This window comes from Triturus cristatus, chromosome 8 (assembly GCF_964204655.1).
Source record: "Triturus cristatus chromosome 8, aTriCri1.1, whole genome shotgun sequence".
Lineage (NCBI taxonomy): Eukaryota > Metazoa > Chordata > Amphibia > Caudata > Salamandridae > Triturus > Triturus cristatus.
The window spans coordinates 160,660,499-160,732,587 of NC_140591.1; positions in this window are offsets into that span (position 1 = coordinate 160,660,499).

The following is a 72,089-nucleotide window of genomic DNA, read 5'->3' on the forward strand; positions in this document are numbered from 1 at the left end:
TGAATTTCGAACACAGATTTCCTAGTAGAGCCTGCCCCCTAGTGGAAACCAAGCTGCCATCGTTCTGCTATAATTCTGAATAATGAGGCAGTCAAGTATAACTAAGTATATGTACTACAATGTATTTGCATCAGTGAATGAGGACAATGAGAAAACGGTGATAAGATGAACCAATCGGTTTGTTTTATAATACAAGGATACTTGTTAGTGAAGTCAAGATGTTAATGATAAGAAACTCATTGCTGTAAAGAAACAAAAAAGAGATATAAACCGTATGACGTGCTTAGAAATAGACAACTGAAGCCTGTGCATGAGTAGCTCTGCTGAAACATATAAAACAAGCATTGATAGAGCCAATAGCTCAGAGGTAGGGTCTGGAAGCAAATGCAAACCCTGCAGGCATTGAACCAGGTCAGCAAGCAGGCTTTCTTGGCAGCACCTTCTAATAAAAGGGAGAAGGAAGCCTGTGACGAAGGTTTCTGACATGAGAAGTTCTGAACACTGAAACCTGCCTCAGCTCAATCCATATCATCTTGTGTCCGCGGCAGGGGTGCAGCAGGTGCAGTGGCACCAGGGCCCCGGGGCATGAGAGGCCCACTGAGCCCTGATTATCGCTGCATTTTATCATTTAAAGCAGCTAGAGGGGAATATCCTTCCTTGCACTAGGGCCCATGACACTCTGGCTATGCTACTGGTCAGGGAGGTCACTAAGAGGAGCTGGTACGGGGATAGATTCTTCCCTGGTGTTCATCTGGAAGATTCCAATGCCAGATGCAGGTGGAGTTCTTACTAACAGGGCACTTTGCCACGTCCATCTGCTTCTGGGGAGAATGTTTGCCTTTGCTACTGAAAACCACACATCTGTTGCTGTGATATTTTCTGTGGGCCCTGTGCTTTCACAATAGACAGACTGCCACAGTCCCCTTGCTTTTCTTTAAACTCACTCTATGTTACTTTTGGGTTGTGGCCCTAGACATTCCCATACTATGGGCCTGAGGATCCAGCTCAGCACATACTGGGAGATGTGGCCCACGCTCACCAATATTGAACATACACCACACATATACTGTTTATGACTGTAAATACTGCATTTAACCTGAAGAAGCCCTAAGTGCTTGCTTCTCTGTTCTGCAGCAACCCATTCAGGACAGCCAAGCGAGGCAATACTGTGCTGCCATCTGCACCTTAACTTTCCATTTCCATTTCTGTTCACAGGAGCCACACCCTGCCTGTACTCCTGGCTCTTCCAGCAGTGCAGTGGTAAGTGGTTCTTACTGGCCGTACTTATCAGGTATGGGAAGGTAATGCGCGGTCTTCTCCTATCCCCCTCCAGTGTGGGGTCCCACAGGGCTCCTCCTTGAGTCCCACTTTATTCAATGTGTATATGTCTCCCCTGGAGGATGTGGTTGCACCTTTCGGGATAAAAATCGTCAGCTATGCTGATGACACGCAATTGGTGGTGGCTCTCTCCCAATTGATGAAGAATCCGGAGGTTCTGCATCAATGCCTGTCTCATGTATACACCTGGATGTGCGACTCAGCGTTGAAACTCAACCGATCAAAAACTGAGATTATGCTTCTGGGGCATAAGGCTCCCCCTCTCCCTCTGTCCAGCTGGCCTAGCTGCCTGGGAGAGCTCCCCGGCTCCAAACAGGAGATCAAGAGCTTGGGAGTCTGGCTGGAGCAGGACCTTACCTTCAAGACGCAGGCAAAGAAGACGGCAGGGATCTGTTTTGGGCTTCTTCGCTCTGCCCGTAAGGTCCTGCCCCTTCTCCCCCCTACTTCCAGGAAGCTACTTATTCAGGGCCTGATTACATCTAGGTTAGATTACTGTAATGCGATCTTCCTTGGTGCCCCTGAAGCCACGCTGAACAAGCTCCAACAAGTGCAAAATGCCGCGGCTAGGGTACTAACCAATGCTCCTAGGAGGCAGTCAGCCAGACCAGCCTTGAAGATTTTGCATTGGCTCCCAGTACGAGAGAGAGTTAAGTTTAAGTCCCTCTGTATTGCCCATAAAATCCTGCAGGGCAAAGGCCCCCCTATTCTATCTAAATTAGTGGTACCCTATAAAGCTTCTAGACCCCTGCGTTCGGACCAGAAATCCCTTCTCAAGGTCCCCAGGGTGTGTAAGGCCCGCACTGGTGGCAGAAGATTCGCTGTGCATATCGCTACCCTCTGGAATGCGCTCCCGCTCGAGCTGCGTTCAGAAACAGGCACCCTGCGCTTCCGGAAACTGCTGAAAACTTATCTGTTCCCTCTTTGATGTGCCTCTTGTTCCTGGTTAGGGTATGACTGATCAAGCGCTGGGATGCCCGAGGGTAACTGCGCGCTATATAAAACCGCCTACAATACAATACAATACAATACCACTGAATGAGTAAAACTGGGTCCACAGCCATGACACCATAAAACTAGTTCAGTTCATGTCCATCAGGCCAGGGAAGTCCACTCAATCTTGTCTAGGCAGGGCTGCCCCAGCTGCTGGTGGGACGTAGTAGACACAGGTTGCATAGATGTAGGCAAGGCCAGGAGTGTGTTATGTATTTGGAGATATTGCCCTAAATCCAAGCTCAACAGACAATCAGATAAACGCATTGTGCATTATAGATTCCGAGCATGGAGTACCAGATCCTCTGACAGATGCAGTGAAAGCGAAGGTGCTGCAGACAGCCCTTGCAGATGTTATCCCCACCACATCTGGATGGGAGGATCATGTCAGTGTGCTGTTCTTGGAGTCGTTTCTTTCTCCCTGTCTTAAATGTTCTAAAGTGATATAATCATGTATATTATACAGTCAACAATAGCGAATGTTTACTTATAGTTAGATCACAGTTTTCATTGGAAATGTGCTTTTTGATTTTTGGGTAATTTTGACTCTATTTAACAGATTTGCTCCAAGATTTCCAAACAGGTTAACTGGCTACTTGCTGGCATGCCAAGGTTCATGCATGAAAATTACAGGATCAAAAGGTTGTGTAATTCATTTGAACTCACATTACTTAATTTGCTCTCCACAACACCAAAGCCTGGGGAATTAAATTATCACAGAGTTGGCACACACCTAGAAATTAAACTTAGGGTAATGTTTTCGTTGGTTTGAGGTAAATGGTTTGAGCAGTTTTTGAGATATTTGAATTACAAAAAGAAGCCAGACTGAATATGAAGGGTTACATAATTATATCTGGACTATTAGTTCATGGGTCTCGACCATTTGAACCCTCAGAGGATGATATATTTGAAAAATAAAAGAATCTGATTGGGAGGGGAGTATTATTTCATCTTCATCCAATGGCGATAGATAGATAGATAGATAGATAGATAGATAGATAGATAGATAGATAGATAGATAGATAGATAGATAGATAGATAGATAGATATTGCATGAATAATTAAAATCATCACAACCATAAATCCCAAAGCAGGTGAGGAAATATGAATTTTGTGATCAGTTATGTCCCCTATCGTAGACCCCAACGGCTCCATGTGCATGCTATAAGTACATGTATGTTCCCTCCAGTTCCAGTTATGAAGACGCAAATACATGTGCGTCCACCGTCAACATGTCCTCTTTCAGATCCGCCATGAATGGGTCAGATATTCCATTCCTAAGTATGAAAGGCCACCGACTTTATGTGGTTCACTTTCCACATTTTACAGATTCAGGCGAGTAGGCCCTGAATTCTGTCATCAAGCCTTTTCCTGCCTTCTGCCTCTGAAAGCTCCAGTCCGAGCCCGCATCTGTATCCATGAACTTTGTCCTACTCCCTGCGCGGCTAACGGTGCCTGATCCAGCCTGTTGCCTGCCAAAAACTGTATTTCACCTTCAAGATTATCTGCTCCGCTCCTCATCCGATGCATTCCTGTCTAGTAGTTTAGGTAAACATTCTTCCAGCTACCGTGCAAAGGGCCAGGCCTCACTGTCCTCATGCAAGTAATTCATAGCCCCTGTTACCATGGAAGATTCCTGCCCCCTCGCATCTCATGTAGACACCTAGACGCTTGTACACGCACCAACAGTCAGTATAGAATAGATTCTGTCCGAGAGACCTTTCCTTTTGGATAAAACAGTTCTTTAAACATAAGATATTAGATATGATTTGGATATGATTTGGGATTAGGTTGACATGACCCCCCAGACTTCTGTCTCCACATGTAGAGCTAAATGTCAAGTCCCCTTCACCCTCTAGTTGCACGTCAATCACACGTCATGCGGCTGCGCGCGCATCTCTGCCAAATATTTCTGCTGACATTGCAGGATTCTCTTATGGATCCACCCACTTGTGACATCATGTATAATGACGTTTTCTAAGTTACGCCTATATGTCCGCCTTTTTTAGTTACGTATGCATATTTTATCTATCTTATCAACTGTTACGCCTCCTGCATCTGCTTCACTGTAATGCATTTCTTATAAAAATGATTACCTGTCAATAATGTAGGGCCTTCCTTCCTGAACCCCCATGGTGATGGAATTTGAAGCCTGCAGTTCGAATTGTAATTCCTTTGTAGAGGAATAAAGCCTTTTAGAACCTCTAATACCACGGATTCTGCCTCTTATATTTACTGAGTTATTCTTACTAGACTTTACCGCATAAAAAATAGTACCGGTAATGAAATATTTACCACATAAATTGGCGCCCGAATAGGGACACTTTCTCATCTCACGCGCCGGAGGTGCGTTGCAGGCCCAGTCTCCTGCCACAGCTGAACGGACAAAAACGCGTACCTGCAGGATTTCCTGTATCTCCCTCCGGTCGAGCGGGGGTGACTGAGGCTGCGATCAACACCCAGACGAGGCGGTGAGAAGTGCGAAGTATCCCGACCAGAGCCTAGCTGAGAGAGCAAGATCCGAGGTATACAGAGGCCCACCAGGTTCCGAAGTTCCGAGTCCAGTCGAGTCCAGTCGAGTCGAGTCCAGTCCGGTCCAGTTTCAGTTCAGTTCCGAGGCCTTCCGTTCCGTGCTACCCGGTGAGTACCATTGCCGGGGAGGCATTTAAACGTGCACATAGTCTGTGCCGGTCAAGACGGGTTTGGGTACACAGATCCGGTCTGCACTGTTTCAGCAGTGTATCTGTACTGTTTAGCAGTATATCTAGTATGTCTTGCATATAATTAAGTATTATCTAGTGTCAGTATTATGTCAGTAACTAGTTTTCTATTAGTTATTATCGTTCGTTAAACTGTTAAATGTTAATTGTTTTAATACGTTCTACATATTGTGGTGTGAATGATTGTTCATTATTGTGTTTATTGTATAAAGTGTGTTCTAGTAACAAGGTCTAAAAATGCCGCTCTTTTTGAAATTAAGACAGATCAAAACTAGAAAAGGTGTACTCGAAGAAGCTGTTCCCATCCCACCTAGGGACACTCCAGGGTACTTTATGTATCATAAGCATGGCCTAGATGCCGTGTTATTTCTTGATTTATGGGTGGACTACACCAAAGAGTTACCAGAGAGTCAGAGATGGCCCGCAGCGGGGACCTGGGATGCAGATTGCATCATGAGAGTAGAAGAAGAATTATGGAAAAAGAAAGCCAGACAGTCACAGAAAGATGCCATTGAATTATGGCGTAAAGAATCATATAGACGTACAGAAAAAGCGCTCAGACAGGAAGAGAAAGGTAGGGAGAATTCAAATAAAGCCCGAGAAAATCTATTAATTGAGGAAGGTACCCGAGTAAAATCAGAACAAGTAGATAGACAAAGAAACACTCTTATGAATGGTATGTATCCTCTTCTGGCCGAAGGGTTACCTAAGGCTACCCCGGAAATACCAAAAGACTTGACTCCTCCATTGCTCCCGATAAAAGCACATCCCAAAACACATCCTAAAACAGCAAAGGACGTTTTCCTTTCCTCCTATTTAGATGACGTAGCTCCCGAGTATGCTAATACCATACCACACACCCCGCTTGCTGATGGTGTTCAACGTCAAGATCATCCGTCTGTATCCCCGCAACAACAAACTCCTACGCCCATTCCCACAGGTCCATCCGTTTCTACTGTTTTTCCCGCATCTACAATTTCTATCTTACGTCCAACGAATCCTTTTTTGCCCAGCACCTCAGATGGTGCTACAGGAGGTACGACAGACATGTTTGCCACACCGCCGCGAAATAAACAGACCCTTAGAGATTTAGCACTCCAACGTACACCCCAACTAGCGACACCCGACATGTTTAAAGAACATCTTGTGGATTGTAGATATGATCCAGTGCCAGGTAAACAGGACAGATTGCTACTATCATCACTACGTATAAGACGAGCTGCATTGTATTTAATGACGATACCAGGAATGGTTGAACACCTAGACAATATATATCACTTCGTCCAAACAGGGCGAGGCCCAGAAAGTATTAACGAAGCTATGGAATACCAGAAAGTGGATGTACAAAGACAACTACTACGTTTTGTCATAAACTGCGTGATCAGGAACCAAGACAGGCCTGGGGCAGATCATGATACCATGCAAACACTTGCCAAATGGGGTCAGAACATATCAGATGAGAAACATGATAGACAGGCGTGTATAGTCGCCATGTATCGAAAGATCCGCAAGGAAGTAGAACGAATACATAAAGAAAGACGAGAAGCAGACAGAATTGAATCAGAGGGAGAGGAGGAGCAAGAATCAGAACAATTAGATACGATAGCTTACGTAGGTAGAGGAAGACCCCATAATAATGCTAGAGGCTTTAATGATCCGATACGTCCGATACGTCCAGAATGTAATAGACATTTTCAAACCCCTATGTTAAATACAAGATCCCCTGAACACCTATTCCAAGCCGCTGATAAATTACTCCGAGATCGAAGGGGATACCATATGCTCGATTCCATGGACGAACAAGAATTAGCCAGGTCAGCAGTACTATGGGCTGACAGTCCCAGCAAATACAGTGATGATGCACTAGCACACACGTTTCTGAATCTTGCCCCAGACGAACAGCGTTTAGCTAGTATATACATGATTCAACACCTCCTTATATTATATAAAAACCAACACTCCGATCCTGGACCCTTACCTGACATATTGACAGAACTACTCACGAATAAATGGAGAGGGTCAGGTACTGATTTAATTAAAGAAATTCTAGAATTTCGAAACCAGTATATAGCTTTCGTGTGCCCAGAACACGTTCCAATTCCCACTATGGGAAGAAAAATGTATCACATAGATAGACAGAATCCGTTACGCGAAGTACACCCAATCAGAGGTGAAGGTAATAACTTTACACGCGTGTTTGTGTACACGCCTATAACCAAAATTGAATTATTAGAAATGAAGAAAGTAGTACCCAGCCATGACAAGGATCCAGCAGGTTTCCACCGTGAGATAAAAGACATGTTACTCATGGGAGAGTATACCTACCCCGACATTATGAAAATATTAAAAGTATTAATGCCTGCCGGTATTTACGAGAAACTCAAAGAAAAGGAATGGGAGGTGGGAGACCAAAAGATAGATTGGACAGCATTAGAAAACGAAGAAAAGGCCCGAGCTGCAGGATCAGGGCTTGGGGAAAAGACTACAGCACTACCAGGATTACTAGTGCAGGTACTGCCACGTTTATTAACTACGAAAAAGGAGGACTGGGGTGCAATCTCAGCCTGTAAACAAAAGCAAGATGAAGACACTAGTGATTTCTATTCCCGATTTGAAAAATGTTTTGGTATTAATAGTGGCATAAAAGCAAGTAGCGAGTCATATCCACATCTGTTTGTGACAAAATTAGTTGAAAATTCCCTGCCGCAAGTTAAGAATAGAGTATTGAAATTTGAGAGTACCTGGCAAGGTAACACCCCGTCACAGATGTTACAGATGTTACAATATCACCACAATAGAATTAGAGAAGAACAAGAACACGAACAAAGACGTATGAAAGATACAAAAATGAAAATGCTTGTTGCTCAGTCAGTTCCAGCTGATGGTCATAAAACGGGTGATTCCACAGGTCCGACGAAAGGGACATGCAACTATTGTAAACAACAAGGTCATTATATACACGATTGTCCAGTCCTGAAACATAATATTGCCACAGGTAGAACCCAGGAAAGACCACGTCCACCTAGACAGGATCAGAATCAACAACAAATCCCTCAGCATGCACAACCTAGGTCAGCTCCGCAACAACTAGCTCCGCAACAGGCAGCTCCACAACAGACCGTAGCACCACCTCAAGTGCAGCCTATTGCTGCCACACAAGCAACAACACAACAGATGTATCAGTATGCACAAGCAGATTATCCCGATTATCAGCGATACACATGAAATAGCCTAGAGAGGGAAGTTGGCTTACCCCTTATTGAGGTTCCTGTAGACCAAGAGGGACCTTATGTACATAGTGAACTATTAGGGGAAGACAGAAAGTTTTTACTTGATACAGGGGCAAGCAGAACAACTATACGACGCAGTGAAGTTCCAGGGGCACCCCTCTCAGGCTCACAGAATATTTCCCTTGGATTCTCAGGAAAACCTATAATTAATGAAGTAACGCAACCTCTTCCACTTACGGTTGGTCCATTGACACGTACTACAGATTTATTGCTTACTAAATCATGTCCAGAAAACTTGTTAGGAATAAAAACATTGAAAGCTCTAGGAGCTATAATATGTTGTTCTCCGGAAGGAGTACGACTATTTTTACGTGACTTTAAAGGTCACTACGTGTCCAGAGACATGGATCACCGGCTGCAGAATTTACCTACACATTTATGGGCACAAGGCCCCACTGATGTTGGTTGCATGAATATTACACCATATCGAGTCACACTGAAAACAGGAGTAGTACTACCACGAATACGACAATACAAGTTACCACCAGATGCTGTTGTGGCTTTGCTGCAAATTATTGACGAGCTCATTGCACAAGGAGTGGTTGTAGAAACCGACTCCAATGTATGTAATTCCCCGATAATTCCGATTCTTAAAAGAACGGATCCAAAAGCACCACCAGTATATCGATTAGTTATTGATCTGCGCGAATTAAATAAATGTATTGTACCACAATACCCTGTGGTCCCAGATATCTCTTCATTACTAACAGCTATTGATTCAGAAGCAAAGTTCTTCACTGTAACTGATCTCAAGAATGCTTTCTTTAGCGTCCCAATAGATCCGGAAAGTCAATATCTGTTCGGATTCAGTTTAAATGGACGAAGTTTTAAATTCACACGCGCACCTCAAGGATTTACAGAAAGCCCCAGCATCTATAGCCAAGCACTGAAACGAGAACTTGACAGTATCCACATGCCAGTTAACACTGCCTTGCTTCAATATGTCGATGATCTACTGATCACCGCCCGAAGCGAACCTGAATGTGAAACAGCGTCACTGACGGTTTTGAAGTTTCTGGCCGACAAGGGGCACAAGGTGTCCCCTTCTAAGCTGCAATTCTGTGTCCAGCGAGTTGTTTACCTTGGGCACTCGCTGTCCAAGGAGGGAAGACAGCTTACACCCGACCGCATCCAGTTAATTGCTAACATGCCACCGCCCAAGACACAAAAGGAGGTGCGGGCTTTTATAGGTCTCACTTCATACTGTAGGCAGTGGATCCCTCAATATGCATTTCTAGCAAAACCACTCATCCAGTTGACAACACAGGAGGCAGCCACATCGACTGTCCTCCCTTGGACTCAAGAACATACACATGCCTTTGAAAGCTAAAAGAAAGCTTTATGCCAAGCACCTGTTTTAGCAACACCATGTTACAGTAAACAGTTTACACTCTTTGTTACAGAACGCGACGGTACTGCCTTGTCAGTACTCACTCAGGAACAAGCAGGATCACACAAACCATGTGCTTATTTCTCTAGTACATTAGATCCAGTAGCTCAGGCTCTTCCTGCGTGCCTGAAGTCAGTGGCAGCAACAGCTTTAGCAATCAGACAAAGCGATGCCATAGTGTTAGGACATCAATTGATAGTACAAGTACCACACGCAGTAGAGGTTCTCTTGAACCGCACACAAACACAACACTTGACTATAGCGAGACTCACCGGTTATGAATTAACATTGTTTCAGCCACACATAGAAATCAGACGTTGTAATACGTTAAATCCTGCCACACTTTTGCCAGTAAATGGAACAGATCCATTAGCACATGATTGTATTGAAGTCATTACTATCACGACGAAACATAGACAAGACTTGACAGATATCCCTTTATCAGATCCAGACCTGACATTGTATGTAGATGGTTCATGTATGAGAACAAGTACAGGAGAGTTAGTGGCCGCTTACGCAGTCACAACAGACACTGAAGTCATTGAAACAAATTGTATTAACACTTTGTCAGCTCAAGCAGCAGAGCTCATCGCTCTGACACAAGCCTGTACTCAAGCCAAAGATAAGAAAGTCAACATATACACAGATTCACGTTATGCATTCGGAGTCGTCCATGACTTCGGCGTACTGTGGCGAGAGAGAGGTTATTTAACTTCTCACGGTGCCCACATCCAACACGGACCCCTCATTCAAGCCCTATTAGACGCGATTCATTTACCTACTGCAATATCGATTATGAAATGCAAAGCCCATACAAAAGTTACCGATATCATTTCTCAGGGTAACGACTTAGCTGACAGAACAGCTAAACAGACTGCTCAGAACCAGACTCATATAACTGACGCGACAAAGACAATAGTTCTGACACCAACACATTGCATGACAGTTAAGGATCCTGCCCTTGATGTAATTGACATACAGACACATGCTACACCAGAAGAAATAAAGAAATGGACTGAATTAGGAGGGATCCAAACGGATCAAGGATGGATGACGAAGGAAAAATCTATATGGTTTCTTCCCGACTCCATGGTTCAAGTCATAATTAACACAATACATAGTCCAGCGCACCTAGGAGAAAAAGCTATGCTAGATAGTATTCAACACATTTGGTTCAACAAACACTTGCGAGCAGCAGCCAAACAGAAAGTACGTACCTGTATGATATGTTGTCAGTTTAATCCAGGTAAAAGCATCCCCGTAGAGCAGGGTGGATTTCAACCTCCCGATCATGCTTTTGAAGCCCTCCAGATGGATTATATCCAGATGGAACGATGTCGAGGATTCAAATATGTTCTCGTAGTTGTTTGTGCTCTTTCCCGTTGGACAGAAGCCTACCCGGTTTCAGATTACACTGCCCCGACTACTGCCAAACAGTTAGTTCGAGAATTCTTCCCACGATATGGTTTGCCACGTGTTGTCTACTCAGATAACGGCCAGCCATTCTCATCCGAATTAATGAAACACGTTTCACTTTTGTTAGGTTACCAATGGAAATTCCACTGTGTCCGACATCCCGAGGCAGCAGGTCTCGTGGAACGTCATAATCAAACCCTGAAAATCAGATTGTCCAAAATATGTAGAGAAAAAGGTGTCGATTGGATAGTAGCCTTACCAGTTGCGCTCTTTTACATGAGAATGGTAGCACATTCTCGAACAGGGCTATCCCCGTACGAGGTGATCTTCGGTAGACCACCAAATATGTGGGGGACGCCTATACCTCGCAAAATCACTGATGTTGACTGTAATATGCTGACAGATTACCTGGCTTCCTTGATGTCTGCACTACAATCTTGTCGTTCACAGGTAGCTGCAGCTTTTCCCGATAACACTGAGGTGAAGCCCCATGACGTGGTTCCAGGTGACCTGGTTCTGGTACGGAATTTCGACCGGAAGACCCAACTGGAGCCTAGGTGGAAGTCGCCTAAACTCGTTCTACTAACAACAAGGACAGCCGTGAAGATCGAGGGACGTAAAGGGTGGTTGCACTCGAGTCATATCAAGAAATTTTATGGACTACCGTCCAGTGTGAACACTCAGCCCTGCATTCCCTCACAGACAGACTCAAAGCTCCCCTTGGTTGAACAGACAAAAACGGAACTTTATAAACTGAAATTAAGGTCTAGCAAGTCAGACAATTTGATTGTTTAAGTCCTCTCCAAGGTGAATCGGTTGAATTTGTCTCTGACATGTATCCTCTAGACCGGAATAGAGAAAGAAATCGACAGATGCAGCTTAAAAAGCATGCGTATTGTAAATCACTTCGTAGTCACTGCACAGTAACATTATTAATTTTGTTTCTTCTAAGTCTTCTGATCATCATTTCTAGTATATTGCTGCATATGTATTACCCTATTTCTAAACGTGCTTACAATGTTACTGCTGAACATTCTTTTAGCGAATTACCTCCGCATGAGTTGTCTTATAGATTTGCGCTGCGCAACAACACATTCATTAGTATGTTACATCATTCCCATCAGACCAGCAATGTTACAAATTGTTGGATATGTGGCCGACTCCCTCCCTATCAGAACTATAAAGGAGTTTTGCCCCTCTTTCCATATCCGTTCACACACAATGGCTCCTGTGGAGCATGGTTTAGTTTGATTAATTCCCTAGATTCAAATTCAGTAGTTTATCAAGACAACTGGGTATGGGGAAACCTGAACCTAGTTTTGCTTAAAGTCTGCTACCCTAACAAGGAGGGACTTCCCAAAAGAACAGGAACTGATCTAGAAAATGAAGTATATGGATTAGGTAATTTTACACTTAACCTCCTGATTCTGAATGTTGAATCCGAAGCTACACCAATCTTGCCCGCCATGTCAGTATTCCCAGTTAAAGGGGAATTATGTGTAAGAAAGAATGGTTCCATACACATGGGCCATAGTAAATGCACCACTGTAATAAAATTCAGTGATCAAGGCAAATCTACATTTAGAGCTTCCCGTCATTCCTATTTCATATGTGGCCAGACCGCATATATACGTCTACCTCTAGATTGGGATGGTACCTGTTACATAGCATTTCTTCTGCCACCTGTTTTCCTAGCCCCTCCTGACTATCACAGAAATACTCATTTAGTACACAATAGACAGCAGAGAGATCTCCCGATTGTCGATTACACTGAAACGGCATGGGAGCAATACACAGATTTCAATAAAGGTTTCTTTCCCTATATAGGTACAGTCACTAATAGTAAGCTGATACGTAGATTAACTAGAACCCTTGAAGCAGTAGTGAACGAGACTACTTCCGCCTTAGGCAATTTAACAGAAGAGCAGTCTGCTATGCGGATTGTTGTGCTTCAAAATCGTCTTGTCCTTGACGTCATCCTGGCTGATAGGGGCGGAGCTTGTAGGGTCATCGGATCAAGTTGCTGTGTTTTCATACCAGAAAATTCGCCGTCAGTATATAAAGCCATAACTCGCCTTCATAAGATTGTGAGCCAGATACACCAGAGTTCAGGCACCTGGACTTGGTCCGGTTGGTTCTGGAGCGTGTTGTCAGCCTGGGGATGGAGAATCCTATCCTTCCTAGGTATTGGCTTTCTCATACTATTCAGTTGCTGCTTATGTCTACAATGTGGGCCAGCGATTTGTGGTCTGTGTGCCACATCGTGTATCCCGCATCCAAGTTTTCATTCAAGATCCCGGAAGAAGAAAGAAGAACAAATGATGCTATATGAACAGATCGATGGATTGATGAAGATCGATATCTCCTGAGGGTCCGTAGGGGACAAGGCGGGAATGAGGAAATATGAATTTTGTGATCAGTTATGTCCCCTATCGTAGACCCCAACGGCTCCATGTGCATGCTATAAGTACATGTATGTTCCCTCCAGTTCCAGTTATGAAGACGCAAATACATGTGCGTCCACCGTCAACATGTCCTCTTTCAGATCCGCCATGAATGGGTCAGATATTCCATTCCTAAGTATGAAAGGCCACCGACTTTATGTGGTTCACTTTCCACATTTTACAGATTCAGGCGAGTAGGCCCTGAATTCTGTCATCAAGCCTTTTCCTGCCTTCTGCCTCTGAAAGCTCCAGTCCGAGCCCGCATCTGTATCCATGAACTTTGTCCTACTCCCTGCGCGGCTAACGGTGCCTGATCCAGCCTGTTGCCTGCCAAAAACTGTATTTCACCTTCAAGATTATCTGCTCCGCTCCTCATCCGATGCATTCCTGTCTAGTAGTTTAGGTAAACATTCTTCCAGCTACCGTGCAAAGGGCCAGGCCTCACTGTCCTCATGCAAGTAATTCATAGCCCCTGTTACCATGGAAGATTCCTGCCCCCTCGCATCTCATGTAGACACCTAGACGCTTGTACACGCACCAACAGTCAGTATAGAATAGATTCTGTCCGAGAGACCTTTCCTTTTGGATAAAACAGTTCTTTAAACATAAGATATTAGATATGATTTGGATATGATTTGGGATTAGGTTGACATGACCCCCCAGACTTCTGTCTCCACATGTAGAGCTAAATGTCAAGTCCCCTTCACCCTCTAGTTGCACGTCAATCACACGTCATGCGGCTGCGCGCGCATCTCTGCCAAATATTTCTGCTGACATTGCAGGATTCTCTTATGGATCCACCCACTTGTGACATCATGTATAATGACGTTTTCTAAGTTACGCCTATATGTCCGCCTTTTTTAGTTACGTATGCATATTTTATCTATCTTATCAACTGTTACGCCTCCTGCATCTGCTTCACTGTAATGCATTTCTTATAAAAATGATTACCTGTCAATAATGTAGGGCCTTCCTTCCTGAACCCCCATGGTGATGGAATTTGAAGCCTGCAGTTCGAATTGTAATTCCTTTGTAGAGGAATAAAGCCTTTTAGAACCTCTAATACCACGGATTCTGCCTCTTATATTTACTGAGTTATTCTTACTAGACTTTACCGCATAAAAAATAGTACCGGTAATGAAATATTTACCACACAGGGGAAGAACACACAGGTCAATAGGAAGTTAAAATATAAAAGCTATTGTAAAAGACATGAAAACAGGTTGTAAATAATGGGTGGGCCTTCTCTACTATCTAAAAGGCTCACTTGTATCCCCCTTCAGCCGCTGTTCGCAATCCAGATGAGGGCTGGATTGCATGACAGACTTTCCCATCCCTGGCCAATCAATCATTATAAGAGTGAACAATTCAGCATGGAGGAGGCTCATGGGCCTGAGGGGAAGCAAACAGTGTGGCCACAGATGTAATACATTTCATGAAACGGGGAGCTAGCTGGGCTAAATCTCCCCTCAAACAGGCTTCATGGGGACATCGACAAGATCTGATATTTAAAATGTGCCAAACCGGCTGAAACCAGAGCTTTCTCAAGGGGTGCTACTTGTCACAGATGCCTCTCCCTTTGCACGGAGGCAAAATTGTCTGTCAGAGTCATCTAGGTTCCCGCGTCTGTTCCAGTAGGATTTTATAGGGATTAACCCAAATCGCATGCCCACTGGCTGACCTTTCATGCTCAAGCTGAGGGGCAGGGTAAGACAGGATGGAAGTATCCCAGGCTCGTACAGCGGTGAGTCCATCCCTCTGTGGGCCAATTTCTTCGTGGCTTGTACATCATATTTTGCTGATATTGGCCTCGCTTGTTTGGTCAGCAGTTTGGAAGCCAACGGCAGGCCGCTGGTCCAAAGTTCACCTGCCTCCAGTGCTTCTAGGGCGTGATTTAGGTACTTGTGCCAGTTTGTTGCCGGATTACTTATCACTTCCCAGATGATATTTTTAACGTGTGATTCTTCGTCTGCTTGCTTAAAGCAAAGGCTACAATCATCACTTTTAGTATCCAATGCTGCGAGGCGTCATTCAATGATGGATCCATGGATCCTCACAAGAATTCAGGATCCGGGTGATCTGATTGCCTGGCAGCAAATACCATTTTTTTTGCAGCAGACAATATTTTATGGCAGGCACCAAAGCCTGCAGCCTGAAAAAAGCACCAGAGGAGGTATTACTGGGGGAGAATCCCCTGCCCCTAGGGAGTATATGGGAAGTTGGGGGACATCCATTTATTTTGCAGATTTCAAAGATCTACATTACATTCATGCCTTTGGAGCTACAATTTAATTGTTCAATCTGCTATTAAAAAAGAGAAAAGGTCAAATCCTGAACAAATTTCAAACAACAAAAAACATTGCCTAGGCAATATGTGGGGTAAGGAGCACATGCAGAGAGCATTTTGGATCCAGGGCTGTTTCGGGCCCGGTTTACAGCCAAACACTGTGCCCAGAGCCCACTGTATACAACTGGTGAAGCACAAAGTTGTCCGCTCTTTTGACATCACATAACTTCTAACAATAATGATACCTGACACATAAAAGAGCATGTACTTTGCATATGATTCTTACGTGACACCATGATGTGTGCACACGTATCTGACAACACCATTGTGGCGCGGCTTCACTGTAGAACGTATGGTTTCTCACATTGAATGCTTTCTAAAGTTGAAAGAAGTGCTTTTGTTGTTAAGTTTATAAAAACCCATCTTCGACTAAAGAAATTTATTAATATATATGACTTAGAAATAATAAATTGGTATGGATTAGTAAAGTGACCAACATGTAATAACAAATGTATATGCTTCATTTTAACTAAGAGATTTTTAATATAACGTGTTATATTACAAAATGAACATTAGTAATGTGTAGTTTATTTCAAACTATCCTCTTCACGTTATTACTGAAACCTGATTCATCATCCTAAACGTGTGCTAATTTGTTGCAAGGCTGCCTGTGCTGCAGGGGTGCTTGTTTATATGCAGGAAGGCACACCTTCCTGCACAAAAACTTGCTTTACAGGCGATTTCTTGTTTCTATGTGAACAAAATAGGAGGAGGAATGAAACATTTCTCCTCGTATCACCTACTTAAGACAAGGTATTCCCAGGCGATATTTTTGGCGCTGACTCATACCCTGTAAATATGGGGCAGCATCAAACAGCAATGGGTGTTGCGGCGGAATATCTACTGTAAGACCCATTGCACTCCCCTTTCACGCTAAGTGCTGCGTGAATAGGGGCCTTTTTTACAAGTCTTGTAAAATAGGCAGAGGTCCCAACACCACCAGAACATCGGAAAAAGTGACGTTCTGGCAGCATTAATTCCTTTTCCCATTGTTTTTAGTTCCCTACAGTCCTTATGTGTGTAGCATTCTAAGATAAGTCAAACAACAAAGAATTTCCAATGTATGCATTAATGTTACATGTAAGTACTTTCAAATGTAGTTCCAGGGCATACCTATTAATGTGCAATTTCATTATTTTTTAAATGATACATGAACTAAAAGTACTAAAGTATATTATCGTATATGTTTAATTGTGCACACGTATGTTAAATTTGCATCATTGAATTTATTGCCTTAAGTTAGCAGACACTCAAAGGCCTGTATTCCATTTTAGAATTCATTGTTCTCCTGTATTTGCTGACTTACTTTCCTTGTGGGTGTTCTCATGCATTGCTTGCTTAGAATAGATACATTTCTTGTACAGCAATATATAAATATAAGAGAAAGGAATTTGACTGCGAGCACATGAGAAACCTGTGGACAAGTAATGGACTATTGCGCTCCAGCCTGAGCGTCTGATTGAGACGAAGTTCCCATATCCAGTGTGGGATCTTTCTTTACTGTTGCAGTATGTACCATGTGAATCCATACAGAGATTGAAACAAATAAAATATACTTATATTGATGATGGAACCGAAGGGGAGTTGCCGATGGACTCTATCGAATATAACTTATTGTTGCCCTATGTGAGGGAGGGAAATGACTTTGGACTTTCTTGCAGACCGCATGCTGAACTTCTTTTGCTAAATCCCTTTCTGCAGACCCTATGCAGAACCTTCAATGGACTCCAACCTGAACCATTTCTTAAGCTCGACGATGTTCGTCGATGAGATTGGGGCAACAGCATAAAAGATGCAGCCATGATTCCTTCTTGTAGGGGCCCAGTCTACAGTTTGTAGCTTCCCCCATTCTGGCCCATGCAGGGTTGAAATCCACAATTCCTAAGGTGATTAATTTCATAGACTAAGAATTTTACTTCGGACCAATGGGGTGAGAGCTTCACTTGGATAAGGCTGAGCTTTGCCTGCCATATATGAGCTATTCAGCGGGTCTAGGTGTGAACTTGAACAAAGAGTTTTGCGGTTGAGATCAAATGAGATTTCACACACTTGTTTGTTGATGGCTCCTTTCCACGTATTCATGGGGATTCCTGGCAGCGATATGCTCTCTTCCACTATCTTTAATGTTTGGATCGCTTTGTCAAGGCTGGTGGTAGGTCCCAAAAATGACGACCTTGGTCTTTCCTTGATTACTGACAAGTTGTTGATGTTGTTGAAGTGATTTAGTGCAATTAGGGCTCTTCTTAAACTCTACAGGCCCTTGAATGGACTCTTAAAGACCTTCCCTTATGTCCCTTTACTTCCCCTAAAAAGTGCTTTGGACTGACACCTATTTACGTCTATTGAAGACTCTTGATCGAGCTTCTGAAATGCTTCTGCTGGTGTTACTCATACTCTTGTGCCTTATGCTAATTGTTTTCCATAGAGTTGCTTGATCCCTGAACTCTGAGCATTCTTGTGCACTGGTTTGTGCTTGGACGGTATAGATTGCTAATGTATAGAAAGGATCATTTGAAATTATTCTCCGAGCACCCAATATTAATGTTATTGTTTTTCATTGCAACAACAAAGCTGCTTGTCTGCTTAATTCTTGCTCTCCTAAATTTCTTTTTGGAGGTTTGAGCTCCCTGTTTCTAATTGTACAGTATGGAAGTGATTTACTTTAACCTAATTGGTAACTTGTAATAAACACCCTTGAACGTGTCTACCTGCAGCACCTTCCACTGCACATAGCCAAGGATCATCTGCAGTGATTTTATGCATGCAGGAGTTAGGGTATAGAAGCTGATCATCAATTCAAATTAGGGTCTGGTAGCTACCAATGATCCCAAGCTGTCTCCTGTTACCATCCAGATGTTTAGTGTCTCCTACATCCATGAATGAGTCCTATTTATGGAAGTTCAGTAATGGCACAATTCCAATCTGGATTTTGCTTTTTGCATCAATTGTGGGAAAATGAGTCAAAAGGGATACCTTTTTTATATTTTGATTTACTTTAAATAGCATCTCTGTCTTTCACTCCAACGCAGCCCAATGTAAGAGAAATAATGAATTGAAGTTTTAGAAACAGGGGAAAATAAAGCCTACACTTACAGAAATGTCTAGCATATTGCTTGAAAATATAATGTGATTAAAATAAAACTTGTATTGTTACAGTATAGTGCCTCTGTAAAATAGGGACCGTGACAACATAACAAGCTAGATTACTATCTGCCTGAAGGATGGTTATAGACTGAGTTGTTAATTGGTAATGTAAGGTTTGTAACAAACACCTGTTGGGTGTGTCAAAATTTGCACCCTCTTACATTACCTTATAAAACTACCTTACACTCTAAAATAATTCATGAAACATATGGGACTATCATTCCCATTCTAGTCAGTCTTCCACAAATCACTTAGGCCCAGCAGCAATGGACCTACCATCCATACATCCTTCACTACTTCACTATCACATGAACTATGGTTCTAATTTCCTGACCTACGAGTTTCACCCAGAGGAGGCTGCTATAAGTGCTTAGTGGTAGGCGGGAGGGGAATACCATCAAAAACTAAATGCACAACAAATTATAATTAAAATCACACTTACCTTGCGCTCTGACGGCTGCCACCTTCCATCTCTCCGCCAATCCTGGACTCCAACTGCGCAAGCGCCTAGATGCAAAATGTCAGCGCTTCTCTCATGCTGGGAATGCTATTGGTCTTAGCGGCTTCGTTTGCCGCTCAGACAGTGCATTGGAGCCTTGGGTGTTTTTCCAACCTGGATGTGCACATGTGTGTTTGGCTGACCTAGGATGGCAGGCCATGCACACATGTGCATTTAAAAGTGCTCACCACTCCTCCCCTGGCCATGCCTCTCCAACAGGATTGCCTGGCCCCGCCCCACGGAAGGCTTACTCATTAGCTTTTATGCAAAAATGAAATGATAATAAAATGTTTTTATTATCATTTTACATTTCCTCTTTTAGCAGGGAGGCGGTGCTTTTCCGCCATTACGTAGGAGCCGCCCCTGGTTTTACCTTTATTTCCCCCGGGTTGGCCAGTGTGCTTTTACGGTGTATCTTTTTCTTCCATTTCCACCGGCTCTCCTGTGTCACCCTGACCTACCAATGCTCTTGACCTCCACCAGATCTACCACAGCCGTCTGATCACTGTGGATCCAGAACAACCTTCTATATATATATAGATTTCATTCCTGGCTGACCCATAACAGCTGTGGCCACAGTTTACGTCGACTTTGCATTCATCAGTCCAGCTCAGTGCCCATTGGCAGGTCTGGCACTTACTTAAGGCTAGATCAGATGGCATCCTCCGGGATGCCAACTAGTGGTGGTGATGGTGGTGTTTTTCTTGTAAAGAACTAAACATGTGAGAAAAGTTGCCTTCTGACCCCTTTATGCATGTATGTCTCGTATTCATTTATTTAACATTGTATACGGTGTTTACAGGGAACATAGGAGCCGATGTCAAACATCAGGAGTGAACATTGAGCCAGCTGGTTGTACATGTATGGGAGAGGGGATTTCTGTCTTAGTTCAGGTAGCAATGGAAAGCGTGAGTTGCAGATGACTCGTGAACAAGGGACTTGTGTGTCTAGTTCTTAAAATGGAGAGTTCTATGCAGAGGTGGCGTTAGAGTTGTTGTGCGTTTCGGATTTTTTGTGCATTATTAACAATGCGTAGAACGAGAATCCACTTTCGAATGTACTTTTACACACTGACACGGTACAGTTTCATTTGAAACAAATTTGGTATGTCTTGTTAAAGTGTGCTTTTCTGTCTTATGTTGACTAGGCCTCACTTTCGCCTCAAGTCCAACTTGTTCAAAATGAATGTCTCTCCTGCGTGTTCTCCGTTCATTATTTCTACAGCACGCAGTTCAAGCAGAGCCATGTTTGTTTATTTCCATTGACGTTATTCTGTGCTGTTCTCGAAGAAAACCTTCCGTCACGAACACAGCAACATTGCATTCTCAAATCCTTCTGCTAGCTCGCTGCACTGCATTCATTCACAATAGCTTGCACGTGTCTTGTAACTAGTTTGTTCTGCCAACTCCGCATGTTAATCATGTAGCGAGATAGTGCTCAGATGATAAGGCAATATTATGTAGGGCTATGTTCTGATTTGCTAAAAGTATAATTCTTTTGCTCACACCTTGATGATTTTGCAGAAATAAATGATTTCCTATGCAAGAAACGGTATATAAACATAAGATTGTGACGGTGAGCCAGAGCTTTCCTGAACACTTTCTGGTGTTTCTAGGGATGCTGCCCATGTTGTTATACATTTTGCTGTTCTCTAAGGACTTAGAATTTTTCTGATTTGTCCATTATTCCGTATTGTCCTATTTACTGAGAGTCTTCATGGCATTGACTCTTTATGCACCTGCACCTTAAAATGTCTGTTCCACACTGTTTTAATTTTTGTGATAAATCTATAAAAATGTCTATTCCTGATCTAGAACTATATTATTATTTCCGATTTTCCCTAATTATCTGTATTTTGATATGTTGAAGGTGTCTTATCTTGATGACACATTGCCTCACGAAATTGGGGTTTAACACTGTATCCGATTCATCCACCCGTGGGCGTGCTTTTGAGGTAATATTTGGGGGTATACAAATTTAGGGGGCCCCACGACCACAGTGGTAACACGAGAGAAGGGATGTTTCTGTGAATATGAAGTTTTGAAGCGACGAATCTCCGGCTGAAGGGAATTATGACTTCTGAGTTCATTGTAAGGAGCTGGGTGAAATAAAAGCCAGTAAGTTCTTCCCCAATACAAGGGGAAGCAGCACATTTTGAAAGTCATTTTTGCTGGGTTAAGCAATATTTTAAACCAATGATCTCCAGACTCAAATTACGTTTTTTTATAGGAAGGTTCCCTTCATCCGCCATTGAAGTGTGTTGAACTCGCCTGACTTTAGAGTTTTCCTGTGAGTCCTATAAGCATTGCATGGTGCACCACTGCTCCCAAGTGGTAGTTTGATATTCTTCAATTTCTGGTGTGTAACTAATAGAAAGATAACATTTGCATAACAAACACTTGGAGGACTTTGTTATTGAATGTTTCCTTACAATCGAATTGCAAACCTGAAGGCATGTATATGAACATTTATGTGAGAACTTCAAATAATAATTGCATAGCTCTACTCACTCTCGGAAACAAATGGAGAAGACAAGCCTAACAACCTCTGACTTTTGAAACTCAATTTTTTTAAATTTCCAAAAATGAACAAAAAAACGATTTCTCAATAAATACATTTTAACTGAACAGAGGGCATATCATGTAAGGAGTAAAAGTGTCAGGAGTACTGGACAGGGGAGCGGGGAAAGAGGTACAAGGGTATAGGCAAAGATTGATGCACCAAGGCAAAGGCAGGTGTAGAAGTACTAGGGTACAGAGAGGGGTATATATTTATATGGATGAGTAGAGATGCTATGTGTGAGACATTGAGCTAGTTGAGTGGGGTATAAACCCTTGTCAAGCAACAGCCACAATCCCAGTCAGGGTGAACCACTAAAGTCACTGAATTAACCTGTGCTTAGCCCTGTGGTAGCTTGGCCCCAAAGCAGTCATGCTTAACTTGGAGGCACTGTGCTAAGTATTTATGCAGCGCACAAACAGTATTAAAATGAAAACAAAAAAACAAGAAAAATCCCACACCAATTTAGAAAAATAGAGTTAATTTTAATAAACTATTTAACACCAAAACAACAAAAATCCAGTCAGCAGAACAGAACATAAGCACTTTTAGAGATTTAGGGAAAAATAGAGCCCAAGAGCACAAAGCTCCAACTGTTGTTATCTGGTCACGCTGGACCTGGATAAATTCACAAGTTCAGGCCAACCGCAATGGAGAGTGGGTCGGACACAGTGGCCAAGTGGTTGCAGAGTATTAGAAGGTTCTGCGTCGAGGATGCATTACACAGCAGCGGATCCGAGGAGCTGCATGCCATGATGCATGGTCCTGCATTGAGGATGCGTCTTGCAGCAGCGGCTCTGTGAAACTGTGTGCTGCAATGCGAGGTCCTGTGTTGGGGATGTGTCACACAGCGACAGTTCCAAAGCGGGGCTGCGAGGCAATGCATTATACTGTGTCAGTTTTGCTAGGAACACAGCTCGGCTGGCAGAGCAACTTCAGACCCACTTCCAAGAGCCCTGGGCTGGGATGGCAGCACGTAGGGGATAGGACACACTGCAGGCAGATCCAGTCCTTTTCACTCTGGCAGCAGTGCATCAGAGCAGCGGGGCAGCAGGTTAGCAGTTCTATTTGCAGCAGAGTTGCACAGCAGTCCTTCTTCTGAGTTTTCCACAAGTCCATGTGTGTACTGAAGAGTCCTATTTTTACAGCTTGTGCATTCTTTGAAGTAGGGGAAGTTTCTAAAGATTCCCTTTTAAATGCTTGGAAGTCCTGCCTCGCTGTCCTGGCTCCTGCCTGGCATTCACAATGGGCTAGTGTGAAGTTTGTTATGTGAAGGCAGGGCACAGCCTATTGACTTGTAAGTGGGGCTGTGCCCAGCTACGCACCCCATCCTGCCAGTGATGGCCCATCCAGGCACACTTAATCCCTCTATTGTGTGGCTTTCTGAGAGGAATATACAAAGCCCAACTGCCAACTACCCCAGTTATGTGACCCAGTAACATGCTTGGCTGTGGTCTATCTGGATTTGAATGTCAAAAACGCCACACGAAGAATGTTTCCCGAAAAGGGCCTTAAATATCAGTGCATCCAAATGGCCACCGGAAATACATCACCTCGTGAGACGTCGGACCAAGCATCTCAAACGAAGCGCAGCAACTCTTCATCACTAGACCTGGTACCGGGGGCCTGCACAGCTAATTGAGTAGGGTGTAATTAATAGTAGCAGCAAAAAATACAATACTGATGACAGTGATGCCATATTAAGCAAACACAAGGGGATGATGTAAGGAGCACTGAAACTTTGAGGGCTTAAGTCAGTGCTTAAAGGAAATGAGCACCTACAGGGATAAAAGCCAGTTAAATCAACTGTATTACTGTTTTTTCTTAATTTTACCAGATATGATTCTGTGAAGTGGCTAAAAGAAGAGCGTTTCCTCTGGTGGCAGCATCTACTGAAAAAGCCCCGCCACTAACGCAGCCACTGGTCTCAGGAGCCAATCCTCCGATCTTCGAGAAGACCTGGCTTATAGCATTGAGAACAAAGTGATAGAAGTGATTGTCTTGTGCAGAAGGACATAGGGACTTAGGTCTTTATGTATTAACGCATCTGCCATAGACACAGAATGGGTAAGCCCTATGATGCATCAGGTACTTAGAGAGCAGCCATTGTTTTGCAGACAGCCAGGGCAAGAAAACCAATGTAGCAGAGATTGGACAACTCCTCTTGAGCCCCAGCACTAGCCAGGCTGCAAGGTTTTTGCAGCAACAGAAGTTTTGGTAAAGCATAATGCGAGAGATCAAGATACAGTTAGTTGTTGTAATCAATACGCTGAAAGAAGTGCTTTCAATATTTGCACTTTATGCAAAAAAGTGAAAAGATAGAGGATTTTTTTAAAGTGTGCAAATAAAAAAATGCAGAAACTAACTACTCAATTGATCTACTTAGTCACTCGGTGGATGCTGTGCTGATGTTTCAGTCACGCTTGTGATAGGTGATCTGTAAATTCCAGTCAACCTCTGGCCTCTCTCAATGAAAGTTAAACCAGTTTGTATTCAGCGCACCAGTAATGTGACAGCTTTATCTTATGTATGTGTTGATGCAAGATTTTAGTCTTCACTTTGACAGACTCCTTTGTCCTTTATCACACATCATGATGCTGCCTCAGAATAGACTCATCACAGTGGCAGATAGTTGGGTAAACTTTTTGATCCTGGTTATCCCTCACTCTGACAAAAAATACAGTTTACCCATGAAATTGCATCTAATTCCAACATCCTTTTGATGTGTTTTATTCCAGGCGATTTCCTGGTCCTCACTCCTCACCTTTCCAGATATCACAATAAATATTGCTCTCTTTCCATTAAGGCTCACAATCGGAAGAATCCCTCACAAAAGGACTTAATTAAACCGATGGATTCCTTTCTCCTTGTTCCACCGGTGCACTGTGTAAAAGAAATGGATCTGTAAAATGTCACATAGCAATCGAAATGCACTATTGACCCCGAGAGGGACACCTGACAGTACTCAGGACTGCAATATACTGATCCAAACAATTAATGAATTCACTGATTACTTTCTTCATTAATTTGTTTATTAATTAGACATTTAGGGGCGGATTCACAGAACTAACTTAAGACAAAATCCTAAACTTACTACTTTTGGTATTCACAGAAGTTAGGATTTTGTCTTAAGACAAACTTAAGACAGACTTAAGACAGACTTAAGACAGACTTAAGACAGACTTAAGACAAACTTAAGACAGATTTAAGACAGACTTAAGACAAACTTAAGACAGACTTAAGACAAAATCCTAACTTGTCTGTCTTAAGTCTGTCTTAAGTCTGTCTTAAGTCTGTCTTAAGTTTGTCTTAAGTCTGTCTTAAGTCTGTCTTAAGTTTGTCTTAAGACAAACTTAAGACAAAATCCTAACTTCTGTGAATACCAAAAGTAGTAAGTTTAGGATTTTTTCTTAAGTTAGTTCTGTGAATCGGGCCCCTAATAATCATAGAACTGCATTATTGCTTATGACTTTACGTATGTCTTTAAGTCATTTTTTGTGTTTCGCTTTCCTGTATGGTGTAGTGACTAGCAGTACGCCTGCATAAAATATACAATTTTCTCACATTATACGGTGCAGCACTGGGACTATGTCACAGAGGTTTTGGAGAAAACTGATGCATTTGGGCCTTGTAGAAATTGGGAGACCATATTATCCTGGGAAGTTAAATGAAATGTTTTAATGTAATGTTCATAAGACCTATGCCTGCATTGACTATGAGTGGACGAGTAAAGGATGTGTGGTAAATGAAGAAACATGGTAGCCAGTAGTACAGGTGGCAACAGGATGGTTTATTCTTTAGGATAAAAGTCATAGGTTACAGGTAGAAGATGGTAAGAAGGAAGCCCCACCAGGAGTAGCATCCTTGCTGCTCAGCCCGCTCACCCCAACTGACATTCACTCCAACCAGGCACACATCAACATCCTATTCTCTCACACTCACACTGGCTGAGCAGCAGGGGACATATAACCAAGAAGGGAATGCTTGGCACTGACATGGAGGTACTACAAAGTGGTTCACAGGGCATCTGACAAAAAATAGACAATTTTGATTTTAAAGATGATTCCACCATGGTGGTGTCCCTACACCTCGCACTGGGACACACCCCTACCCAGCCAGTTGTGAATGAGTATTAGAACATTGGAATGTTGGGAGCTCCATTGAAAACAATGGAGTGCTCCGGGCTTATAATGGCTGGTATAAGCCCGGAGCTCCAACATTCCAATGTGTCTTTGTTCACAGCTCTGGCTGTGAACAAAGACTTAAGGGAGCCTGAGGGGATTTCAATCCCCTCGCGCTCCCTGAAGGCTTTGTTTTGTAAGAACATTCGGCCCTCTAGTGGCAGAATGTTCTAATAGCCTTATAGCCCTTCGTAGCAGGGCTATACCGCTATTAAAGTCCTGCTGCGTTAGTTAAAGTCCCTCGCCTTCGGCTCGGGCCTTTAACGCTGCAGCGGGCCTTTAATATAGCCTTATAGCCCGCTGTAGCGGGCTATACCGGCTGTTAATGGCCCGCTGCAGCGTTAAAGGCCCGAGCCGAAGGCGAGGGACTTTAACAACAGCAGTGGGCCATTAACAGCGGTATAGCCCTGCTACGAAGGGCTATAAGGCTATTAGAACATTCTGCCACTAGAGGGCAGAATGTTCTACCAAAACAAAGCCCTTCAGGAAGCGCGAGGGGATTGAAATCCCCTCAGGCTCCCTGAAGTCTTTGTTCACAGCCAGAGCTGTGAACAAAGACACATTGGAATGTTGGTGCTCCGGGCTTATACCGGCCAGTATTAGCCCGGAGCGCTCCATTGTCTTCAATGGAGCTGCCAACGTTCCAATGTTCTAATAGCCGGTATAGCCCGCTACGGCGGGCTATAAGGCTATATTAATCTGGCCACCGATCATTGTTCACAGTGTTTGCAACTGAGGTATTATCAGGGCAGAGTGGGAAAATTATTGCCCCTAATTAAAAGTTAGACAGGTGGGAGCAAAGATGGCTACTATGAAGGGGAAGGAAAGCTAGTTAAGAAATGGTTAAAAAACTCTGTGGTGCTGATATGGTCTCTCTGGTGCAGCAGGGGGATGGTCTCCCTAGGCTGATGAGTAGCCGGAGAGAGTAACGAGAGACATTGATTATGAAGAAAGAGCTAGTGGGAACCATCGGATGGGTCAAATCTGGTGATGGATCAGCCCATCCCTGAATTGTAAGGCCGTAACCTCCATACTTGCAGCTTTTCACACACAATTGTTTAATGAGGTGAAGAAAGGTGAAGCCAGTGACACCCTCTGTACTATATAGGCACCACTGATAGTTATACCTAAACCTGAAAAAGGCCATGCTTTGCTGTTCTCCTGCAGGCGCAGTGTTTAATTGGAACCGGTCGTTGCCACTGGGGGCCACCGGCACTTGTTTGTGGGGACCGGCCCTTATTTTTCCACTTCAGATATTTACCGAGCGGAAGAGAGGGAAAAATACAGATCGGAAAGAGTGAGGAAGAGAAAGACTGAAAATGTCACAAAATAAGGAAAGCAAGACTGTGCTAGAGTTAGAAAAAGGGTCAGGGTGTGTCTGGTTGCGGATTTAAGATTACCAGCCTTGATACTTGGAGCGCTGGCATTTAATGAAACTGGCCGCTGGCTTCTGAGCTGAGCTTGGGTTCCTGGCACTCTTTCTTTTACAAATTAAGCACTGCAGGTATCTCATTGTATTAATTCGAAACATCTATTTAAGAGGAAGTCTGGCAATATAGCCCTATTGATTCATCCAGAATATGTTGCGTTTATTAAGGGAGATGGGGCAGGGGATAAAGTGGGGGCATCGGTGGTTTCGATCTCCATGCAGGGCAAAAAGGCAATCAACAGGATGAACCTGGACTTCCTGTATGAGGTGGTGACACACATGGATTTTGGTCCAACATTTTTGGAGTGGGTGGTGCCATCATATGCCACATCCACCTCCAAACGAAGGGCCAACTGATACCTGCTGTGCCTGATATATTTGGGTTGCAAAGATTTGTCCATTGTCACTGCAATTGGTTATCCTTTCACTCAAAGCTGCTTGCAGAGCTGCAAACTGACCTGGACAAGTGAATTTCCGCCAGGCTCATCCACATTTTCCATTTGTTCCTGGTTTGAGATTAAACTGCCACCCTAAGGACTTTTCAAGCAGAATTGTGCCCTTTTTTGTATCAAAGAAAAAAGTCTAAGATCTCCTTGAAGCTGTGAATGTGTCTGCATGAGGAGGGGGCTCGACAGTTCTCATCCTCAGATGTATTTTCTTGCTGCAAGACTAAAAGACATGGCTGAGTGGCATAGACCAAAAAACACTGAAAAGACTATGGCTTTGCTAATGGATATTAGTTGGAAGGACAAGCAAGACCTCTAATTCTCTACAGTGTGCAAGCCAAAAGGGTGATGTTGGTTGCTTGGAAGTGGGTAAGTAACCTATGGTTCAATCAACCAATCAATCATACGGGGTTTATCACCCGTGAGGGTTTACAGGTGCTGGGAGGTGAGGGGCTGTTGCTACAGGCTATTTGCTGAAGAGCCAGGTTTAAATGTTTTTTCTTAATTCCTGGAGGGGTGGTGCTGATCGTAGTGGCAGGGGAGGTCGTTCCAGGACTTGGGGGTCAGGAGGGAGAAAGCGTGGATGCCACTTCTAAGGATACGAGGGGTGCGGGTGAAGTCAAGGGAGGAGGAGCAGATGTCTGATGGGCTGGTGAACGTTTACTCTCTGGTTGAAGTAGGCTGGGCCCGTATTGTGAAGGGCTTTGTAGGTGTGAGTTAGAAGTTTGAAATGGCAGCGTTTGTTGACAGGAAGCCAGAACAGCACTTGGAGGTGGGGGGTCTTGTGGGTCCGTCTCGGGAGGTCGACGATGCACCTAGCAGCTTCATTCTGTATGGCCTGAAGCCTGTTTAGTAGTTGGCTATTGATCCCTACATAGAGGGTTTGGCTGTAGTCAAGGCAGCTGGTAACAAGTGCTTCTCCTGTCGGTGGGGAGCCATTTAAACATTTTCTTCAGCATGCGGAGATTGTGGAAGCATGCTGAGGAGATGGCGTTTGCCTGTTTTTTCATGGATAGTTTGCTGTTGAAAATTATTCCTAAGTTTTGTGCATGTTCCGTGCACTTTGGTGGGGGGGCAGTTCGGTGGGCCACCAGGTGTTGATCTCGGTTTTGTCTGTGTTAAGTTTGAGGCACTTGCTTAGCATGCGACGTTGGTCATGCACTTGTGGAAGTTGGCCTTCTGTGTTGGTGGAGTCGGAGGATAGGGACAGGATGAGCTGAGTGTCATCTGCGTAGGATATGACGTTTATGTTATGAGATTTGAACAGGGTGGCTAGAGGGGCATCTAGGGGTTGAGGAGGGTGGGGCTAAGAGAGGAGCCTGGGGACTTCACAGACAATATCCTTGGGTGCTGAGGAGTATGGAGGGAGGTGGATGCTGTGGATTCTGCCTATGAGAAAGGATGCAAACACTTGAGGTGTCGAAGACTGCGGAGATGTCGAGGAGGATGAGCGCTGTGGTCTTTCCCTTGTCCATGAGGGCACTGATGTCATCTGTGGCTGCTATGAGGGCTGTTTCTGTGCTGTAGTTGGCATGGAATCCTGATTGTGAGGGACCAGGAGGTTGTTGGTTTCAAGATTTTGGGTAAGTTGGATGTTTATTTCTTTTTCTAGGATTCTAGCAGGAAAGGGTAAAAGAGAGATGGGTCAGTAGTTTTTGAGGTGTGCCGGGACTGCAGAGGTTTTTTATAGGAATGGTTTGACTTCTGCACGCTCCCAGGTGGTGGGGAAGTAGGCAGAGGTGATGGAGGTGGTAAGGATCGGTGTAAGCTCCTTGCTGATGGAGCTGGTTCCCTTGGTAAATATGCGGTGGGGGAGGGGTCCCTAGAGAGCTCCAGAATGAATAGAGCTCATTAGGGTGGAGGTGGTCGGTGTAGTTACCAGTTCCCATGTTGAGATGTTGGCTGGGTTGTTATCTTAGTTAGTGGGGAGTGTGAAGATGCTGTCTAGGGGTGGGGGGTGGGAGTCAAAGTGTTCGTATATTGTTGCGATTTTGTTGTGAAAGAACTCTGCGAGGGAGTCACAGAGGTCCTGGGAGGGGGTGATCATGTTCTCTGTTGCTGTTAGATTGGTGAACTCCTTGACGATGCAGAAGAGTTCCTTGCTGTGGTTGGAGCTGGTTTCTAGGTTGTTGTTGAGGGCCTCTTTCATGGTGTTCGTTAGTGCTCGTTTGAGATTTTCTCTGTTGGAGGGGGTTTTGTTGGTGTGCCAGGTCCTTTCTAGTTTCTTGCAGTTGTGTTTGGTGTTGAGGAGTTCGTCTGTGAACCAGTTGGCATGGTGGGGAGCTTTGCAGTGTCTGGGAGATACGAAGGCGGCGACTTTGTCAGTGCAGTGGGTGATCCATGTGTTGAAGTTTTTGACAGCTTTGTCTGTGTTGTGGGAGGAGGAGGATTGTAGTGATGCGCCGAGTGTGTGCATCCAGAGGTCTTCTGCTACCTTGCTCCAGCTCCTGTGGGGGGTGCTGGAGAGGTTGGTCAGAGGGGTGGAGGAGATGAGGAAGTGTACTATTGAGTGGTTAGACAAGGTGATTTCGCTGATGTGGCATAGCTGATTTTGTTGTTGGTGGATGGTATTGGGGGCGTCCGTGGTGGATGTGCATTTGATGCAGTCTTCGTGAATGATGGCTGCCTTGTTTGTTGGTGCGGTCGCTGTGGATTATCTTGTATCCGCTGGGAACAGCGGTGGTGATGATGCCGGGTTTAGACATGTCTCAGTGAGAAAGACTATATCCGGCATGAGAGAATCCCAGATTTTGCTGGCTGTTTATGGAGGGAGCGGGAGTTGATGATTGGTCAATGGAGTTGGTCCGTGTTGGTGGTGGTCAGAGGGAGTTTAGGTGCGGCGGGTACGATGTTGCAGCAATGAGGGTAGTGCCGACAGGTGAAGGGTCCTACCATGTGGTGTGGGGACGTGCAGTAGCATTTGATGTTGCAGTGCCCCTGGTTGAGGGCGTGGGTCTCATTGCCTGAGTACCTGCCGCAGGCACAGATGGGCTTGCCTTTGCCGTGCCTTCGGCACACCGGCGACATAGCCGCACTGCGGTCTCCATTAAATGGGTTACCCAGGAGGGGGGCGGGGCACTGGGCATGGTGCGAGTGAGGAGGGGTAGGGAAAACAGCTTGGTGGGACAGCGAAGATGCACAGGGGATATGGGAACAAGTGGATTTGAGGAGAAAAGCAAAGTTGGGAATCTGTGGTGAAAAGACATAGAGTTAGGGAATCCGTGGAGAGAAAAGACAAAGTTAGAGAATCTGTGGAGAAAGAGACAAAGTTAGGGAATCTGTGGAGAGAAAAGGCAAAGTTAGGGACTCTGTGGGACAAGAGACAAAGTTAGTGATGCTGTGGAGAAAAAAGACAAAGTTACCACTTTTCGTCCCTTTTACACCACTGTTCAACAATTCTCATCTCCCCTTTTGCTTAGACAGATAAAGGTTCATCCACTGGAAAAGGGAGCATAAGCTGTAGGTTTTTTGGAAAGTTTTGCAGGGGGAACGCTGGCGACTTTTGCAATTGAAGAATCATAAATTGCAAATGAAGAAGAATAGATTTGTTTATGCACAAATTATCAAATAAAATGAGGGAGTGCAGCCCGACGTCTGAGACCAGTCTCAGGGTATTGGCAAGAGGAGCAGATAAAGAAATAATCTTTCTTTAGAAGGCCCCTCACTCACCAACCTAGTTGGTGACATGCTTCATAATCGGGGCCCCACCCAGAGAGCCGAGTGCCATCTGGGTGTGCTGCGACACCTGACTACAGTGGAGCTGGTTTTGAGTGAATTGTGAGTTTTTTGGAAAAATAAAAATTGGCCAGATTCAACCCAAAAATTACTTTATTCTAGGGTAATTTGGACAATGGTTAAAAATTGCACAAATTAGACATTACAGGATAAACTAAATAGCGAGAAAAAGAGCTACATGGCCACTAATGCAGGGGAAGCTATTTTTGTAAAACTTCTTGGAGGAGGCACAATCAATCGTTATGTGCATGCGCTCTTAAAGGAACTAGGTAGCAAAGAGGGTTTAGTCTATCAGGGCTTAAAGTGAAAGCAATAAAGTGAATATTGAAAATGCAAACTGGGTGCGTGCATTGTGTGAAACTTTTAAGGGTGTTAAGGAGCCAGTGGCAGATACTCACTCTCTAATAGGTGCTACATAGATGCCACTATTCCCTGCTGAGACTTATTTTCATGGATAACTGTAAATCTGACTTTTGTTAAACAGGTTGTGGGCAAAAGGGTTTGCTGACTCATATACTTTTAGATTGCCTCTCTCTTATATTATTTTGGGTGGAACACCTGGACAAATTGACCAGATAGTAGGTGCTTCGGCATGAGGGTCCTAATGTATGTGCTTTTGGCTCCCCATGCTACACTCAGAGCCTCATTTACAACAATTTGATTTCACTTTGCTGGACTGCCCTGCGTCAAAGCAAAAGGGTAGGAATGCACCTGATCTATGAGATACGTTGAACTCCTGTCCTCTTACACTGTGCTGTAGCACGAATGGCTGCCTAGGGCCAACGCAGGCACCCTTGCACCATGGCGCAAGGGTGCCTGTGTTGAAATCAGGTTGCTTTTGTGCAGGAAGGTATACCTTCCTTCACAAAAGCAACAATTACCCCACCCTCGGGGAGGCATAGGGTCTTGACACATTCCCAGATTTATGCTATGTTGCAAATCTGGGGATGAGTCAAAAACCATGGCCCTTTGAGTGGGAACACCCACTGCAACGCCCATGGCACGCCTCCCCAAGGCAATATACGGCAACACAGTGACTTGACCTACACCATATCTACATGGCCATGAAAAGCCATGCATTGTGGCTTTCCGTGGCCTCGTAGATATGGGTCTGCACTGTGCACTGCCAGGACCTAAAAAAAAAGTAATGTCCAGCAGCGCACTGGGCTTGTAAACAAGCCTCCCAGGTTCTAATCTAAACTCCTACAGCCACATAGTGACTCATTCATTGCTAGTTACTAAAGGGCCTGCACTGGTGAAGTGGGGAACAGTCATTATCCTGACGAGGGAGACATAGAGCTGGAGGCCATATGCGGCATTGGTTATTTGTATGACTCTCAATGGTGGCCATATGGCTTCTGAGGTTAGGGATATTTCATTTCCCAGAAACTTATGGGTAATGTGATTGTCTGAGGACTTCTTGTTATCAAATGTAAAATTTCAGGGGGAACTGGACTATACAGGGGCGATTGCCTGGAACCGGCAAGGAGATGGAGGTAAGGGGTCCCATGGGGACTCGGAGAAGGAATGAAAGAGTAATGTGGGGTTTTAGAGAACTAGAGGGTGGGTTTAGTTAGGGTTAGATTGGATTTTGTTTGATGGTGTTCATGCAAGAGCAAGCTCTCTCCTTTCACCAATGAAAGAGAGCTTGAAGGCATGTGTGATGGCTGCACACAATGTTTCTAAACTTTGAAGAAAAATAAACAAAACTAAAATATGCTATCCAGGTGAAGGTCCCATAGATAAAGATAAGGGCTGAAACACTGAGTCAACATATTTTGCCTGTTCAATTAATTTTGAATCAAATGATAGTTTCCTCATGTTAGCTTCTTTAACATGCTCATCAAGAGCTTGATGGCCTGGATATCTTACGGCATGGGGGTATGGCAGCACTATCTGCAACAGGCCCGTCATAATTTGAGAAACTGTAGTGTCAGCAGATTCCGCCATCATGGTAGGAGCACCTTTCCAAAGAGAAAACTCCTAAGCAGGGTTTGTTATTGGAAAATAAACAGTCAATGTCCCTGACACATTGTGAGCTTTCTCCTATAACTTAAGGAACACTTTTGTTTTTCACTGGTAGACTCTGACATGCTATGTGCCACGCATAGCATGTCAGAATCTACCAGTGAAAAAAATAGGTTTATAGAATAAAAGCCAGTTGACACAGTCATCCAATGTATTAGAGAAGCAAGGAGGAAACGACAGAAGCTATGCCACCTGAAAAACTGCAATTTCCCAACCTCTAACTGTGGTGAGAAATGAGAGAGGTTGGTGGATGAGGCATTCACCAATTTCGCCCAGCTACTCTGCTACCCCTATTCTAGATCTTTTATTTGAAAATATTTTTGCTTTTTCTTCACTTGCTCAGGCTGTACATTTGGAAAATGCACATTTTGGTGTGTCAGCTCATTTTTGGAAACAGATAAAGGTATATTTAAATAAATGGCAATGCTCTAACATGTATTGTGTATAAAGCAATATAAATAAAATACTATATATTACCCCATGTAGACTTCCTCTATCCATTCTTAAAAAGTCTTGTACAAAGCTATATTTTCAACCTGGCCTCTTGATGCTCCTTACTGATGTTTAACACAAACTGCACATACTACATGAATAAATGGAACCCTTTCTTAATAGTTTCTGAAAACCAGAAATAACTTGCTATCACATTCCACAACCAAGAAACTAAGGCTATTTATAGTCAAGCTTTTCAACGGCCGGAGAGATCTTTCTTTACTCTTGAAGAATTTATCAATTTTTGTGTGAGTTTCTATGAGAAACAGTGATCGAAGGAATGCTTAAATCATTCACTAATAATTATTCAGGCTGCATCAGTCCATCATTTTTTGCCCAGACAGAGTTGACCTACATGCAAATCAGCTTTGATTCACCAGTGCTAGGGTAGTCTGAACTAATAGGAGATATCCCCTCCAGGAGAGGACACAAGGAACACCAGTTTCAACTTTTTAGTCTCGTCAGTGAGATGCAGCTTGAATCCAATGGCACAGTGAGCGCTGGACCCATGCCTGTGCATACATTTCTCACTTAGGGAATAGCAGTTAGAAAAGCTCTAATGTGATGGGTGGAATGCTTGAATTAATCTCAACCACAGATAATAAGTCTGGGCTGCAGTCCATTCCATCAGTTTATTCACAGAGGTCAGCCATATCCAAATCAGTCTTCAGTGAAAAATAATGGATCGGAATGTGGTCATCTGCGATTGATAGTGGCTGAGATTAATTCAAACATTCCTTCCATCACTTTGTTGGCTGCTGTAGTGGAGATTCTAAGAGTGGCTGGTATGCCCAGATATGGATCCCGTGCTCACTGTGCCACAGGCCTCAAGCTGTACCTCATTGATGAGGCTTAAATGGGCCAAATCCTCATTGGGGTTACTTCTGTTCTTGTCTGGAGGGGTCCTACCCTGGCAATTGAAGCTGGACTGCTCCTATTGGAGAAGGACCATGTCTGATTTTCATATGGCTGGTCAATATTATGGTAGCATATTTACTATTGAAGGGATAAACAGTTTTTGACTGCTGTTGGACCGATAGACAGACAGACAGATAGATTTGCAGAGCGGCTGGGATAATCCATCACAATTTTGCAGATGTTCGATCCCTCATATTATAGGTGCATTATAGGCTGAGGCACTTGTAATACGGAGGACGAGATATCCGTTACGTTTTATGAAATATTCCATCTGCCAGACCCTAAATGAGGCTCTCTTTGAAGTAGGGGTACATAAGACAGACCATTGTACCTCTCTGGTCTTACATAATGCAAAGATTTTCACTGGCCTGTGGAAGCTTGCTTCACCCGCCCTCTCTGCAGGGCTTAAAACATTTGAATACCTTAAAAAAAAACAAAAAAAACACAGGGTGTGAACCACGATATCTTGTAATGCTCAATTAAAAAAAAAAACTAAGATGTGGAATGGATTGTTTCCAAAGTGTAAAAAACATATAAGAAGTTAATTTACTATTCAATCACTGGTCCTTGCAAATTGTCTTGTTTGCTTAGTCACAGAACAAGTCATTTCCAAGAACAGATTAAACTGACAACCTGCTCCAAGGTGTGGGGGGCGGAGGTAGCCACGCTCGAAGATGGCCGCTTGCTGAGCGAGCTCCTTCGGTTACTCAGATTATCCTGAAATTATCCTACATCAAGACGCTCCAAACGTGGTCTGTATAACGGAATGGACAACCGGAATCTTCTGTGATCATGATGAACTAACTTGCATGCCCTGAAACGGAATTTACCTGCAAAAAAACGCCTGTTAAATAATTTGACCGAGCCGCGCACAGCTCGCTGTTGGTGAACGTGCCCCTGCTTGGGAGGTGACGTACGCTGCTGGGACAGAGGATACGAGAGCGCGCCTGCAACGCAACTTCGGAGAAGGCCGCTGCTCTCTAGCATTGCAACGGGAATCACCTGGTGGGCGGAAAGGTAAAGAAATTGTGTACGAACCTTAATTCCTGAAGCCAGGACCTGCCGCTCGAGAGATTCGGGGCATACCACTGCGGTTTCTCGGCGACAGCGGTGAGAAAGGTGTGACGGCTGCGATCCCAGAGCAGTGCGGCCTCATGGTGCTAGCGCAGGAGAGGTGCTTCCTAGACCTTTCCACCTAAGTAGGCGAGATTACTGGCTGAAACCGCGTGCATACCCGCATAGTTAGCGGAGTTCAGGGGCGCATAATATTGAAAAGGCAGACCTGCGACGTCTGAGGAACGGCTACAGGAAATATCAGCGTAGGCCGCAATCTATCGCACCAACGTACTAACCAGATGACGGGCAAACAACCTCAATGGAAAAGCCAGCGCCGCTGCCTAGTTTCTACGAACAACTCCACTAATAATACCGAGTAGGCTGTGGTGCAACGAGCGAACGGCACTATGAGAAAAGTAGCCAAATTACAATCGCCCAGTGAAATTGGAGATGCCACATTAGCGACTTCATGTACAAAGTGAGAGCCCCACTGACTATTGCAAACAGTATCTCAAGTTTCCCCATACCACAGAGACACAAGGATTATTGCCCATAAATGGCGAATGCCTGCTGACTCGCAAATAGCGAAACATTAGCAGTAATACGACAGCGCCATTGCAAACTACACACCAGAATACAGTGACAGGCCAGTAGATCACCGTCGTTGCAACATCGCAAACAAATCAGTTCTTCTTATGCGGCATAATCTCTCTATTGCCACAAGCAATAGTCCCGGTATACCTGAAGGTGTACCTATACCCTGGTGCTAACACAAGAAAGTATTATCACAAACTTATAACTTACACTGCTGCAATATGGGAAAAACTGATAAGAATCAACCCAGGCTGACATTTGACCAGCAAAAGAAACCTCCTGGGCAGGAACCGAAAGGTCAACAAGAATAGAACCAAACAGTGCCAGCCACGGGTGGCCTGACTACGGGGGACGACCAGACTATGTTCACCTCGATACAAAATGCACTATCCAACATAGATGGTAAGATAGATAATTTAACTTATCGGGTTGATCGAATGTCTGAACGCCTCGACCGTCACACAGAGCGCATCGACATGGCAGAACGGCGCATATCCGACGCAGCAGATACGCAGCCCCAAATGGAAACCAAACAAAGCAAGATAGAAAAAAATATAGATGCACTAATGGCCAAAGCTGAGGACCTCGAAGCGAGGTCCCGAAGCAGGAATATCCGCCTCATGAGAATAGCAGAAACGACCAACACGGGACCCATGGAGAAATATGCAGAACAACTGCTCATCACACTCCTTGGTAGGGATATTTTCTCAGAGGTTTTCATTGTAGAAAGAGCCCACAGAACATTAGTGCCTGCACCACCAACCGGAGCAAGACCGCGACCCATTATTGCCAAAATACTAAATTACAGGGATCGAGATGCAGCGCTTCGTAAAGCACGAGAACTAGGGAAACTAAACCACCAGGGCATGGACATATCCATCTACCCAGGTTTTACGCCGCAGGTGCAAGAGGCAAGGAAAAAGTTTGTAGCGGTTAAACAGAAACTGAGAGATCAGAACATCCAATATGCAATGCTATACCCAGCTAGACTGAGAGTATCTGATGGCGGAAAGACTGTAATATACAATAATCCGAAAGATGTACAAAAATATCTACACCAGAAAGGGCTTCCGTCAACGCACCGGAAATCGCCCAGGAATACGACTGATGAGCAAGGTGGGACCTCAGATGTTGAATAAGCAAGGTGTATGCATTACAAAGAGAATGGAACAACTCACTTTAAGATACGCAGCATGCGGTGGAAATACAGGCTGATGATGATAAGTATTGCAGACTGTAACGTGACTCTGAGGTTATAATGCATCAATGTTGTATTTGATAGAATGTATGGCAATGATTCCGGAAAGGTCCACTCGGTTAAAAATGTATTAATCATACCCTGACCACATAATTGATGGAGACTAATATAGTGGGAAGTTGCGCTAAATGATACTATAGTAACCCCCTAGCGGACAATATTCAGCTGGCAGCTTCCGCCCACCTGTGTATACCACATCAAAGTTAATTGTTTCTTCTTTTCTTTTCTGAAGGGTTAGATGGGAAAATGGGGGATGTTGATTTCTGATAAGGGGAATTTTCTCCATCATAATTGGGATGACGAAGTGGGAGGGCGGGGTGGAGGGATGGGAATGAGAACACTAAATACTATGCAATTATATTATCGAGTCATCAAACCAGTATTACATCTCAACAGAAACAGGTACACAGGCAATGTATACATATCCCATATTCAAATAGACATATCCTTAATTGAATCGCGCAACACAAGCGCATTTATGCCTCAGTACTATTGGTGTTATGACAATGATTACTAATATCGCGCCTAAATCTTTGACGTTAGCGACCTGGAATGTAAGAGGACTAAATAATCCCAGAAAAATTAGACAGGTCTTTGCTTATTTAGATAGACATGGCATTGACATAGCCATGATTCAGGAGACACACTTGCTCAAACACAAAGCGGAGGGATTCGGGAAAAGATGAGCGGAATTGGTGGTCTCCTCTTCCTACTCTGCGTATGCGCGAGGAGTAATGACACTGGGGAGAAAAGGAACCCAATTTGTAACAGAACATATATTCACAGACGTGCAGGGGCGATATGTTATCATTGTAGGCATGTTGCGGGGAACCAATGTAGGACTCATTAATACATATGGTCCAAATATAGATGAACCCGATTTTTGCACGAAAATACATACCAAATTACAGGAATTTCAAGATATAGAACTCTTTTGGGGCGGTGGCACCAATGTCTCGCTGGACAGCACATGTGATAGATCACATGATACATCCGAGCAGCACCAACGAGCAGCTACGGTCCTTAAACAAGGTATGACTGAGTTTAAACTGCAGGATGTGTGGCGCATAAGTAATCCTAATATGCGAGATAGCACTCACTCCTCAACTGTCCATAATAGTTGGTCCAGAATTGACCACTGGCTTCTAATGGAACGAGCATGCACATGGACCCAATCGGTTCAACATATGCCAAAAACATTTTCAGACCAGAAGCCTGTCTTATTAACTAGGCAAATCCCCTCATACGTCCCACCACCATTTATATGGCGGTTCAATGCCAAGTCGTTACTGGACCCTCTATATGCTGAAACGATACATAAAGCAATAGAAGATTACTTTGCCACTAATAAGTCATCAGTGAAAAGTGCGGGCATGCTATGGGAAGCTTTTAATGCGACAATGAGAGGTGTCTGCTTAAGCACAATGGTGGGAATCCTGAAAGATATCCGTACCCAACTGACAAACTGCGAGGGGCGTATTAGAGAACTGGAGGCAGAATTTGATAACACACACAGAGCGGATACCTTAAGTGCAATAAGAACTGAAATAGACACTTATAATAAATTAGCAGACAATGAAGTGAAGTACTTAACAAGACGACATACCGCATGTAGGATGGGTGATGGAGGCAGACCGGGGCGTGTACTTGCACAGAAGATATGCATTGAGCATAAGCAACATCTTATACTCAAAATGAAAGACGATAACAACGTAGAACATTATGATACATTATGATACGGCCGGCATTCTACAGACATTTATGGATACATATGCCACATTATACAAAACACGCGATACGGCGCACACGCAAGAGATCCTAGAGTGCGTGGAGGATGTAGCATTAGTATGGCTATCGGACACACATTGGGAATACCTAGCGCAACCCATTACTATAGAGGAGGTACAAGATGCCATAAAGACACTCCAAATGGTAAAACGCCAGGATCAGATGGATAAACAGCAGAGTTTTATGAAACTTACTCTGAATTACTTAGTCCATACCTCTTAGAAATGTACGATGAAGCATATAATAACAAACTACTTCCCCCGACACTTCGTGAAGCCCTTATAGTTGCATTAATAAATACTGACGTTAAAATATTAGCTAAGATAATAGCGACTAGGATTCAACCATTAATGACTACCATCGTATTACAGGATCAATCGGGATCTATACCATCCCGATCAACTACACATAATCTATGTACAATATTTGCTCTCCTGCACCAATTAAACCCAAAGTTGGAAGCTGTGGCTGTGTTACTGGACGCGGCCAAGGCCTTCGATTCAGTAGAATGGACATACCTTTTCACTATCCTTCAGTGGATAGGCCTACCACCAATGTTAATACACTGGATCAAACTATTATACACGAAACCCGCTGCGCGCATAAAAGTTAATAAACATATATCGGATGCCATCCCAATCCAAAGAGGGATGAGACAGGGCTGCCCACTTTCGCCGGTATTATTTGCAATTGCTCTGGAGCCCCTAACTTGTAAAGTACGTCAGAAACATGCAGCTACAGCTTTACAGTTTAATTTACGGCCCATTGCCATATCATTGTATGCGGATGATATGGTGCTCTACCTCAGAGACCCTGGGACTAACCTCTCTCCGCTGTTACGGGAATACATAAATTCGGAAGACACTCAGGCTTACAAATAAACTGGTCAAAGTCAGCAGTAATACCTTTAACAACTTATACCAAAGCTCCACCAATGGAATTCCCATTGATCTGGCAAGAAGACCCTATAGAATACCTAGGTATTTGGATACACCGAGACTCTGATTTATTGATTCGGCATAACTATGGTACCAGGGGCGTAACACAGGCCCCCGCATCCCCCGCAGTGCGGGGGGCCCCAAGCTTCAGGGGGCCCCCTCAGCACTGTACTCATGCCGGAGAGCTCCAGATTAAATCCGGAGCGGGCCCCTCTGTGTACCTTGCAGGGGGGCCCCTTCAACTTTTGTTACGCCACTGTATGGTACAACAATTGATAAATTAGAAACGCAAATAGACCGTTGGGTCACCCTACCCTTATTACTAGCAGATAGAGTATCCTTGGTTAAAATGGTCCTCCTTCCTACATTATTATATTTATTCACTATCATCTCCATCCCCCCCTAGCTCCCGTCTTTCACTGACTGCACTCCCTTGTGAATAAATTAATATGGGCGGGCAAACAAGTCAGAATCAGCTTGCACACAATGACATTAGATTACGCTGCAGGGGGCTTCACAGTCCCCGATCTCTATTTATATTATCTATGTGCACAAGCGCAATATGCGTACTTTTGGTACCATCCAGTGAAGTATCTTCCACACCTTGCAGTGGAGGATGGAGATGCTCACCCCATCTTCCTAGTAAATGTATTACCACACTCTAGACCTCATTTGACAACAAAGGAAATTAATGCAGTTCGCACAACGTCCTTGGCATGGAAACGAATTGGCCAACTCACGAGTAAAACTCCACTATACGCACCGAATTTGCCATTAGCACAACATCCTGACTTATCGTTGACACAAGAAAAGAATAGTATGGAGCTATTCGAGCAGATTGGTATCACTACAATGGTGATTTATATCCAAATGGACAATTTCTGACACCGACTGACTTAACATACGTAAGCAATCAGACGCTATTGTTTACATTTGCTTACCATAGACTGCGGGCAGCCATCCAGATGTTGTACCCTACATTCCCGGAATAGCCCCCCTCCCTAGAAACGTATTGCTAACTGCCACAGATAATAAGCAGATAGTGGCTCGACTCTATAAAGCCTTGCAAAAAGAAATTGGCTCTAAATACACAAAAAGCGCATGATCGGTGGAATAAGGTATTGGATGTCCCACTGACAACGGAGGAATGGCAGACCTGTTGTGCACTGACTACGCTCTTAACACCAAATGGTAACCTACGCATAATACATTTTAAATACATACATCAAGTATACCATACACCTTTACATCTACATAAACAGGGTCTGCGCTATGATGCAAAATGTAAACGCTGTGAGGCAGATGCCGCTGATTTTGCGCACCTAGCGTGGCAATATGAGAAAGTAAGGCTATTCTGGGAACAAGTAGTGCAACTATTAAATGAGATTATGAACTCATGTAAATTGGATTGTACATTACAACTTTGTCTACTGGGACACTTAACACATTTAAAATCTGCAAAGAAAAAATTAGCTGCAATCCTGCTGCTTCTGGCAAAACGGAGAGTAGCTATACATTGGGACAGCAGAAAGAACTCTACTATGACTCAATGGATAATGGACTCAATTTATTGTAAAGATAATTTTCTGATATATGCAGAGGAATTACCTACAGCTGCTAAACCAACTAATTTCTGGGAACCCCTCGCCACTCTCTTACGGGAACACCCTGATATGTTGAAGGTTGATGAATAAATATTGTATATAGTAAGCTGATGTAAAGTTAGCATTTTATACCAATGACCTGATGTACAATGACAGAAAAACGGTATTATGGGAATGTGATACATGTGAAATGGATAATGAAGAATGACTTGGTGATATGAAAGAATTTACACTGTTAGATTTGTTGGAAAACTTATAAATAAAATATTTTTTTTAAAAACCTGCTCCAAGGTGTGAAAAACAGATTTACTGTTTGCTGAGCGCTACATATGAACTGTCTGCTTGATCGATGAGGACTTAAACTACATACTGCAGGTGAGTTCTTTTGATGGAAGGTGTGAGGTTTTTATGCAAAGGAAACGAATCAAACAATCCTCCACCAGAAACGAAGTACCTGTTTGAAGTGCACTCATGCTTTGTTTTTGAGTGGTACCAAACTTTAAAGTCACATCTTAGGTTTGCTAACCTTTCATTTGTTTTACCATGGTTGAAGAGTAGCAACTACTCAAATTATTTTTTTACTACCTGGTCATACATCATTCCCAAAAACGATAAGCAATGCTTAATTTGAGCAGGTGCTTGCTGGTGCTCAACACCAGCACCTAATCCTCAGCACCGGTGCTTATAGCACCAGTTATGGACACACCCATTTGATTTTCCACAGAATCGCAGGATGTTGAGCCACACCGAGACTCGAACCCGGTTCCCCAGCTCCAAAATCGGTAACTCTAGCCATTAGGCCAAATCCTCTGCAGAATAATAAGTTTCGGGGCTCTACTCAGGAGGCAGTTTGAACAAACACATTACTCCTGTTAGCGCTGCCTCCTGAGGAGAGCCCCGGCACTTTTTATTTTACAAATTAACCAATGACAATAAGGAACAATTGTAGGCGGTCCTTTCAATCTTAAAGGCATTCATCACATCCATCACAAGTAGAACAAGCATTGGCATAGCCAATAGGTCTCGTTTTTGGGAGTTTATAAGTATTTAGTTATGCAGCACAATAGCCTTGGTGCAACAACAACTGTTGCATGGCTAAACACTTAAAAGGTCCCAAAGGCGAGACCTATTAGCTATGCCAATGCTTGTTTGTTGGCCGTGGTCGAGTCTGCTGTTAAACACAGCCACACGGAATTTCCCCTTTCTCACAGTGACTGCAGTCAGAGCTAGGGTGGTGACACGGAGGAAGTGACTATATTCTGATTAATTTGAGGAGGCCATATATGCTGGGATGTTTGTTTCTCTTTAGTTTCTTTTTATAAGCCGTATCATTTTTAGCATTGATACCGTGTTCTACTTTATCAATGGGTATTCTTGAGGGTACTATCACAAGCTATTTACAAGCTTCCCTGTTAATGTGCTTAGAGCTTAAGACTCTTAAGGGCAGTTGTCTCTGGCTGACCGATTCCTGAATCTCTCATGGTGAGCAGCTAGTCTTCGAGGCACATAGACATAAAGAGCAGACTTATGCCACAGTTCCTTTATTGGCATTAAGAGGGTGACGCACAGAGCAAGTCATCACTTATTGCCGTCAGTGTACTGAAGCAATTTGGGTTGCTTTTGTAAAATATAAAATGATGCTCATTTCTTTAAGTGAGGTTTTTGGTATAAACATGCTTTGCAGAGTTAAGAACTGCATGCTGTAGAAGCGAGGGTTTTTGAAGCTGTTGTCTGCATGCTCCAGCTAAACAAGCGGGGTGCCCCGGAGTGAGTGAAAGAAATAGATGTTTGTTTCTATTTCTTTACTTTTGCTATAATCGCGGCACCGGCGCTTTACTTTTAATGTTAAAAGTAAAGCACCGGTGCCGCGATTAGCAAGCTAAAAATGCTACTGCCGGCCACAGCTTGCAGTGCATGTGCGCGAGTGGTGCGCGCGCAGCAGTAATCACGCCATATGGCGCCTCTGCTGAAGCGCGCGCCCGCGCACATGCACTGCAAGCTGTGTCCGGCGGTAGCATTTTTTAAAGCCCTTACTAAAGTCTCTCCGAGCAGCGCATGCGCGCTGACTCAGCGAGACCTAAAAATCCAAAATTACCATAAACAATAAAAGTGTACTGTTGGGACTGGTCCTTTTTTGCAGGTTCAACCGCAGCTTTTTGTATTCTGTTTCTGAGCCCGTTTTATTTGGCTTAAGGACTTTTCGAAACCAGCTATACCCGCTAACTAGTGTAAAACTGCCTGTGCGCTCTCCATATAACTTGGTACAATAGCATATGCCGGATTGGTACATTTAGTTTATTTGTGCATCCCTAATAAATGGTACTCCATGTACCCAGTGTCTGTAAAATAAATGCTACTAGTGGGCAGCAGCACTTGTGCCACCTACTAAGGTAGATTTTTAGAGCATGTCTCAGGCCTGCCACCACTGCCTGTAGTGCAGTTTTAAACTGCCATTTTGACCTGGTAAGATAAACCTTTTGCCATGCCTAAACCTTCCTTTTTAGTATGTATAAATCACACCTTGGGTAGGCCCTACAGGCTCACAAGGCAGGATGCATTGTATTTAAAAAGTAGGACATGTCTAGGTAAGGTTACAAGTCCTTGCAGTAAAAAACTCCTAAAGTTGTTTTTCACCGTTATAAGGCCTATCTCTCCCAATGACTAACACAGGGTTAAGTTATTACATTTGATAAGTGTTAACTTTAGATTGAGCGACACAATAAGTATACAAAACAGTGATGACTGTAAATCTTGAATTAATCTCAGCCGCTGGTAATCACTCGGGCCGCATCCCAATCCTTTGTTATTTTGCACACCATGCCTCCACAGTTTGGACCCAGCACATCAGTCTTGACCCTGCTCCAATAGGACCAGTCCAGCCCAAACTGCCAAGCTAGGTCCTCCCTGAACTGCAGCACAAACAACCCAGCACCAGTTTCACCCCAGTTACGGGTTCATCAACTGTGTGCAGCTTGGTTCCAGTGACACAGTGTGCGGGGGACCCAATTCCGGGCACATCTGTCCCACTTAGTGAGGCACAATATGTAAACAAAATAGTGATTGATGGAATGCTTGAATAATCTCAGCCACTGGCAATCACTTGGTCAGCATCCCAATCTATTGTTATTGGGCACACCATGCAACCTCAGTTAGGACCCGTCTATATGCAAATCAGTCTTAATCCTGCTCCAATAGGAATAGTCCAGCCCAAACCGCCAAGCCAGGTCCTCTCTTAACTGGAACACAAGCAACGCAGGAGTGGTTGCGCTCTAGTTATGAGCTTATAGGCTGGGTACAACTTGGTTCCAATGACACAGTGTGTGCACCCATCCCATTTAGGGCGGTACAAAAAGTATACAAAACAGTGATGGATGGAATGCTTGAATTTATCACAACTGCTGGCCACATCCCAATCCATTGTTATTTTGCACACTTTAGTGATTGCCAGTGTCCGACATTAATTCAAGCATTCCATCCATCAACTTGTTGTTTATGCATTCGATGCCCTGAGTGAGCCAGTTGTGTCCAAATGTGGGTCCTGGACTCACTGACTCACTGGAACCAAGCCATATCTGGCTAAAGAGCCCTAACTAGGGCAAAACCAGTCCTGGCTTGCATGTGATCTGGTTCGGGGAGGACCTGGCCTGGCATTTCGGGCTGGTCTGTTCCCATGGGGAACAGGGTAAAGACTAATTTCCATATGGCTGGCTCCACACTGGGGTGGCATGGTAGGCGAAAAACAATGGATTGGGATGCGGCCCGAGAGATTGCCAGTTGCTGAGATTAATTCAAACATTCCACCCATCACCTTGTTGTTTTTGCTTTTGAACTTTAGATTGGAAACTCCTCTGAGGCGGAAAGCCGGAGGACGGTACTTTTTGCTCATTTTAAAAAAACTCACTTGTATTTTGTGTTCTGGCCTTTTAATCCTCACCTGCACTAAAAGCGCTGCCCTCACGCGCCTAGCAGACCCTCTGAGGCACTCCTGAGACAGCGGCAATCAGCGCTGATACAGGAATCACAAACTCCCCGCCATCGCGGTTCGAAGGCGAGCCACGCCCCCTGCGAGGCCACGCCCACCAAGGATCCCATATAAACGCTGTTCGCAGCGCGACTAACAACATTGGAAACTCCTCTGAGGCGGAAAGCCGGAGGACGGTACTTTTTGCTCATTTTAAAAAAACTCACTTGTATTTTGTGTTCTGGCCTTTTAATCCTCACCTGCACTAAAAGCGCTGCCCTCACGCGCCTAGCAGACCCTCTGAGGCACTCCTGAGACAGCGGCAATCAGCGCTGATACAGGAATCACAAACTCCCCGCCATCGCGGTTCGAAGGCGAGCCACGCCCCCTGCGAGGCCACGCCCACCAAGGATCCCATATAAACGCTGTTCGCAGCGCGACTAACAACATTGGAAACTCCTCTGAGGCGGAAAGCCGGAGGACGGTACTTTTTGCTCATTTTAAAAAAAACTCACTTGTATTTTGTGTTCTGGCCTTTTAATCCTCACCTGCACTAAAAGCGCTGCCCTCACGCGCCTAGCAGACCCTCTGAGGCACTCCTGAGACAGCGGCAATCAGCGCTGATACAGGAATCACAAACTCCCCGCCATCGCGGTTCGAAGGCGAGCCACGCCCCCTGCGAGGCCACGCCCACCAAGGATCCCATATAAACGCTGTTCGCAGCGCGACTAACAACATTGGAAACTCCTCTGAGGCGGAAAGCCGGAGGACGGTACTTTTTGCTCATTTTAAAAAAACTCACTTGTATTTTGTGTTCTGGCCTTTTAATCCTCACCTGCACTAAAAGCGCTGCCCTCACGCGCCTAGCAGACCCTCTGAGGCACTCCTGAGACAGCGGCAATCAGCGCTGATACAGGAATCACAAACTCCCCGCCATCGCGGTTCGAAGGCGAGCCACGCCCCCTGCGAGGCCACGCCCACCAAGGATCCCATATAAACGCTGTTCGCAGCGCGACTAACAACATTGGAAACTCCTCTGAGGCGGAAAGCCGGAGGACGGTACTTTTTGCTCATTTTAAAAAAACACTTGTATTTTGTGTTCTGGCCTTTTAATCCTCACCTGCACTAAAAGCGCTGCCCTCACGCGCCTAGCAGACCCTCTGAGGCACTCCTGAGACAGCGGCAATCAGCGCTGATACAGGAATCACAAACTCCCCGCCATCGCGGTTCGAAGGCGAGCCACGCCCCCTGCGAGGCCACGCCCACCAAGGATCCCATATAAACGCTGTTCGCAGCGCGACTAACAACATTGGAAACTCCTCTGAGGCGGAAAGCCGGAGGACGGTACTTTTTGCTCATTTTAAAAAAACTCACTTGTATTTTGTGTTCTGGCCTTTTAATCCTCACCTGCACTAAAAGCGCTGCCCTCACGCGCCTAGCAGACCCTCTGAGGCACTCCTGAGACAGCGGCAATCAGCGCTGATACAGGAATCACTAACTCCCCGCCATCGCGGTTCGAAGGCGAGCCACGCCCCCTGCGAGGCCACGCCCACAACATCGCTATAAATGTGTCGGCCACACAAGCGCAGCGGACGAGCGCAGCGGGAGCGCCGTTTGCGCGCCGAAGGCGCGCTTAAGGCAAGCTCGTCTGCGCTCGTCCGCGCCTCGGCAGCGCCTGATGCGCCACCTGCGGCCTCGATCCCCCCGTCCACCAGCAGCACACCACACTTGACGCGCGAGGCTCTATTCCTCCTTAGAGACTTCGCTCATGAAGGACATCTGTCATTCCAAGACACCGCCTATCCTCTGCACGATTTCGCGCGCAAAGGCTTATTCTCAGGTGGCTTGCTGAACGTGAGGTCCCTGCCCAAACACGCTCACGAAATCGCCCAGCTCATAGATGATCACCATCTTGATGTCTTATTCCTAACGGAAACATGGACCCACTCCGACTGCAACATAGAACTGGACTGGGCCTGCCCACAAGACTTCAAAATCTTGCATCTCCCACGTCCTAAGGGGCGGGGCGGTGGTGTTGGTGCAATCTATAGAGCATCATGGTCAGTAAAAACTATTGCCATGGACCCAGTGGTCGGGACCGAAATACTCGGCCTTTCCATCGACTGTCATCTTGGTACTACCTTCACGGCGGTGATTTGCTACCGTCCGCCGGGAGCGTTTAACGCTACTCAGCAGCAGTCGCTTCTCACCACCCTCACCAATATGGCTACCTCTCACAACAACCTGATTGTCTTGGGCGACTTTAACCTTTGGCCCAACGGCAGTCTCGACTCCGCCCTCAACAATCTCCTAGTCTCTTGTGAAGGAATGAAACTCTCCCAGCTAGTGAACAAACCCACACACGCAGCAGGGCACCAGCTAGACTTAATCTTTTCCTCCCCCCAGCTAGCTCTTCTGAGCGACATTCTACCAATGTGCTGGACTGACCATGCTCTGATCAAATTTCATATAGTAGGTAGCAGGTCTGGCAGACCGGCATTCCACGGTCATATACCTCCGTACAGAGACTGGAAGGCCCTGGACAAACTCAGACTGAATGGCCCAGTGTTTGAAGTAGAAGACAGTTTCTCCATTACGCAATCAGTGGAGGCTAACTATCTATCCCTTTGCTCAAGGATTTCCAGCACCTCGGAACGCCTCGTCCCTCTGAAAAAGGGTAAACCCCAGAGACGAGCACCGGCCCCATGGTTTGATGACTCCCTAAGAGCTCTCAAACTAGCATGCAGACATGCTGAGAGAAAATGGAGGCAGGGTTACTCTGACACTCATAAAACCCTCTGGAAAACACACCTCCGGGAGTATAAAACTGCCATCGCCCTAAACAAATCCAAACATTATTGCTCCATCATAACTAATGCCACGAACAGTTCAAAGAGTATTTTTCAAATACTCAAAAATCTGACCAACCCGGACTGTGTTACCTCTACACAGCCTCCCACCCAAGCCCTCTGCGACAATCTTGCAGTGTTTTTTATCAATAAAATAAACACCATTATTCACAACCTGAAAACACCACCCTCCTCAGAAACTTCTAACTTGCTGAGACCAGACACCAGCCCGCGGAACTTGTCGCTCCCTGGCTCTGTCCTTCTGGCTAGACTGGGGGAATTCCCTCCGATCCCGGCCGTCGAGTTTGAAAGACTTGCGCTTGGTATCACCTCGGGTTCCCCACTTGACCCCCTACCTCCAAAAATATGGAAAAATTTTGGTATGGAACTTTTTGACACCATGCGCCTAATATGCAATCAGTCCTTGCAGAGTGGCTTTGTTCCAACCCCTTGGAAACAGGCACTAATCACTCCTCTTTTAAAGAAACCCTCCCTGAGCCCAGACTGTCTTTCCAATTACCGACCCATCTCTCTGCTGCCGTTCCCAGTGAAGGTCGCCGAGCGTTGGGTCAGTTCATGCCTGTCCACCCACCTGGAACAAAATAACCTTCTTGACGATCACCAGTTCGGGTTCCGTCCTGCCCACGGCACAGAAACAGCAGTTTTAACTGCCATGGAGGATCTTCGAATGCGTGCAGACAGGGGCCAGCCAGTGGCATTGATACTGCTGGACCTGTCTGCCGCATTCGACACGGTCAACCATGCTAGGCTGCTGCAGAGACTTAGGGAAGTGGGAGTGGAAGGCACTGCATTGCTTTGGTTTCATTCCTATCTTCGGGACAGAAGACAGGCTGTCTCTCTTCCCCCTTTTCAATCCGCCTTTGCAACAGTACCCCAGGGAGTCCCTCAGGGCTCCTCCATCAGTCCCATCCTCTTTAATGTGTATCTCATCCCGCTAATTAAATTGATCCAATCCTTTGGGGTCAAAACAATAAATTACGCGGATGATACACAGCTTATTCTCTCATGGGAAGGTGAAGATGCCATTCCTCTTTCAACCTTCCACGACTGTTTAAGAGAGACGGCTGGATGGCTACATAGTAATTCCCTCCAGTTCAACTCCGCGAAAACGGAGGTCCTGTTCTGTTCAGGCACTAAGATACCCCGTCAGTTTCCGAACGAATTCTGGCCCCCGGAGTTCAGAGACAAACCTCTGCCAGTTCCTTCGGTGCGCAACCTGGGAGCCATGCTGAACAACACATTAAGCATGGAGACCCATGCGACAAAAACCGTGGGGATCTGCACTGCCCTGCTTCGATCACTGCGGAAAATCTTGCCTCTTCTCCCGGCACAAGTCAGGGCGTCGATAGTCAGGTGCACGATACTCAGTCGCCTTGACTATTGCAACGCCCTGCTCCTGGAGTCTCCAGTCACGACACTGAACCGACTACAGCGAATTCAATCTGCCGCCGCCAAGCTGGCTCTTGGCTGGACGAGAAGGGCCTCAGCCACAGCAGCTCTGGCTGAGCTACACTGGCTACCCCTAAAACAAAGAGTGGCATTCAAGTCCCTCTGCATTGTCTTTAAGGCTCTGCACGGACTTGGACCTAAACCACTGCAAGCCCTGTTCCGGTGGTACACTCCTGCCAGAGACCTACGTTCATCTTCTGCTTGTCTGGTAAAGGTACCCAGATTCAACAGAACTAGAACAGGGGGCAGATCATTCAGTGTAGCTGCGGCCAAGCTGTGGAACAGCCTGCCCACTGACATACGTCAAACATCACAGCTTCTTCCCTTCAGGAGACGCATTAAGACATGGCTCTTCCCCAAATAAACTGCCCGTCTGACTGTTCTTCCGGTTTACCGTTAACAGAGTAATTTCCAGCGCCAGGAAGCCTGCAAGGTGTCAGTTTGCGCTTTACAAATTCTCAAAATAAACAAAATAATAAATAGATTGGGAGTAGATATAGATATGCTGTTGACACTCAAATGAATTGTAATTTAAAATCTCTTTAATGGTTATTGATTTTAAGTTATGATTCACAAAATGCTACGTTTAGAAAGTTTGCATTTTTTCATCCCAGCCATTTGTGCCTTCTGCTGGTGTCCTCGGTCACATGACTGTGAATGACTCTGATGTTGCAGTTTCTTTATTGTTTCCAGACAGTAACACAAAATGGGCTTAGGTGTGGCCAGGATGGACCATCCTGGCAAGATTGCTGGAGAGAGACTGTACCCAGCCCCACTTAAACTTCAAAGGGCTTTGCCTTCTTTACACACAAAGGAACCTGACACCAGGCCTGCCCTACTTTCTGTCACCTCAGAGGGTTTGGTGACTTGACAGGGGGAAGGAGAAGAACTTTTGTGACTCAGATGTGTGGGTAGGACAGTGAGTCACTGGGTTTAAATATTGGACCTCCAGAGCCACTTATTCGAACACTCTTGGCCCTGTGGAAGTTACAGAACAAGGACTGCCCTGCTGCCAGATGACTGCCCTGCTGCCTGAAAAGGAAGACTGGACCAGCTTGTAAAGCTGCCTGAGCCCTGTTGTTCTCTGCTGGAGTGAGTCCCTGATCCTGAAGAGGTGCCTCTCCTGGATCATATTCTGGCATCAGAGTATACTCCCCCTAAAGAAAAGGTGAAAATTCTGAAGTTTGGGGTCCTTGCGACCCATCTATTCGCGTCCAGGCTCTGCCTCCCACAACAAATGCCAACACGAAGTTCCAGTGTGATGCTAAATTTCGCTCCACAGCAACAACGGCCCGTTTCGACTGCAAATTTGAAGCTACAACAACGATTGTTTGTGATGCTTGATTGGATCTTTGTGCTACAGCGACAACCATTCACAATGCTCAACCTCCTTCTCGCAGATTCCTCCAACGGGAACAGAACTCTTTGCTCTGGACTTAGAAGCTAACTTTTCAGTGGGACTAATCTGGTCTATGTATCCCACCAGTGCTCCATTGCTTACGGCCTGAACTTGTGACTTTACCTTGGTCCAGGGCAACCAGATGACTGTGAACGGCTCTTTGTACTATTAGGTTCTGTTTTCACAAAAAACGTTAAACTCACATATCTCCAGTTCTATTGATTGGATTCATGTCATTCTGGTATCATTTTATTTATTAAAATCCACTCTGTTTTTCTAAATTGGCTTGGGATTTTCTTGTGCTGTGTTTTCACTTTATTGCTGTTTGTGTGCTGCATAAATACTTCACATATTTTCTTGAAGTCGGACAGTTTTGCCAAACTATCTGAGGGTTAACCATGGGTTAATTTAGTAACTTTTGTAGTTCACTCTGCAAAGGATTGTGGTTGTTGCCTGAGTGGGGCTTCCACCCCCCTTCAACCAATAACCCAGTTTAATACATGCAGTATCTATGCAGCACAGGAAACTGTCCAGCAGGGGAACAACCTTTACAACGCAACTTTTACAACGCACTACCATTACAACAAAACTGTTACAACGCGAGTGCATTGACAACGCAGGACATTACAACGCAAGTCTTTACATCGACTTGCACTAGATGGCGTGCTAACATTAAAAATAGTGTAGTTTACTATCTCAACACCTTCCCTACTGTTACGTGGACTGGAGTTGGAATAGTAAATTACACTTTTTTAATGTTAGCACGCCATCTAGTGCAAGTCGATGTAAAGACTTGCGTTGTAATGTCCTGCGTTGTCAATGCACTCGCGTTGTAAAAATTTCATTGTAACAGCATGCGTTGTAACGTCATACATCCGTCCAGCATGAGGAGCCAGTGGTTTTTCATGGATATTTAGAATAAAAGAGCTCCCTCTTTCCCATGCACACAGAAATCAGGAAACCTTCAGAAACGGACTAATCTGCAGGGCCTCTGGAATTGTGCAGCAGGAGAGGGCCAAATTATGTGGCAGGGCTGATGCACATATGCAGCAAGAAAAGACAAATTATTTGGTGAAATGTGGCACGTTTTGATTGTTTTACTTAATTGTTTTATCCTTTTTAGTTGCGCCTGCACAGCGCTTGCGCTATGCTTGTGAAATCTGTTGTGCTTAATATATCTTAAAATGGGGTCCCTATCAGTTCACAACACAGAATTACTGTGTTCATTCGCCTTTGTGTGGAACTTTTTTTTTAACTTCCCCAGGCTGTACGCGTTTACGATACTACTACTAAAGATGTTCACATTGTTTAAGCCCGATTCACTGTCAAGATATTCTAACTGTATGCTGAAATACTTTCTTTTTATTACTAAGTTGTGTAAAGCAGATGCATTAGCTTTAGAACATTTGTGGCATTTCCTATCCATGACTCAGTATTTTTCTTTGCACTTTGAAGACATAATCAGATTGATTTTTTCAACTTAATCTATTTGATCGTTATGATCAAATTCTAAATGTTTTAAAAATATTGTGCGTTAAAAATAAAGTCAATATACAAGATTGATTCATGTTCACAGCATACAACTGACGTCCTAGAGGACAGCTCGGTTGTAGGAACCTGTGTGTGTGCCCTCGAGTGTTTTAGGAAATATGTTTTAGAGTTTGTGCTTTGACTTAGTAATGTTACTATGCTTTAATTTGTTTTTAAAAATGTGCGCAATTGCACGAAAAACACTCTGCTCTGACCGAATTTGGGACCAAAGTCCGCCAGACCCTCCCTGGTCCACCACCAGCCATTAGCGGGCTATTTGCGTGGAGGGAGATGTGAGTGGCGGATACCCACTTCCTGTGTGCCGTGCTCCTCTGCCATTTTGGGTGAGTAGACGGTCTAGTCTTCCAAAAATTTGCCACCAACCCCAGGGGCCGATGGCGCGGAAGCGCGCAGCAGGGGTGCCGGCGGCGCGCCAAAGGCAAACCCGTCTACGCCCGTCAACGCCAGTTCGCTGCCAGACACCAGACATGCTGCCCCTTTCACTAGAGATAGGCTAACCTACGCCCGTAACGATCTCCTAAAAATCAGGAATTTGGTGAGCAGCTGCAGACAGTCCAGTGGGGACGCTATTGAGGGCCCTTTCAGCTGTATACAGTATGGCTTCAATGCTGCATTGGCCCCGCCTCCACGCTGCCACCTCCCCCGGCCCAGGAAGCATATTAGCATTTTCAATCTTAATTGACGCTCCTTAGCCAAACACTACGCTGATGTCCATGACCTATTAGAGGATGCCTCTCCGGACGTCCTCTTCCTTACCGAGACGTGGCTCTCCGATGCCATGAAAGCCGAGCCGGGCCTAGCGTTCCCTTTAGGCTACTGTATTCTCACTCTGAACAGGGAGTCTAGAGGTGGGGGCATCGCGGTTATTTTTAAATCCTGCTACTCCTGTACTTTTGTAAAACAGATCGTAATCGGATGCGAAAGCGCACACTTTAAGATTACACTGAGCCCTAACTAAACGATGTCAGGGCTCCTAGTATAACGGCCCCCTGGGTCATCCACAGACTTTAGGGTAGCCTTAGCAGAGACGGTCAGCGTATTGGCGGTTAACGCTGCTAACTTTACCATCACTGGGGATCTGATCCTTCATCTGGACAATCATGATGACACTGACGTGGCTAACTTTGCAGCAGCCCTTGCGGCTTGCCAGCTTGTGCAACTGGTTTCGGGTCCGACGCATATTGCCGGCTACCTGTTAGACCTAGTTTTCACGAACATATCCTCACTTACAGTGCACGCGCCTATCCCCATGGGCTGGTCAGACCACTATCTGGTCCCTATGTCACTCCAGGGTATAATCCCGGTATGGAGTGAGGATCGGACGATCTCCCTCAAACACCCATGGCACAAATTGAACTAGGATCAATTTGCTGCCTGCCTCTCGGTTACTTGCCCTAGTTTGCCGGACGACCCCAACGAGGCATATAGGGCATTCTCCGACTGGATCAGACAGCCTAATTCCTGAGAAATGGTCTATTAACCGTAAATCTAAAACTAGACCATGGTATAAAGGTGAACTGGCCGATATGCGCAAGAGCTGTAAGAGGCTGGAGCGTATATGGAGAAGGGACTTCAATCCCGCTGCTAAGGATATCTACTGGGCGGCGATTAAGAGGTACCATAAGGCCATTCAATTGGCATGAGCGGTATTTTACGCCAATCAAATCTGCGATAGTGACAACCCGCGAAGAGCGTGTTTTCGATACGCTCTAGCCTCCAATCCCAGCAGACCGCCGCTGGGCCGACTATCAAGTCCAATGAGCAGTGTGAGGACCTGGCCACCTTCTTTGTTAGGAAGGTGGATAACATCTACAGGTCCTTTTAGACTGCACATAGTAGCGAGCAGGTGGCACGATGCTATCAAAAGGTTAATACCTTAGATGCCTTTCCCCCAATCCCTGACGACCAGCTGCTTGCACTGTGCAGTAAAGTTAAGTCAGGATCCCCTGCAGACTCGCTCAAACCAGACCAATTTAGGAAAGTGCTTCCTACAATCATATCCTCTTTGAGCCAGGTGAGAAACGGGTCCCTGGCCACGGCTACTGTGCCCAGGGCATGGAAACAGGCCAAGGTGATACCCCTGCTCAAAAAACCTTCTCTTGGCCCGGCTAAACCAGAGAACTACCGCCCTATTTCCTTGCTCCCTTGGGCAGCAAAGATCACGTAGGCCTATGTCAACTCCCTCCTGTCGGACTTTCTGACCATGAATAACACACTGGACGCAAGACACTATCACACAAGGGTTGTCAGTGGTCCTGTGTTGGGAAAGTCTATGGTGTAGATTAAAAGAATTGAGTGCCTTGATATGTATCCAGCCAATAAGTCATGCCGGAGGGGTTGCGGGTAGGGGGTGGAGGGAGGGGGGAGGGGTTGTAACAAGGGGCGGGTGTTAGAGTTTGGATTAATTGTATCGCTTACACAACGGAGCTTTTGAGTGAAGTCTCTGCGACTTATATGCTTACAATCTGCCAGCATATGGACATTGGATGGTGGAATTACAAGGGATTACTCCGCAAGGTTTGCAGGGGGAGTGATAATTCAGTTAGTATACCATTGGGTAACAGTGCGCATGATAGTGCAAAGGAAGCTGTGCCTTAGAATGTTCTGTGTAAGCGCCGGCTCTTGTTTGTAATGCTATTGAGTGATATAAAATGTTAATAAACATATTTTTTAAAAAAAATTAATAACACACTGGACCCCTCCCAGAAAGGCTTTCGACCAGGTCACAGCATGGAGTCCGCTCTCTTGGCTTTGACAGAACATCTCTGGTCAGCACTGGATGGTGGTCAAACGTCGGCACTGATTCTATTGGATCTAAGTGCCTCGTTTGACACAGTGTCCCATGCCATACTGTTGCGACGCCTGGAGGAGGCGGGAATTACTGGTCCGGCCCTGGAGTGGCTTGCTTCATTCCTTCATGAGAGGTCGTTCATGGTAACAGTCACCCCATATGTCTCAGGCGAACACCCCATCAAACAAGGGGTGCCACAGGATTCCTCCCTCAGCCCCCTGCTATACAATCTTTACATCCAACCCCTGGCCGCAGTAGCCAAGTGCAGAGGACTGACCATGGTCTACTATGCCGACAATACACAGCTGGTGGTGGCGCTCTCAAACGACGCCGAGCGGGACACCCTCAAGTTTTAGGGCGACCTAGCAGCAGCCGCCGAGTGGATGACCACCAACTGTCTCCACCTGAATGCCAGCAAGTCGGAGGTATTGTTGGTGGGGAAGGACCATGGTCAGTGGAGTGAACTCTGGTGGCCCGCAAGCCTTGGTAGTGCTCCCCCCCCAAGCAGGCTGTGAAAAATCTTGGGGTGTGGCTGGACTCGTCCCTCAACTTTCGAGTTCAAACCAAAAAGGTGGCAGGGACCTGCTTTTGACTACTACGGGGGCTTAGACCCCTATTGGGTTTCTTTGATGCACCCACACGACAGGTCATCATTCATGCGTCTGTAATGTGAAGACTGAACAATGCCTGCTCTCTGTATCTGGGGTCCAATAAGGCCGAAATTCGGAGGCTGCAAAGGGCACAGAACGTGGCAGCCTTCTTGGTTTACGCAGGTCCTGCCCGGTGTCTGACGCCATTCGTCGTCTTCGCTGGATGCCCGTGGCCAGGCAAATTTAATTCAAGGCTATATGCATCTCTTTCAATGCCTTGAAATTGAGCAACCCTAGTATCTTGGCCAACCTCCTCTCGCCATATGTTCCCTCATGACATCTCCGCTCACAGGGTCAACACCTGGTAGTGGTCCCCCCGCACACGGAGAGTCCATGCTGGAGGCCGCTCCTTTCGTAGTAGAACGGCCCTCCTCTGGAACGCACTTCCGGCTCACATCCAGGGCCTTAACAACTACCTAGAATTCAGGAAGGCCATTAAAACTCACCTTTTCCCTGCACCGTAGTCCTACTATTCAGTTCCACACGTATGTTTTCAGTTGCTCTGCTGTCAGAGCCGGGACGCCCCTTTGCTGGGGCAGCTGTTGCGCTATACAAGTTGTGGTAACATAACAAAACATGCTACATTTCACTATTGAAAAGGCAGCCATAAGTGCAGTTACCTTGCAGACAACAGGGTCATGATTTGAATGGTGCAGCAAGTGCAGTGGCGCCGGGCCCCAAAAGTTGTCAGAACTCCTGTAAACACCTAATTTTGCTATATTTTACTTCTATACAGACACTCACAATTGCAGCTACCTTGCAGTTAAAAGGACTTCATTTGAATGGTGCAGCAGGTGCAGTGACACTGGGGCCAAAAGCTCTAGGGACCCCACTAAACCCAGATTATTTGCTAACATTTAAAACTAAACAGGCAGTCACAAGTGCAGTTGCTTTGCAGATAACAGGGTCGTGATTTCAATGGTGCAGCAGGTGCAGTGACACCAGGACCAAACGCTCTAGGCACTCCACTAAAGTGCATATGCTCTCTGTGTAAATTGTTATTATGATTGGTTATCCATGATTGGCATATTTGTCTTACCAGTAGGTCCCTTGTAAAGTGCTCTAAGCATGCCAGGGCTGGTAACTCAAATGCTACTAGTGGGCTTGCAGCACTGATTGTGCCAACCACATAAGTAGCCCTGAAAAGATGTCTCAGGCCTGCTACCGCAGTGCCCATGCGCGGTTTGTTAACTGCCATTTCAACCTGGCCAGTGCACCCACTTCCCAGGCCTTAGCCTTTTGTTTTCTTACACATGGAACACCCCTATGGTAGGTTGAAGGTACCCCCCTGGGTAGGGTGCAGTGTATGTGAAAGGTAGTACATGTACTGGTGTGTCTAACATGTCCTGATAGTGAAATACTGCCCATTTCGTTTTTCACTATTGAAAGGCTATCTTGCCCATAGGACAGAATGGGGAATGTTGTGTAACAATTTTACAAGCATATCCTCCCATAGGAGTAAGGTAAGAAACTAGAGTCTGGTATCCCTGAACTCAGAATTTTAGTAACACATCTTTTAGGAAGGATGGTTTTTAAATTCTGTGTTTGAAAATAGCACTGTTCAACCTTTCTGTGTGCCTCTCCCGGTTTGTGGATTGCCTGTCTAGCTTGAGAGTGACAGGGCTGGGGTGGCTCCAGGAGTCTGGGTGAGTCAGCCCTAGGCTGAATAGGCCGATATGCATTTGGAGTGGTGGGAGGAGTAGCACCTGGGCCTGAAAAGGGCTGTGCCTGCCTTCCACAAGTGGTGTGTCTGATGACCCTGGCCCACACTAACAAAGGAAGAAGTTGTACACTGGCAGAGTGCACCAGAACTGGTTTGGACTGGGCTCAGAGTACCTTGCACAAAGGGATCAAAGACATTTTTGGGTATAAGTATGAGACCTAAAACCCTGGTCTTTAGATCATACTGGAATTCAAGAGGAACCTTTGCCGAGGAGAAGAGCTGGAGAAACTTAAGAGAAGGACTACCCTTGCTGTGTGTTCTGGGGCTAACCTGCAATTGCTATTCTGCCAAGGAAAGGAGAAGGACTTTGCTGTGTGCTGTGTCCCCTGCTTGAAGAAGATCTCCAAGGGCCTGAGGAAAGCTGGCCTCCTGTTTTGAGGTCCCAGGAACAAAAGTACTTCACCCTCAGCTCCCCTGAACTCTGCTGTGTGAGTTATGACCTGCCTAGAGTGCCTGATCCAGTTGTATGGCCTCTGGTGGTTGTTTGCTGCTGTGTGAGAGCTGCAAGAAGAAGAAGCGTGAAAAGAACTGCAGAACCTGTCGCATCGCTCTTCCTATGTCACGTTTCACCAGCGCGTCTCGACGGTGTGAGAAGATTTCCATCGCATCGCCGTGCCGCTGCGAAGATCGTCCAGGCCCCTTTCGCCGCTGCAAGAACCGACGCATCGAGGAATCGTGGCTGAAGAGGACCGATGCCACGCAACGCCGCCGCATCGATCGCTGTCGCATCCCGAAGATCTATGCATCGTACTTGTGCGAGACGCTTTTCTGACGCATCCTTTGCGAACTGGAACCGGCACGAAGAATCGACCCATCACTCCCCCTACAGACCGGACTCGACGCAACCCGTCCGCTGCGTGCAGCGGGGCTGTCGCATCGCCTCCCCAGGGTCTCAAGAGTGTCGCATCTCTTTGTTTTCCGACGCTGCAGCTGTTTGGCTTGGGAACTTTCGTCGCATCCACAGGTACTTTGGTGCAAAGTCACGCATCCATAGATTTCTATGGTACAAGTTCTTAAATCCTTTTTAAAGTCATATTTTTAAACTGTGTATGTTGGATTTTTGTCGTTTTGGTCTTGTGTAGTTTAGATAAAGATACTTTATTTTTTTAACTGGTGTGGTGTCCATTTGTGGTGTTTTCACTGTGTTACTGTGAGTGTTGGTACAACTACTTTACACATTGCCTTTGGGATAAGCCTGTCTGCTCGTGCTAAGCTACCAAGGGGGTGAGCAGGGTTATCTAAAGTGTGTATCCCCTTACCCTGACTAGAAGCAAGGGTCCCTATTTGGTCAAAGGTACCTACCTCTACCAACTAGAGACCCCCATTTCTAACACTGCCCAACACAAAGGAGAAGGGGTCCCCTGGGGCCCCCTTCCCGTTTGCGACTGGCTTACCACTTACTTGAAGTCAGTGGTAACTGCGATTGCAAAACAATCGTACATACCAGTGCGACTTGCTATTAGGAAGGTAACGCCTTTGGTACGCCCCTTCCTAATAGCGACTCGCAAACTCTATTTTGAGAGTTGGTGATAGGTTACAGACTCACAAAATAGGGTTTGTACATACCACAACCCTTTTAAGTAGTCGTGAACGGGACGATTTTCTGTTTGCGAATGCTAAAAAGGGCCTTACATCTGGCCCTAATTTTTAAGTCTCGCTGAGCCCAGCGCATGCGCTGGCTCGGAGAGACATTTTGTATGTGAGTTATAAAAGTGCTGCTGGCTAGCCTAGCGCTTGCGTGCCCGTGAGCGTGCACGTGCGCAGCCGCCATGCGCTAGGCCAGCCAGCAGCACTCGGGAACGCCTTTAGCGCGTCATCCCGATCACTTTCGCTTTCACAGCGATCGTGATCGCAATGACTTTCGTAGCATTGGCTGCGCGCGCACACAACTCCCGCTTCTCCCCCTCCCCCACCACATATCGCGGCCGCGCGCGCGGCCAATGCTTGTTTCTTTTGAGGACTTTCCAGCAATCTTCATAGGGTTCTTGTCGAGGGTAAAGCACCCCACCCTTTAAAAGTGCCTGCCCTTTTCATTTCAATGCAGTTATTTTTAGAGATATGTTCAGTTTCTAAAGACGGATAAATGAACCTCCAGAAATATACTCATGAACACTCACTTGTGTGAAAAACGAGCAGCCAAATCGTGCCCGTTTTCGAAATGGGCAATGTCCTTATTTTGGTACTGTGCGAGACAACATCAATCCCTTAACCCAGAAACACAAATTAGCGATTTTCTAGGTCGAAGATAGGCTTCACATATCAGGAGAAGCTTTTATGTGTGCAGTGGTTGCACAAGTCAGTGAGAAGGACACTCACATGGAATCGAACAAGGTGGCAGAGCGCTGGAAAAACTGGGGTAGAAGCTGACTGTGTCCTTGGGTGAAAGAGCACAGCCACAGTTTCACTTGTCAACTTGCGTTTTGGGAAACGATCGCTTTAATGAAGCAGCTGCTCAAAACCACAAACATTACCCTAGGCTCTTAGCTGTACAAACTACACGTGCCCCTCTGTACAATGTCAAATCATACATTGTCAACTCTTTACGTCACTAGCCCCGCCCCTAAACAACCCTCTCACCTCCCACCACATCCCCAAATCATAATCTGTCAATTTTGAACTTCCTGTTTATGACCTGCTATAAACTTAGCGGTACAAAAGGGGGTGGTGATGGACGGAGCATCAGAACCAATCAAACACTCACACCCAGTCAACAGATCTGGGTTTGATCCATCCATCCTTCCCTGGACCGGAAACAAGCTCAGACGTGAGTCCCTTGCTCACTTTGCCACTGGATTCAAGTAAGCCTGGCTGAAGACGGCTGAAATGCCAGAAACCGGTCCTAGGAAGCTTGTTTCCGGTCCAGGGAAGACATGGCTTGGCAGTTCGGGCTGGACTGTTCCCATGAGGCACAGGGTCAAACTGATTTGCATATGGCCATGTCTGAACTGGGGTGGCAGAGTGGGCTAAAGAACGGTGATGGATTAAACCCAGATCAGTTGACTGGGGGTGAGTGCTTGCAATGTTCAACACTCCGTCCATCATTTCCTTTGGTTTTTGCTTTGTTCGCCATAAGTTGGCAGGGTATGCTCAGATGTGAGTCCCTTGCTCACTTTGCCACTGGATTCAAGCAAGCCTGGCTGAAGGCGGCTGAAATGCCAGAAACCAGTCCTAGGAAGCTTGTTTCCGGTCCAGGGAAGACATTGGCTTGGCAGTTCGGGCTGGACTGTTCCCATGAGGCACAGGGTCAAACTGATTTGCATATGGCCATGTCTGAACTGGGGTGGCAGAGTGGGCTAAAGAACGGTGATGGATTAAACCCAGATCAGTTGACTGGGGGTGAGTGCTTGCAATGTTCAACACTCCGTCCATCATTTCCTTTGGTTTTTGCTTTGTTCGCCATAAGTTGGCAGGGTATGCTCAGACGTGAGTCCCTTGCTCACTTTGCCACTGGATTCAAGCAAGCCTGGCTGAAGACGGCTGAAATGCCAGAAACCGGTCCTAGGAAGCTTGTTTCCGGTCCAGGGAAGACATGGCTTGGCAGTTCGGGCTGGACTGTTCCCATGAGGCACAGGGTCAAACTGATTTGCATATGGCCATGTCTGAACTGGGGTGGCAGAGTGGGCTAAAGAACGGTGATGGATTAAACCCAGATCAGTTGACTGGGGGTGAGTGCTTGCAATGTTCAACACTCCGTCCATCATTTCCTTTGGTTTTTGCTGCTATAAACTTAGTCACCACCTTATCTAACAAGCATTGGCATAGCCAATAGGTCTTGCCTTTGGGACCTTATAAGTGTTTTGCCATGCAACAGTTGTTGTTGCACCAAGGATATTGTGCTGCATAACTAAATACTTATAAGGTCCCAAAAGCGAGACCTATTGGATGTGCCAATGCTTGTTTACAATGCCATGCATATAAAGGCATGACGAATACAAAATTAAAACTTACTGAAGGAAAAGCAAAAATCTGTTTTAATTTTGGGTAAATTCCAAAAACATTAGAAAGAGCTGCAAAATATGACTCTGTATGAGCCCAGAAGAGATAACGTGAAGAACAAACAAGCATTGGAGAAGCCCATGGGTCTGGCTTGTTTTAGGTGCCTGTCCATTACTTTGTGATATATTTAGAAGCAAAAGCAGAAAGCTCACAAAGATGCGCCAAAATACTGGTTGTATGGCACACTATGACAAGCAAAACATTTTAGTTCACATTCTGGAAGCCACGCCCTTAGTTCCATATGCCACGCCTTCTGGAATGGAATCCAAGTTTTGCTTCTTAAGCCACTTTTTTTATCCCACTTAAAGTCCCGGGTGCAGACATAGAAAAGCCGATCATATATGAAACATACATGATAAAAACAAAGTAAAGAAATGGTTGTTCTTAAGTTTTCACTGTAACAACTGAATCAAACGAATTTAAGCACATATCAGATATTCATCCAAGCACGTTTAACGGCAGCTTTACCTTTTCCAAAAAGCAATGAAATATGAATGTATTTTCCGCAATTCTTCCGCCAGTTAGTGTTTCTCTTTAGATCCCACCATCAGTCTCATAATGGAATTGTAGCCGAGGGGCATGGTGGAGGTTTATCCCTATCTGGACAAAATCATTACATTGTGGGTGCAAGTGCAGGCCCCGAATGGTTTTCAAGGTCAGGGCTCTGTAATGATAAGTCTTCTGTGCACGCTTCATTCAAGGTAAGAAGGTTTATTTATGTAGAGGATAAATAAGTACGTCTTACAAGTAAGCCTGGGTCAGACCGTCTTCCCTGAAATCCCGAGCACGCTAGGTGTTCTAGATTCCAGAAGACACAGCAAGTCGCCAGTGTAATGATAAGTCTTCTGTGCACGCTTCATTCAAGGTAAGAAGGTTTATTTATGCAGAGGATAAATAAGTACGTCTTACAAGTAAGCCTGGGTCAAACCGTCTTCCCTGGAATCCCGAGCACGCTAGGTGTTCTAGATTCCAGAAGACACAGCAAGACACCACAGGCTCTCAATTCAATTGGTGCATCATTGACGCCAATTCAATTCGCATACAGCTCTCGTCACATATCGAACTTTCTGAGATTAAATGTCAATCAGACACCAGTGTCCAGAACAGTGCTTAATTTGAGCAGGTGTTTGCCGGTGGGGCGGCACTTATTTTCGGGGACCGTCACCTGCCGCATCAGACATTTCAGAGGAAAATACAAACACAACAGAAAGTCTGAAGAAAAGAAACACAGACAATCCCTCACCAAGGGAGAAAGCAGACACCTTTAAGAGTGAGATCACCGAGCAGGGAGTGACTGGCAGTGAATTAAAGAGGCCTGAGGTGGATTCGGGGGCCTGTGCACCCTTGCTATTCGTGCTCTTACATTTTATAGCGTCAGCCCTGGGTGTCTGAGCAGCGCTTTGAGCACCGGCACCTATTATTTTATAAATAAAGCACAGATCCAGGACAGTAGTCAGTGACTGGCTACATTGTTCATCTAGTCACATAACCACAGTTAATTCCTATTATCAGGTTTGGACTGGTCTATGAGGCAACCAGGAAGTGTCCCATGGGCTGGTCAGACAAGTCAGTGTGTGGGCTGTTCTTTTGGCCAATTGTCGGCCTGTTTTTTTTTTATTGTCTACTAGGCAAGTTTATGTTGTTGTTTTCGCTTATATTAAAACAAACATTGCCTGTAGCAAGCTCAAATCCAGGCAGTCTTCTGTACCTTGATAAAACCTTACATAGCGGGTCTTAAAAATTGCCTCAGTTTGTAACCATGTGTCATTGTTTTAGCGATTGAATTTTCAAATGGGGGCACCTTTATTTCGGTGCTGGGGCCTATTTTCTGTCACACTCCAACACTGCCAATATCTCAGCACAAATAGCTTTATATACATCTCCAGATGACCCTGGATTGGAAACAGTGCTTAATTAGTAAAAAACAATAAGTGCCAGGGCTCTCGCCAGGAGGCCACTGCAGCTTGAAGAACGCAGCACGCATAGAAAGAGGAAAAAACAAGGAGAAATGTCCTATTACTTACCGGTAATCTTCATTACTCCTGGTCCCGTAGTCCTCGTCCCATTCCTAACAAGTGGAGATTACTATCTCATCGACAGAAAAAAAGAACAGGAGCATGCTGGGATACCTAACCCACTCCCTCCCGCTGGGAGTACATAAGCGGTACCAGCCCAGCATGTAGCCTGAAAATACCAAGCCAACAACCGGAAGGCCGGCCGCCAGGGAGGGAGGGAGGGAGGGAAGTAAGGAATGGGACGAGGACTACGGCACCAGGAGTAATGAAGATTACGGTAAGTAATAGGACATTACCCCCAGGTCCCTCCGTCCTCGTCCCATTCCTAACAAGTGGAGAATACCAAAGCAGAGAACCCGGCCTTCCGGAACGCCACCCAAGCCAGGGGCACCAGACCGAGAAAAACGGCACCCAACAGAAGCAGAAGGGAGCCCACAAGAAAACGCAGGCAGGAGCACACAACCAGCCACGCCCCCAACCAAGCCGACAGAGCCGAGACCCCAAAACAAGCAGGGGACGATCAAGAAAGGACCGCAAACGAACACAAGACCCCCCAGGCAAGCCCGAAGGAGGCCCAGCACCCAGAAGCAAGACCCAAGGGAACCCCCAGAGGGGCAGAAAGAGAAACCATCCCCCCGAACCACCAGGGAAAGGGAGCCCCGGAGAAGCTGAAGCGCCCCAAAGGAGCAACCCAGCCAGGAAGGGCAAACAACCCGGGAGAAAAACCACCAAGGAAGCCCACAGCCCCAGGCACCACCAAGCAGCCGCCCCAACAGGGACAAAACAGCACATCCCGGCCCAACGCTCAAGAGCGCACGAGAGCAGGCTGCACAGGGAGACAGGCCAAAGGCCCAGGAAGGAACACAGGAGGGTAAGACAGAGAGCGAACACCCCAGAGCAGGGAAGAAGGCGACCCACAGCCGGACCAACCCACAAAACACCACACCAAGAGGCGAGGGGAAGGAAGAGGAGAACGAAGAGGCACGCCAAACTCAGAAAAACACCGAACGCGACTAACCACAGGACCAACCGCCAACACACCAGGGGAAGCCACCCGCAGAGCCGCAAAGACCGAAGAGGAAGGAACCAGACAAGAAAACTGGCACCGACCCAGAGCACTAACCAGGAAGAAAGGGGCCAAGGAAGCCAGACAAGGCCCCCCCCCCCCCCCCCACGACCAACAGCCGACAACCGCTGCAAAAAGGAACCGGAGGCACAGAAAACCCACAGAAGGCCCAGGCCAAAAGGCAGGAAAGACAAGCCGCCAACCCCAGCAGAGGCACCGGATGGCCGCAGCCAAGGCCGCCACACCGGGAGAAGAAAACCCGGGCACAGGAACCAGCCAGAGGCCAGGACCGAGGCAACCAAAAGCAGGAGACATAGGGACACGAACCCAGGAACCCACCCAAGCAAGGCCAGGGAGAGCAACAAGCGCCACCCAAAGCAGACTCCACACACGGCCAGCGAACAGCCAAGAGAGAACAACCAAGGGAAAACAGAACCGGGGAAACAAACCCCAGAACCGGGAAGGAGGAACCCCCACCAACCAAGAGCTGACCCACAGGTCAGGAGGACACCAAGGAACCACCCAAGGCGAACCCCAAGAAGGGCAAAACAGGAAGGACTAACAAGGAGGCCAACAGCCCAACAACGCAGGCAGCCCAGAAGACTCAAGAAGCCAACCTGACAACGTACAAGCCAGCCAGCCCGGAGGACCCCAATACGGAGCAGCAGAACCCATAGGAGAGGCAAAGGGCCAACCGACCCAACCCCAAAAACCCCCACCAAGACGGGGCCCAGGGACCGGCACCAAAGCAAGCCAAGCCACCAAGAGAGGAGAAGCAGCCGGGGAACAGAGAGGGAGACCGGCAAGCCACAACCGTCAACCAACACAAAGGCCACAGTTCACCAGCAAGGCGCAAAGGAGCAGCACAGGAAAGGACACAGGACCAACCCGGCACCCAGACCAACAGGGCCAGAACCACCGGCCAGCAAGAGGCCAAAAAAGAGGCCCAAAAGCACCAGAGAACGAGCGGCCAGGGAAGAACCAAGGCAGGGACCCAGGCAGGGACCCCGCAAAGGTAGGCCAAAAACAAGGACCGTAAGGGAGCAAATGCCACCGAGGCAGAGCGGAGGCCCCAGCATCACCCCGGAACACCCCAGGCACCCCCAAACCAAAGGAGAGGAGCCCGGAGAAACCAAAGGCGCACAACCCCCGGGGGGAGCGGGAACATACCCAAAAAGGGAAGAACAAACCACGCAGAGCCAGCAAGAGCAACGGCCAGAGACACCACAGGCCGAAAGCAGGCCGCACGGGAGTGGGAACGCACAAGCCCAAGGACAGGCCCACAAGGGGAAAACCACAGCCCCAGGGCCCAGGTAAAGCCAACCACCAGCACAAGGCCGAAAAAGGGGAGCGGGGACGCAGCAACGCGGCCCACTCACCAGGCGAGGCCGATACCAGCCCACAACCGGCAGCCCCACCAACAAATCCACCGGCCAAGCCCAAGAGAAGGCACGGCGAGGAGGACACCGGGAGCGGCACCCACAAGCAGGAAAGAAGGTAACAGGGCAGCCCGAACCCACAGACAGGGAGGGGCACAGAAGCAGCGCACCCAAGAAACCAAGGATCCACCCAGGCTAAAGCCAAGGAAGACCCACAACATCCAGCCACCACAGGAGGCAAAAGGAGCGGCAGCGAGAGGCAAACGACCCCAAGCCACAAAGAAGAGACACGAGGGGAAAAGGAAACCACAACAGGAAACCAAACCCCACCAGCCAACCCAGCGCAACACAACACAGCACCAGGCAAAAGGTAAGAGGCAAGCAGCAACACCAGCCAGAAAGCCCACCAGCCCCACCAGGACAGCCCCGGAGCCAACAGCCAACCAAGGCCAAGACCTACCGGGACAGAGGGAGGGCACAACAGCCCCCTCCCCCCCCCCCCCCCGGGAACCCAAGAAACAGGGAGTCCGGAAGCACCAAGGACCCCGACGCAGGACGCAAGAAGCAACCCAGCCAAACACAAGCAGGGGCCAAGCGCAAAAGCAGAGGAGCCGCAGATGGGGGAATATCGGGGGGCCGCAGGCCCACCTCCCCGACCCACAACCAGCACGAACCTCACCCACAGGGAACCCGCCGGGGAAGGAGCCCACCAGCCCAGGCAGGAGGGCACGCCAGAGGGCAGGAGAGGAGCGAACGCAAGGGCACCGGCACGCCCAGCCGCAACACCAAGACATGACCAGGCGCCAGCAGGGAGGAAAGGCCATAGGTCAGGAAACCCCATACAGTGAAGCCCAGAGCACGGGCCAGGCACAGGGGGCCAGAAAGAAACAAGGCACCCCGAGCACGGGCCACACCAACACCCCCGGAAGGACGCAAGAAGCGCCCAGCACCAGGAGCCGCAGGCAGGCACCCAGACAGGCACGCACCAGGCCCGAATCCACAAGAACAGGCAGTAGGCGAAAGAAGCCGGGCAACAGGAAACCAAGGCGGACATCCAACCAGGCACCAACCAGGGAGAACAGAAGCATGCAGGGCAGGAAGGCCGGAAGCCCACAGGCCAGAGGAATGAACCAGGCCGAACCCCACCCTAAAACGAAAAAGCCCAGGAGAGCAGAAGCGTGCACAGGGGAACGGGCGGACGGCCACAGCACCCGCCAGCCCCGGCACATCCCCAGCAGCGGAAAACAGGGAGCCAAGGCCGCAGGCCAGCACAGCACAAGAGCGCAGCACATGGAAGAAAGAAATGCGGCACCCACCAGGGGGACAGGCCAACACCACCAAACAGAGACCGTCCCCCAACCCCCCGCCCAGACGCCATCCAGCAACAAGCGCCGAGCAAGCAGAAAACAAGGAGGACAGGGAACCCACAACCGGAGGAGGAAGCCCCCCCCCCGCAGCACCGGGAAGCAAGGCAGAGACACAGCGCAGAAAGCCACGCAACGCCCCCAACCCAGCAAGCAGGAACAGGGAGCGTCACAAGCCAGCACGGACAATCCCCAACAGGAATCAACCAGCAGACGGAGAGACCAGAGGATGCCAGGTCCCAGAGTAAAAAGCGCCAGCAGCAAGCGAGGCGAGAATACCACCGAAGCAGCCAAGCAGGTCCCCCAGCCAAGACCGCCGAAGCAGCCCACCGCGCACAGCCAGACCCAGCAGGCAAAGCACAGACCACAGAGCCAGAGGAACATGTAGTGAAGAAAAGCGGAACCGCTATGCGGTACTCACCACAGGGGCAGGAAGAGCACACCAAAAGCGCCCTGCCCCCAAGATCCAGCCCAGGCGCCCTCCAAGACACCAGCGCCGGGCGAGGAAGAGTGCTGCAGCAACCGGCCAGACACTGACCCCCCTGCACCAACATCAGGAACAGCAGGGGCAATAGGGAGGAAAGAAGGCGAGCAGCACACCAACAAGACAGGCAGGGAGACCAGGAGCACCACCCAGCGCAGCCCCTGGACCCCCATAAAAGCCACATCAGCGCGTCTTCCAGCCCGGCCAAGCCGTAGGAAGACGCGCGCTGTAACCCGGAAGAAATCCGGAGATCCGGCGCCCCAGCCGCAAAGGGCCGGGCGCCAATCAACGTGACTCCCAGCAAGCCCGGCAGGCCAGGAGACGCGGAACAGGACGTCGAGGACAGCCCAGCAGCCCGACGAGACATCCAGTGAAGAAACACACAGGTAAGGTAGCAACACGTCCCATTCTGTCGGAAGACAGAAAAAAAAGAACAGGCTGCATGCTGGGCTGGTACCGCTTATGTACTCCCAGCATGCTCCTGTTCTTTTTTTCTGTCGCGGAGATAGTAATCTCCACTTGTTAGGAATGGGACGAGGACGGAGGGATCTGGGGGTAATAAAAGTATTTCTCCTCGTTGTGCAATTCATATGCCTCCCCTCGGGAGGCGTAAGATTTTGACGCATTCACAGTTTTACAAAAGTTTGTAAATCTGGGAATGCATCAAGTTCCATGGATGTTGCATTGAAACAACCACAGCAACACCTATGGAATGCCCCTTTTACGCAGAGTAATTCCACTGCATTGCATGATTACTTCCGGGTCAGTCCAGGGGTTTGGCTGAGCTCTCCTGTCAGATCTGCATCTCTAACACTAACTGTTTTGTGATGCCATTTTCATTTGGACTTTAACGCAATATTATAACTAGAGTGGATTACCGCCTCTTTCATATCACAATTAAAATGGAGGGAAATAATGACTGATCCATGAACCATTTTGCTAATCTGTCAAGGTGCTAAGGTGTGCCAGGGGCAAAAACACTGAATCAATAAAAGAGCTGTGATAACACCGTTGCTGCAGGCTCTGCTCTGAGGCTTGTACTCTCAGTTCAATTTAAAGACTTGACATTAAGACTGCTTCCTCAGAAATACTGCGATTTCAGCATTGAACAGTGCAAACTACCAGAACACAAGCAGCTGTTGTTCACAACACAAGGACTGAATTCATTCTAAAATATAGCACTACATGCAGGTTTGCATTGCACATAATTTTGCCTGTTTTCACGTAAATACTCAATAGCAAACTATATGAATTTCATACACCTCTAGTTATCTAGTGGAGGAATCTCTGGGCCCGATTCACAGAACTAACTTAAGACAAACTCCTAAACTTACTACCATTTTGGTATTCACAGAAGGCACTTACTACTTTTGGTATTCACAGAATGCACTTACTACTTTTGGTATTCACAGAATGGATTTACGACTACTAACTTTACGTCCGCACTCGGGCCGGAAATTCCGGCCCAGAGGCGGAGCTTCCGGCTCGGAGGCGGAGCTTCCTGGCCGGAGGCGGAGCTTCCGGCCCGGAGGTGGGAATTCCGGCCAGTGGGGGAGATTTAGCCATGGCCAAAATCTCCACCTTCGGGCCGGAAGCCCCGCCTCGGGCCCGGAAGCCCCGCCTCGGGCCCGGAAGCCCCGCCTCCGGCCCGGAAGCCCCGCCTCCGGGCAGAAAGCTTCGCCTCCGGGCCAGAATTTCCTGCCCGAGTGCGGACGTAAAGTTAGTAGTCGTAAATCCATTCTGTGAATACCAAAAGTAGTAAGGGCATTCTGTGAATACCAAAAGTAGTAAGTTTAGGATTTTGTCGTAAGTTAATTCTGTGAATCGGGCCCTTTGTGTCTGGAAGCTTACAGTCTGCCTTATTGTCTGAAGTATAAATTCTAGGAAGCATTAATGATGAGCAACATTTGACAACATTATGCCTTTTTGGTGCCGGGAGCTATTAGACGAAATCGTTTTTTAGATAGGGCCATAGACATGCTTGTTCTTATGTCCATCGTCCCTGACTCTGAGGTCTCCTGGTTCATCTCCCAGGCCTATTCTTTGAACCCACGCATTTGTCCATTTGTTCCAGTGTCATTGACCTTGCAAATTTTCAGTGCCTTTGTCAGCAACTCTGTTCCCCTGCCTCCCCATGCCCCAGTCACAATGCCAGCCTGACAGTGTCCCCCTATCAGTGTCCAAATGCGAATGCCCCAAATCTGTGTCAGTGCCCCCATATACACGTGTCCCTTTGCCAGTTTCAGTGTCCCACTCCCAAAACCACCATCTCAAAGTCTGTATAATAGTCCCAGTATCATCATCCGAAGTAAGTTTTCCTGAGTAACTTTAACTATTCCAGAGTCTGCGTCCCCTTGTATCTGTGGCTGTGTCCCAGGGGAATCGATGGTCTTCCCTATGGCCAAGCTGTTGTTCTCGTGTCAGCATGGATATCCCTCTTCCTGTGTAAATGTATCCATTTCATGTATCTTCTTTCTAGGCCAGTATCCCAATGTCCTAAATCAGTATTCAGGTTCAGACCTTGGTGCCCTTGACATTGGTGCCCTTATGTTGTTGCCCTCTTGACAATTTTCCAATGCCAGTATTGGGGCTCTACTGCAAGTGACCTAGTGTCAGTGCCTCCATGCTGGCGGTCTGTATTGTGTCATCTCCTATACTTAGTGTCAGTTTTAATTTGTCATAGCATCACTGTGTCAGTGCCCCAGTGATAGTGTCCTGGTGTCAGTAACTCTGATTAGTGCTTGTGGACTTGTCAGGGTTCCTGGGTCAGTGTTCCCTTGTCAATGG